Here is a 69,558-nt window from a genome sequence, read left to right as displayed (position 1 = left end):
TAAATATTTGGAGGGGAGATGGCTCCAAATTTACACGCCTCACATTCTTTTGAGCTACACAATTCTGCTGTGCTCATAGAGCACAGCATCTTCTTTGATGTGGACACGCCATGCTAGGCGGTCCTGGGCCAGCGTCTCCCATGTCTCACAAACCATTCCAGAGTTCTTCAGAGAGATCTTGAGAGTGTCCTTTGGACTGAGCGAAGGGAGCAGAACCAGAAGAACACTGCACACAGTAACAGAAACATTGTGTGATGATCAACTGCGATAGACTTAGCTCTTCTCAGCAATACAATGAGCCAAGACAGTTCCAAAGGACTCATGATGGAAAATGCTCTCCACATCCAGAAAAAGAACAGTGGAATCTGAATGCAGATTGAAGCACACTATTTTTACTTTTTGTGTTGCTTTTTTTTCTTTTTTGAGGTTTTTCCCTTTTGTTCTGATTCTTCTTTCACAACATGACTAATGTGGAAATATGTTTAATGCGATTGTACCTATATAACCTATATCAGATTGCTTTCTGTCTTGGAGAGGGGGAAGGAAAGGGAGGAAGAGAGAAAAATTTGGGACTCAAAATTTTATAAAAATGAATGCTGAGGGGCAGCTAGGTGGCACAGTGGATAGAGCACTGGCCCTGGATTCAGGAGGACCTGAGTTCAAATGAGGCCTCAGACACTTAACACTTACTGGCTGTGTGACCCTGGGCAAGTCACTTAACCCCAACTGCCTCACCAAAAAAAAAAAAAATGCTGAAAACTATTTTTACATGTAACTGGAAAAAGATAAAATATTAAAGATTTTTTTAAGAGTGTCCTTGTATTGTTTCTTCTGACCTCCACGTGAGCAGTTATCTTGCGTGAGTTCTCCATAAAATAGTTTTTTAGGCAAACATATGTTTGGCATTCAAACCACATGGCCAGCCCATCGGAGTTGCACTCTCTGCAGTAGAGTTTGAACACTTGGCAGTTCAGCTCTAGAAAGGACCTCAGTTACCTGTACCCTATCTTTCCAGGTGATCTTCAGGATCTTCCTAAGACAATTCAAATGGAAGCAATTCTGTTTCCTGGCATGGCACTGGTAGACTGTCCAGATCTCACAGGCATACAGCGCTGAGGTCAGCACAACAGCTCTGGAGACCTTCAGTTGCGTAGACACCCTGATACCTCATCTCTCCCGCACTTTCCTTCAGAGCCTCCCAAATGCTGAGCAGGCTCTGGCAATTAGGGCATCAACCTCATCTTCGATATGGACATCCCTGGAGAATATACTGCCAAGGTAAGGGAACTTATCCACAGAATTCAAAATTTCTACATTTACTATAATTTATGCTTGCACAGGTGATGATGTAGTGCTGACTGGAGGAAAACCTGCATTTTCTTGGTATTAATTGTCAGACCAAAATTAGTACAGTTAGCAGAGAACTGATCCATACTTTGTTGCATCTCAACCTCAGAGGCTGCGTTGAGTGAACAAAAAATCATGCACCAACTCTCCCTCTGCTTTGGTCTTGGCTTGTTGCTTTTTCAAGTTAAATAATTTACCATCAGTGCAGTAGCTCACCTTGATGCTGTGTTCATCCTCATTGAAAGCCTCTAACAACATTGCTGAGAACATCATGCTAAAAAGCTTGGGAGCAAACACACACTCCATTGGTGACTGGGAAAGTGTGAAAGCATCATCCATTATCCAGAACCCTGGCAAGCATACTGTCATGGAACGGATGTATAATACTGAAGCAACCAAATGTTGTCATGATTTTCCACAAGTCCTCACAACTGACAGCATCAAAGGCCTGGATCAGGTCAACAAACTTTGTATACAGGCCTCTGTTCTGTTCCTGGCATGTCTCTCTTTGGCCCATGGATAGACATCACCCACAGCTCGTTTCTCCTTACCCAGGGTTCTAGGGATAACCCTAAACACATGGGATTTTTTTACTCTTGTGGCTGCTGAGTTCTCACCAGTGTGCTTCCTACTAACATCCATTTTTAGCGGGGTGTGGGGTGTCCAGGAAAACAGCACCTCTCATGAGCGGGCATGCCAAGCCCTTTCCAGGGTTGCTCATCACCTTGGGGTCCACCTGGCTCACCCAGCTCTCACCTGTGGTTCCACAAAGCTATAGCATGCACAGCAGTAAAGCAAACGATTTGTTCCAATGGCCATGAAGGTGGCTGAAGGGGCACTGTGGAGTCTTAGAGCTTGGTCAGACATGGAAGGCATCCTAAGCCATCACTGGTCATACTGACTTTTGTCCTGCCACTGGACTCTGACGGCTCTGGAGAAGAGAGTGAGGCTGACAACTTTGTGCAGCTCGGCCTTACTTCAATCGAAGCCACAAGCAAATCAAGATGCCACCCATGTCATCATTGGTCCTCTTTGACAATGAAGGACAGGGGGGCAGCTAGGTGGCACAGTGGATAGAGCACAGGCCCTGGAGTCAGGAGGACCTGAGTTCAAATCCGGCCTCAGACACTTAACACTTACTAGCTGTGTGACCCTGGGCAAGTCACTTAATCCCAACTGCCTCACCAAAAAAACAAAGAAAGAAAGAAAGAAAATGAAGGACAAACAACAATTAGCTTTTACAAATGGTGTTTGGTAAGGTAGTATAGCCAAAACAGTCAGCCCCCCAAAATCCTGGGGATTTGGGAAGCAGCACTCTGCACTCATGCAGGGCAGGTCCCCCAAGCTGGGGAAGGGGAGTTCAAATACACAATCACAGTGAGGCACCTGCCAAAGGGGTCCTCAGAGCCCCTGGGCCCCTGCTGCCCCCTTCTCCCCTCAGAGAGGGCCCCCTGAACGTCATCCTCTGTTGGGCTGGGGTCCCAGGAGCCTTGCTTTTCCAGAATCCACAGACAATACTCTCTCCAGCACTCTGCAGGCTGCTGCCTCTCTCCAGCAGTCATCTTTGTCTCTGTCTACATTTGCCCATGCCTGTCCTAGGGCGCCCTTCTGGATGCACGCCTGCTCCTGGCCCAGTCCTTCTAATAACAGCATCTGTGAGGGAGGGGAGTCGGGGAGAGTGGTAGAAACCCCCTCCTTCCCCAAGAGTGGTTCCTTTGGGGGGTTTGTCTCAGACTGGAATCCTCACCTGGGCCGGGCCCCTCTGAGCAAGGGAACAGCTGCACCCTCTGCTATTTCCGGCTGCTCTGAAAACAAGGATTTGGCCCATCAGCTCTACTCTCTCCTGGACCCGCCCATGGCCGGCACCTCAGGGGACAGACCATCTCATGTACCCGTCCGTCCACGGACAGACTGATTGATTGTCTCTGGAATTCAATCAAGGAGGCTTTTTCCCATCTTGGTAATGGGAGGGGGTGTGGAACTTCCCTCGTGAGTGTGCTGGCTTGGTACAAGCTATCAAGCAAAACTGGAGGAGTCAGAACGGCTCCCCAGAGCCGGCAGCATTGGGCTTGGCCTAACGGCTTCCATTTCCCTAAGCCCTGAGGTCTTACTCTGCCTACTCCCCAGCCTGCTGTGACTGAGCCCTGTGCAGGAAACCACCATGCTGGGGTCCCAGCTGCTTCACAGAGGGGCGTTTCAACCAAAAACAAAAGCTTTGGACACCTCAGGGCAAGAGTTGGCGATCTGTATGTGAAACGGGTGACAATTGTCCAAAAATGAGACATATGGGTCAAGCTGTGCCCAGCTGGACTCAAACCTGTGCCCCACGAGGGGGTGGGGCTTATCCTCCACTGGCCACCAGGTGGTACCAGACTTTTCCAGCTGGAGCAACTCAGAGGCAGGGATCCTTTGGAAAAACGGAGTCCTTTCTTCATGGGTTCTAGGTACAACCTTTTGTTTCCAGGTGGAAGCAGTTGGAACTCCCATGGGATCACAGCTTTGAAGCCAGGAGGGATTTTTAAGGCTCTTTAATCCAACCTTCTCATTTACAGATGCCAAGACTGACACCTAGAGAGTTGAAATGACTCACCCAAAGTCACACAGGCATTAAGTAAAAGAAGCAGGATCTGAACCCAGGTCCCTCCAATTCCAGAGTCAGGACTCTCTCCCTATTACCACACCATCTCTTGTGAAGAGCACCTACTAAACCCTGGTGGGAAGACCAATGGGATGGAATCTTCTGAGGCCTAGAAGCGATGCTGGTGATCTGAGGACATCTTGGAGTCCCGCTCACATGGGAATAATGGTTGTGCCTCCAACTGCACCCAAGGGAAGGAGCACACACTGTGCTCACTAGCCCCTCCTCCCGGACTCCGGCATAAGCAGAGTTTCCTTTTAGTCAGGAGCATTTATTAAGCACCTACTATATGCCAGGCACTGTGATAAGCACTAGGGGGGACAAAAAAAATTAAAAATAAAAGGCACCCCTGCCCCTCAAGTAGCTGATGGTCTAATGGTGGAGACACAAAAGATGTAGGAAGAGCAGATGGAAGGTCACCTGGGAGGAGATGGCATTCACACACTGGAACCACCAGCAAAGTCCCTCAGCTCCAAATTTCCTGAGATCACAGGTCCCCCGTTCTCTGCCTGCCCTGGCTCCCCCACCCTCCCCTTGTGCAGAAGGGTAAGCTCCCTGAGGGCAGGGCTGTGGGTTTATTTTGTATTTCCATCAAGCACCTAGCACAGTCTCAGCACACAGTGGGTGATTAATAAACGTTTGCTGAATTGAACCCTCTGATCCCACCATTCTAAATAGTTTACATACATTACCAATAATCACATAATGTAAGCACCTTGAGGGCAGGTTCTGTGACCTTTTAAGAATGTTCTTGGGTGGAGTAGCTAGGTGGCACAGTGGATAAAGCACTGGCCCTGCATTCAAGAGGACCTGAGTTCAAATCCAGCCACAGATATGTGTAATTTAAGATTCTAAATGTGGGTTCTAATCTGTTCCCCCAGTTTTGGGGGAAACTGACTAAAATCACTGATAAAAATGAGTTTAGGTTTTTAAGGATTTATTGAAAGGTAGAAAGAGAAAGATTGAGAACAGAATTCCAACAGCATGGCAATCCTTTCTTTCCTCAAATTTCCTGTGAAGTCCTCTGCCCCGCCACCACCATAAAGTCAGAAACCAAAAAGAGAGAGACCTCTCCGCACAGGCCCTCCTTCCTCCTTCCTGTCCCCTCCCAGAAAATGGGAGGCTCCTCAAGTTGATTGGTGGACAGTACCCATGTGCAAACATTACTTCCTGAAGCCAAGGAAAAGCCGCATGGCCTTGCCCTCTGAGGCATTCTATTCATGGTGGAGCTTTCCTATAGTAAGTCTCCAGTAGGTGGCGTCATTCCAATCATTACAGATACTTGACACTTACTAGCTGTGTGACCCTGAGCAAGTCACTTAACCCTCATTGCCCCACCAAAAAAAAAAAAAGAAAGAAAAGAATGTTCATATCTTCAGCCTCTGAGAACAGGGCCTTGAACAAGACAAGTGCTTAATAAAAGTAGTGGGTTTTTTCCCATTAAATTATCTCATTTGACCACCCACGTCCCACCAAAGTCTCCCCATATCCTCTCTCACCCACAGGGGCCCCTGAGCAAAGAGAGGGAGGGAACAGGTGGGGCAGGAGCCCCCTCTTCAAGGCCCCTGGCCCTGAGCCCCCCCCCTCCCCACACACACACACACACATACTCCCATAGAGCAAGCTGATGGTTTGGAATGTGACCTTGTAGACCAGGAGCCAGCCAAGCTCTTTCTTCAGCCCCAGGACCACAGATCAATGGGGCTGATTAATGAACTCCTAATGAGTTAATCTGAGTGTCCTGGGCAGGGGAAGCCTGTGCAATGTGAGCCACCTCCTCACAGCCCTGGGGCCAGGAGGGAGCATCGATCCTCTCTCTGCCAGTCCCATTTGTCACGGGGAAGCTGAGACCTCCAAGGAAGGGAGAGGGAATGTGGCGGGCAGGGAGAAGAGCCTCGCTTGGGAAGGAAGGATAGGGCCCTCCCGCCCTGTCCCAAACCTGGCCCTTGTCTGGAGGAGCAAAGCCGAGAAGGGAGGCTAGGGTGGAGACCAGCTGGGCCCTACAAGGGACACTGCCCTTCGCCCTCTCTGTGACTCTGTGGGCAGCACCCTGCGCTCTCTAGAAAACTAGGCAAGAACCTCCCTCACTCTTAGCTCATAAACACTCCCTTACCCTGTGACCCTGTAAACATGGCCAACACCCTCACTTTGACCCATGTGGACAGGGCTGCTGCCCTCCTTCCAGTGACCTCAATGGATGAGCCATTGCTTTAGCTGTTGGCCAACACTGCCCCCTGCTGGTCTCGTGGCTAAGAACACTCTACAACGCCAGGAGGTGCCCAGGACCCTCTCTGAGGGCAGAGAGCAGCCGTGTGGGAGCAGTGGGCCCTCCTCAGCTGAGGCCATGGGGAGATAGGAGGCTGCAGCGTCCGGGGGCCCCAGGTCTGGGCTGCTCAGAGTCCGGGTGTGCCAACCTCATATAGAATGGCATTTCTATAGCTAAACCCTTCACCAGAGTTAGCTTGTCAGGGAGGGAGCTACTGAAGGAAAAGCAAGCCCAGAGAAGTTAGACTACCTGCCCGTGGACACACAGCAGGCGGGTATCAGATTTCAAGGGCATGTCCTGTTTCCACAATGTGCTCACTGTGTGACCAGAGCCTCAGTTTCCTCATCTGTAAACAATGGGAATATTATAGCTCTTACCTCCCCCCAACCACCAGGGTTTTGTGAAGGTCAAATGAGATAATTGTGAAAGTATTTAGCACAGTCAATGTTAGTTATTATTATAGTGGCAAAGTCTGGTGAGTCAAAAGCCAAGCTGGGAGGGAACCCCAATGTCCTGGGTTCAAGACCTGACTCTTGGGGGCAGCTAGGTGGCGCAGTGGATAAAGCATGGGCCCTGGATTCAAGAGGACCTGAGTTCAAGTCCAGCCTCAGACACATGACACTTACTAGCTGTGTGACCCTGGGCAAGTCACTTAACCCTCATTGCTCCGCAAAAAAAAAAAAAAAAAAAAAAGACCTGACTCTTCCCCTTCTATCTTGTGTGAATTTGGAGAAATCACATGCTCTCTCTCAGCCTCAAGTATAATAAGGGGGCAAGACAGACAAGATGATCCCTTCCGTCCATCCCAGGACACTATGGTGTTGTCCACCACTGCTGAAAGGGGAGCAGAGGGAGGTGAGCTCACAGAAGCCAGAGAGTGGGCTTGGCTGGTCAAGGGGAAGAGGAGCCAGGAAGCTTTCTTGATGGCTGACATAGGCTCAGGCTGCTGTCCTCACCTTCCAGGAGCCTCCCTTGACCCCAACCTGAAAGTCCAGAGAGGAGGCAGGAGACACTAGGAGCCACGGCTAATGAGAGAAGCCCTCATCAAAGGCCAAGACGCACAAGGGAAGCTGAAAGCCCACAGGAGGGTCCAGACAATGCAAGGCCAGTAAGATTGTGGAGGAGAGGAGGGGCTCTGGGCGAGGGGCATTGTGGGAGGAGGGAAACCTTCACTCCGTCTAATGGCACCGAAGGGGATCCATTTCTATCCCTGCCCTCCAGAATTCACTGCCCTGAGCAGCAGGAATGCCTGCACCTCCCTAGAGAACCCATCATTAGTAATAACAGCCAGCACTTATCTAGCGCTTATGATTATCTTATTCTCACCACAACCCTGGTAGGTAGGCACTATTATTGTCTCCATTTTACATTTGGGGAAACTGAGGTAGGCAGCGGTTAAGTGACCCAGCTGGTGTCTGAAGATCTGAACTCAGGTCACCCCGAGTGCAGGCCCAGCACTCTACCTACTGTGCCAACTGGCTGTTTCTTAAATGTTGTTTTCAACGTAGATTTAATTTCCCTGCTATAAAAGCCACCCTAGTCAATGATTCTGCCCCTGTTTGAGCACATTATTTGCAGGTGGGGAGGATGGCAGACAGTCACCCTGAGGAGCCCAACGTGGGAGGCATGTTTGCTCAGCCCCATGGGTGCTGAGGTAGGAGTTCACTTGCTCGCTTCTTGGAGACGAGAGACAACATTGATGAGAGATGAGAACAGTGTGTTCCACCCTGCAATCAGCACCAGATATCCCCCTTAGACACAGCATGCAGAACCAGGACCAGTGGGTGCCAAGGACAAAGAGGCAGATTCAAGCTTGATGGGAGCAGAGCCTGCAGACAGGAGAGCCGAATGCACCATCCCAAGACGAGCAGTTTCCCTTCCTTGGAAGTCTCCAAGTAGAGGCTGGGCGACCCCTGGTCATGGGTGTTCCCTTCACAGATGTGTTGGCCCCGAGGACCACTGTGGTGTGCCTGGCATACGGCGCCCCCTGACAAATCAGCTTATATAGGTTATTAGTAGCTTATTGATTGATTTATACGTGTATGTGCACATATACATATTTAAGGTTCACAAAGCCGTTCACACCCATTATCTCATTGCATTCTCACAAGAGCCCTCTGAGATGGGGACTATTATCCCATTTTACAGATAAGGGAAGTGAGGCTCAGGTTTGAAGTGGGCATGGGTTCGAACCCTGGCTGCCTCTTACTACTTTGTGGGAACTTGGGCCAGTCTCCTCCTCTCTCTGGCCTTCAGTTTCCTCATTGGTAAAATGGGATTAGACCAGGCAGGATCTAAGGTCCCAGCTCAACCCATGATCCTACAAAGTACTTTTTATCTCTTTCATGTACATTTCCATTGGATTGTAAGCTCCTGGCGGGGAAGGACCCGGTTTCTTGCTCTCCTTTGTATTCCCAGTGCCTAGCAGTGTCACAGCATTGGAGGAGCTTAATAAATGCTTGTCAACTGACTGTCTGCCATGCATGAGTCTGGGCTCCCCAGATGGGCTACGAGTCCTCTGACCCCAAGGACTCTGCCTCATTCCTCTGCTTTGTGCCCCAAGATAGTCAGCAAGGACATGGGAGGCAGAGCCCTGGACCCAGCCCCAGAAAACAAGGGTCCTGGGCCCAATTCTGTCACTCCCCAGTGGGGTGACCTTGGCCGAGTCACTAAGCCTCAGAGCAGATATAATTTCATAAGCATCACTGAGGCTTCCAGTGAGTCAGATAGAAAGGCCTAGATAATATAATGAATGGTCTCAGAGAAGGGTCAAGGAATCCACTGTCCTGCAGTCAACCTGAGTATGATGAGCCTTTTCAAATTGAGATAGACTGGTCCTGGGCTGGGATGGGGCAAGAGGCACCAAGTCTGTCATTAGGCTTGGACTCAAAGGTGTTCTAGCCAAGCTTGGGTTCCCTTGGCCTGGCCTTCAAAGCCCCTGGGTCAGTACCAAGGTAGAATGACACGCCACTGGAGGAGTTTGGTGGGGAACCCTACAGTAGGCACATAATCTGAGATCCTAGAGAAGTTACTGTATTCATGGGTCACAGGCCACACATTTCCGGCTCCCTGCCTTGTGACACTTTTCTTCTGCACTCACTCCCTGTTCCATCCTCTGCAGTGTTCTGTGCCCAGGCTGCTGAGCTAAGCTGGCCCAGCCCCAAACTCTCCCCCAGTCCCTCAGTTTTCCAAGTCAGCTTTGAGCGACACGTCGGTGACAAAGGCCCCTAACGGGAGGGCTCTGTCATCCAACCCTCATTACCCTCCCTTGACATCCATGCCAGGATTCCCTTGCCACACCTGAAGGAGCCTGCCAGCCCAACTGGTGGTCAATATTCAGTCAATTCATAGTCGAGATTCATCTCTAGCTGCAGATCTTCTTCTTTAACCTGGATCAGCCGAGCAGCCCCATGAAACTATGCACTGATGCTCTTATTTACTCAGTGACTAGCCCTGGGTGGGGACTCTAAGAAGGCCCCTGTGCTGGGAAGGGAGGGAGAAGAGCACAACTAACCCGAAATAACACGTCTATTTCTACAGCATCTAACAGTAAGTACACAGCACAGTGACTGTTCTCTACTTTACAGATAAGGAAACTGAGGCTCAGGCAAGTGAGCTGAATTTCTCATGGTCACCGTCTGTGACCTTCTAGAGCTGCTCATCTGAGTTCAGAGCTCTTTCAGTTCCACCATCTCCTCCTCTCAAAGATACAGTGAGCAAACTGTCCCTGTTCTCAAGGGACTCACAGTCTACTGGAAGAGATAAGGAAGAGGAGAAGTAGGAAGAGGAAGAGGAGGAGGAGGAAGGATGAGAAGACAAAAAAGGAGGAGGAGGAGGAAGACACCCAGGGGGACAGAGAGAGAATCTGGTGGGCAAGTTTACAGGTCCTATGTCCTACTTTTCTTTGTCCTTATTTCTAAATTTGTTCCATCAATAAACCCTGTCTTTTTGTTTATTTGAAAGGAGGCTTTTTAATCTCGTTTCTTATCAGTCTGGGAGGAACAGTTGGGGAGGGGGCAGGCCCTTAAACATTGGTGGCTCATACAGGGCTTAATGAACCTGGGGGATCTTTTAAAAAAAACCTTACAACACCATGATGAAGGAAATAATAGAAGAGAATTTCTGAACATAAAAAATAAAATTCCAACTGAAAGAATTTACAGATCACCTCCAGAAAAAAAAGGCTGCAAACTCCAAGACACCTGGTTTTTAAATTTAACAAGGCAATTCAGAAACAAGTTCTGCATGCCATCAGAAGGCTTTAAATACAAAAGACATTTGAATAATGCAAGATTATTCTGCACCCAACTTACTCCAACATTAAAAGTTATTAAACACACACAAGCATCATAATATTTGAATTGCTAGGGGTATGAAAACTTGAAATACCTATGAAGCTTGAAGAAAGAAAACAGTAAAAGTTTGGCAAAGTTATTAATTACTACACCATTATTAATGTGTGTAATGAATTTCAATAGTAACTGCTGTTAACCTGGAAATTAAGGAAACAATCAATATAGGAGAAATAAGGTCTTTAATCAGGGCAGAGGAACTATACAGTTCGTGGCATTGCAAAGCTCCGAAGCTAGGAATACCCAAAGATGGGAACCGAGGACAGGGTTTTTATGGGGTAACAGAACAAAAAGGGAACCAAAAGATTGCTCCAGAGTGACAGATAGCTACTTAATGTAAATGAACCTTGGACAAAAGAAATAATAGAACTGCTTCTAAATTAAGTATAGGCCTTACTGACTCTGAATAGAAATTACTTAATGTAGGTGGACCCTTTTTACATAATAACATAAAATCCAGGGAGTAAGGTGGGGAAACATTGGGAGGGGATAAGTTGCTTGGGGGAAGGTCCATAAGTCCATCAAGAGTCTGGAAATGACAAAGACAGTCAGCCCCAGGCAATTCATTTGTCTGGGAAAGAGGGGACTGGGTGGGGAATCAGTTCTCTGTAAATTTTGTAGTTCTCACAACCCAGATTAGGTAGAATTGTTTTCCATGACAATCATGTGTAATTTATGTTGAATTGTTTGAGTTCTTTGGGTAGGGGTGGGAGGGGAGGGAGGAAGAGAAGTTGGAACACAAATTTTTTTTTTAATTGATGTCAAAATTTGCTTTTACATGTAAATTGGAAAATAAGATAAAATATTTTTTTTAAATAGTGTAAAGATGATCTGCTGGGAAGCATGTGGTTATTTTCAGCAAGGCAATGATCCAATATAACTGAAAGACTTAAGAAAATTGCAACACACCTACAGAGAAAAACCTGATGGATCTAAAAACAGACTGAAACACATTTTTTTTACAACTCCTTAATCTGAAGTTTTGTTTTAATCTGTTTTCTCTCACAACCTAGCTAATATAGAGATGTTTTCCATGACTACTCATGTATAACTTATTGAATTGCTTGAGTTATGAGAACTACAAAATTCCCAATGTTTCCCCACCTTACTCCCCCCCCCTTCTTTTGTTAAAGGTTCATTTACATTAAGTAGCTATACATCACTGTCACTCTGGAGCAATCTTTTGGTTCCCTTTTTTCTGTTACCGCATAAAAACCCTGTCCTCTGTTCCCATCTTTGGGTATTCCTAGCTTCTGAGCTTTGCTATACCTCAAGCTATAGTTCCTCTGCCCTGATTAAAGAATTTATTTCCTCCTATATTGATTGTTTCCTTAATTTCCAGGTTAACGGTTGTTAGGGTGGGGATGGGGAGGGAGGGAAGAAGAGAAGTTGGAACACAAAGTTTTTAAAAATTGATGTTAAAATTTGCTTTTTTTTTTTTGTAGGGCAATGGGGCTTAAGTGACTTGCCCAAGGTCACACAACTAGCAAGTGTCAAGTGTCTGAGGCCAGATTTGAACTCAGGAACTCCTGAATCCAGGGCCGGTGCTTTATCCACTGTGCCACCTAGCCGCCCCTTAAAATTTGCTTTTACATGTAATTTGGAAAATCAAATTCTAAACAGAAAAAAAAAATAATGCATTAGTGTTCCAATTTTTCCACAGCTTTTTCAACATTTATTCTTTTCCTTTTTTGTCATATTAGCCAATCTGATAGGTGGCAGGTGGTACTCAGAGTTGTTTTAATTTGCATTTCTCTAATCAATAGTGATTCAGAGCATTTTTTCATATGACAATAGATTTGATTTCTTCATCAGAAAACTGCCTGGAAAATCAATACATCTTTGACAGACCATTATGTAATAAGAATAGAAATTGGTTCAGAGACCACAAATAAAGGACATAGACCCAAATGGAGACTTAACAATGAAATCTTAAATAATAGGTGGTCCAAAGAAAAAATCATAGAAACAATAACTATGTAAAAGAAAATTATAATGATGAAACAACATACCAAAATTTCTAGGATGTAGCTAGAGCAGTCCTCAGTGGGGGAAAAATCATAACCTTTTAATCATACGTTAACAAAATAGAAAAAGAGAATATTAATGAGATTAATTAAGAGAAGATGCATTTTTAATTAGGGAATCTACAAATAAACCTAAAATAAGAAAAGAAGAGAGATTAAAAATCATAGGGGAAATATAAATTAGAAACAATAAATTTTTTAAAGCTGGACTTTTTTTTCATGTTAATCATATATTTTTTTCCAATTATATGTAAAGATAGTTGTCAACTTCCATTTTTGTGAGATTTTGAGTTTCAAAGTTTTCTCCCTCCCCGCCCTAAGACAGCAAGCCATCTGCTATAGGTTATACATGTACAATCATGTTAAACATATTTCCACATTAGTCATGTTGTGAGAGAAGAATCAGAACAAAAGGAAAAAACTCAAATAAGAAAAAACAACAACGATAAATAAGGTGAAAATAGTATTCCTTGATCTGCATTCAGATTCCACAGTTCTTTTCCTGAATGTGGAGAACATTTTCCATCATGAATCCTTTGGCACTGTCTTGGATCATTGTATTGCTGAGAAGAGCTAAGTCTATCACAGTTGATCATTGCACAATGTTGCTGTTACTATGTATAATGTTCTCCTGGTTCTGCTCACTTCATTCAGCATCAGTCCACTTAATTCTTTCCAGGTTTTTCTGAAATCTGCCTCCTAATTATTGCTTTCTTTCTTTTTTTTTTTCTAATTGTTTCTTACAGCACAATAGTATTTCATTACATTCATATACCACAACTTGTTCAGCCATTCCCCAATTGATGGGCATTCCCTCAATTTCCAATTCTTTGCCACCACAAAAAGAGATGCTATAAATATTTTTGTACATGTGGGTCCTTTTCCTTTTTATATAATCTCTTTGGGATGCAAACCTAGTAGTGGTATGCACTGCCCCATAGCCCTTTGGGCATAGTTCCAAACTGATCTCCAGAATAGTTGGATCAGTTCACAACTCCACCAACAATTAGTTCTAATTTTCCCATATTTTCCCCAACATTTATCATTCTCCTTTTAATTTCTTCATCTGAAAAACTGCCTGTTCCTATCCTTTGACCATTTATCAATTGGGGAATGACTTGTATTCTTATAAATTTAAATCAATTCTCTATATGTTTGAGAAATGGGGGGCAAAAAAAAGAGAGAAATGGGGGGCAGCTAGGTGATGCAGTGGATAGAGCACTGGCCCTGGAGTCAGGAGTACCTAAACTCAAATCCAGCCTCAGACACTTAACATTTACTAGCTGTGTGACCCTGGGCAAGTCACAACCCCAATTGCCTCACTAAAAAAAAAGGAGAAATGAGGCCTTTTTTCAGAAACACTAGTTATAAAAATTGTTTCCCAGCTTTCTGTTTTCCTTCTAATCTTGGCTGCATTGGTTTTGTTTGTGCAAAAACTTCTTAATTTAATGTAATTTAATTTTGCCTTTCATAATGTCCACTATCTCATATTTGGTCATAAATTCTTCCCTTCTCCATACATCTGACAAGCAAACTATTCCTTGCTCTCCTAATTTCTTTATGGTATCACCCTTTATGTTTAAATCATATACCCATTTTGACGTTATACTAATATACAATGTGTGGTAAAAAACAGAAGTTTTAGCTGAATCATTTGAGAGTTGAGCGCATGCTACTGAAGTGGCTTTTGAAGGACCTCCCTTTTGGGGTGGAGACTGCAACAAACTTCCAGGATGCCAGCTTAAAACTGAGGGTGGAACTGAAGTTCGGTCTCTCTGGTTTTTTCAGCTTAGCCCTGGCAGCGCATGTGTTTGGTGTTGGTCCCCGGCCTGGCAGGCAGTTTGGGATTCAGTGAGTTTTATAAAGGAATACAAACTAAGCTTATATCTAAGATTATTCATTTGTATTTCTACTTTCCTATTTCCCTAATTGGTATCACCTTTTGTTGTCTAATTAATTCCCAAACAATAAAAACTAATCCCGCACTGATTAAAGCTCAGAGGCTTCTTTTTCTTAGTGGTCTGGGAGATATATGAGGGAAAAGTTAAAAGGGGGAGTTTAATGCTCGTATATCCCATTTTAAATCTCACAAATGTGAGATGTGAGTCTATGACTAGTTTCTGTCATACTATTTTCCAGCAGTTTTTGTCAAATAGTAAGAAACAATAAATTTTTAAAAGCTGTTTTTTAAAAGAAAGACTATTAAAATTGATGATCCCTTAGGCAATCTGATTAAAAAGAGAGCAAAAAATGAAATCAATAAAATAGCAAACGAGCAAGGTGAAATCACAGCAAATCCAAAAGAAATAAGACAAGAATAATCAGAACATATTATGCATATTTATATGCTAACAAAAGTGAGAACACAAAAGAAATGGTGGAATACCTTCAAAAATATAAAAGACCCAATCTATCAGAAGACTAGATAGAGATTTTAGCCCAGAAACAAAATAGATCTACCTGTAAAGAAACTACCAAAGGAAAAAAAAGCCCTAATGGATTCACAGGGAAATTCGATCCAACTTTTAAAGAACTGTTAGCACCCATACTTCACAAATTATTCTCAAAAAAATTGAGAAAAAAAACCCTACCAGACTCCTTTTATGAAACAAATCTTGCCCTAATACCTAAACCAGGAAAAGATAAAATACAGGAAAAAAAAATTCTAAGCCAATATCATTAATAAATATTGACCCAATAATGTCAAACAAAATCCTATCAGCAATTTACCCAAGAAATCATTCATTATGATTACATGGAATTTATACCAGGGAGGTAAGAATGGTTCAATATTAGGAAAATAATAAACATAATTAATCATATTAAAAACCAAAACATTTTAAACTGCATGGTCATTTTAACAGATTCAGAAAAAGCCTCTGACAAAGTACAACACTCTTTTATGTTAAACCCTACAAAGTATATGCATTGAGAGACCTTTTGTCAATATCATGAAAATCATTTATCTAAAACCAAAAGCAAACATCATATGTAATGGGGATACACTATAACCTTTTCCAATAAAGTGAAGCGAGGATGCCCATTCTACCCAATATTATTTGATATAATTCTGTAAATGCTATCAGTAGCAACAAGACATGAGAAAGGAATTAAAGTAAAAAAGGTAAAGAGGAGACAAAATTGTTTGCTGATGATATGATATTTTACTTGAAAAACTCCAAATAATAAGCAAAGATGGTAAATGAGACTGGACAGTAGCTTCAGCAAAGTTGCAGGCTACAAAATAAATCCTTAAAAAAAATCAACAGAAAGGGAAAATCCCATTACAAATAATACAAAATGCATAAAGTATCTAGTGATCTCCCAAAACAAATAAAAGACTTTTGGAGATTCGATTACAAAGCACTTTTTGGGGGGGTTGTGTGTGTGTGTGTGTGTGTGTGTGTGTGTGTGTGTTTTTAGTGAGGCAATTGGGGTTAAGTGACTTGCCCAGGGTCACACAGCTAGTAAGTGTCAAGTGTCTGAGGCTGGATTTGAACTCAGGTACTCCTGACTCTAGGTGGTGCAGTGGATAGAGCACCGGCCCTAGAGTCAGGAGTACCTGAGTTCAAATCCGGCCTCAGACACTTGACACTTACTAGCTGTGTGACCCTGGGCAAGTCACTTAACCCCAATTGCCTCACAAAAAAAAAAAAAAAAAGAATTAAAGGACAACTTAATTACCTTGTAGAATTTTCAGTGCCATGTCAATATAATAAAAAGAATACTACCAAAATTAATTTACACTCTTAATGCTTTACCAATCTAGTTACTAAGAGGATACTTTATAAGAGCTTGATAAAATAACAAATTTCATTTTGAAAAACAAAAGATCCAGAAGATCAAAGGAAAAAATAAAAAAGAAGTACAGGGGGCAGCTAGGTGGCACAGTGGATAAAGCACCAGCCCTGGATTCAGGAGGACCTGAGTTCAAATCAGGCCTCAGACACTTGACACTTACTAGCTGTGTGACCCTGGGCAAGTCACTTAATTCTCATTGCTCCACCAAAAAAAAGAAGAAGAAGAAGAAGTACAGATGAAGAGAGAATAGCACTCCTAGACCTCAAACTATATTATAGCACAGCAGTCATCAAAACCATCTGGTATTGGCTAAAAAATAGAGATAGATCAATGGAACAGACTAGACAAATTCAGAAGCAATAGAACTCAATAGCCCAGTGTTTGATAAAGTAGAAAACGTAAGTTACCTATGGACAAATTCCATATTTTACTTTCTGGGAAAACTGGAAAGTAGTCTGGCAGAAATTAGGCTTAGACCAACACCTTACACCATACTCCACAATACATTCTAAATGAACACATGACCTTAATGTTAAAGATCATACTATATAAAAATTAGAAGAGAAACAGATCATGTAATTCTCATAGCTATGAGTAAGACATGTATTATTAAACAAACAAGAGATAGAGGCAATGACTCAAGTTAAAATAGTTAACTTTGATTATTTGAAACTGAAAGGCTTGTGTACAGACAGCATTAATGCCTTGCAGATAAGACAAGAAGTGGTCAAATGAGGAAAACATTTTATATCTAATTTCTCTGATTTTGTATATATTCACATATACATGTACGTATATATGTATGTATCAGGGCAGCTGATGGCTCAGTGGATAGAGAGTTTGGCCTGGAGTCAAGAAGACCTGAGTTCAAATCCGGCTTCAGACCTTTAATAACTATGTGACCCTGGGCAAATCACTTAACTTCTGTTTGCCTTAATCTACTAGAGAAGGAAATGGCAAATCACTTCATTATCATTGCCAAGAAAACCCCAAGAATTGTAGAGTTCATGGGGTCATGAAGAGTCAGAATGACTCAACAAGAACAACTCTGTGTGTGTGTGTGTGTGTGTGTGTGTGTGTGTAATAACCATTCCTTGAAAGATAAATTGTCAAAGAATATGAATAAACAGTTCTTAAAAGAACTATAAAGTATTTACAACCACTTGAAAAAAATGCTCCAAATCACTAATAATAAGAGAAATGCAAATCAAAACAACCCTGAGGTTTCACCTGCAAATTGGCAAAAATGGCAAAACATGTCAACAGTCAATGTTGGAGGGGGTACAGAAAGATTCATACATTGATACATTGTTGGTGGAACTATGAAATGATACAACCATTTTAAATAAAGTGACAATGTCCATATCCCCTGACTCTATTACCCCAAGTAAACCATGGATAAGAAAAAAGAAAAAAGTCCCCATATACTCCAAAATATTTATAACAAGTTCTTTTTGTGATAGCTAAGAATTAGAAACAAAGTAGATTCCCATTGATGGGGGAAGGGCTGAGTAAATTGTGGTGTGTAAATGGGATGGAATATTCCTATGCTGTAAGAAATGACATATGTGGGGCAGCTAGATGGCGCAGTGGATAGAGCACCGGCCCTGGAGTCAGGAGGACCCAAGTTCAGGTCGGGCCTCAGACACAATTAACACTTACTAGCTGTGTGAACCTGGGCAAGTCACTTAACCTCAATTGCCTCACTTTAAAAAAAAAAAAAGAAAGAAATGATATATGTGATGAATCCAGAGAAGTCTGGAAAGATCTTCATGGACTGATGCAGAGGGAAGTCAGCAGAGCCAAGGAAACAATGCATATAGTAACTACAACAAAAAAAATGGAAAGAACAATGATGCACCAAAAATCAAATGTACATGTAACAAAATTATAAAGCTTAAGTGGGACTCAAATGAAAAGAGATGAGAAGATACTCCCAACCCACCCTCTGTGAAGATGGGAGGTCCACAGGTGTCATACATTGTACATGGTTTTAGATTTTCTCAATGAATTAATCAATTATGCAGACTCTTTTTCCTCTCTCTCTTTTTTTGGGAGGACAATGAGGGTTATGTGACTTGCCCAGGGTCACACAGCCAGTAAGTGTCAAGTGTCTGAGGCTGGATTTGAACTCAGGTCCTCCTGAATCTAAGACTGGTGTTTTATCCACTGTGCTACCTCATTGCCCCCTTTTTCCTCTCTTAAAAAAAAGAAAAAAAACCAGCACACTATTTGTCATATGGGATGACTTTCAGAAAGTGACAGGGTGAAGGAAACATGGCATACTGTGGTGATGTAAGAAATAGAAAACTTCAATTATTTTTTAAATAAAATACATAAATTAGGGAAGATCTCTAAATATCTCTGGTAAAAGTTACATATTCAAAATCTATAAGAAGTGGATACAAATCTATAATATTGAATCATTACCCAATAGATAAGTCATCAAAGGATAGGAACAGTTTTGAAAAGAAGTATAAACCACTGATAGCCACTTTAAAAAAAAGTTCATATTAATAATCACAGAAAGTTAAAACAAGTCTGCAAGAAGGGACCTCAGATGGGAGAACATTTCTGGAGGGGTTACAGGAACACAAGCATGCTAATTAACTGCTGGCAGAACTATAAATTGGCTCAACTACTCTGGAAAACAATTTAGAATTATTCAATAAAAGTTACCAAATTGTTCATATCTTTGATGCCAGCCTATGTATACCCCAAGGATGTTATTAAAGTGTAAAGAGACCCATATGTACAAAAATCTTCAGAGCCGCATTAGTTGTAATAATAAACATCTGGAAGCAAAATAAAAGCCCAAAGATTGGAGAGCTGCTAAATGAGCAATGGTATTTGAACATAACGGAATATTCCTTCCCTGTAAGGAAGAAGAACGTGGGAAGCCTTGATTGAAGTGATCCAGACTAATGAGAGCACTAGACACAATGGCTAAAACAACATGAATAAAGCCACTCGTCAGTCGCAAGGTCTCCAGAGAAGTCAAACCCTCAGTGGCAGTGCCACATTGCCACAGTCAAAAGCCACATCATCCCCTCTTTTCTTAGCAGTCACAAGTTTGCAAGGAATGTGCTTTCCAGGGAGGTGTTGTGGGCCAGGCCTGACTCAGGCTGGTCTGGTGGTTCATGCTAGAATCAGAACAAAAAGTATACTTGTAAGGTGCACCTAGGTGGTGTAGTGGATAGAGCACCGGCCCTGGAGTCAGGAGTACCTGAGTTCAAATCTAGTCTCAGACACTTAACACTTACTAGCTGTGTGACCCTGGGCAAGTCACTTAACCCCAATTGCCTCACTTAAAAAAAAAAGTATACTTGTAGGGGGGCAGCTAAGTGGCAGCTAGGTGACACAGTGGATAGAGCACCAGGAGGACCTGAGTTCAAATCTGACCTCAGACACTTGACACTTATTAGCTGTGTGACCCTGGGCAAGTCACTTAACCCTCATTGCCCCACCAAAAAAAAAAAAACAAAGTATACTTGTAGTCCACCCAAAATTTAAATAATAATAACAATAGCTAACATTTATATAGCACCCACTGTATGCCAGGCACTGTGCTAAATGCTTTACAAATAGTATCTCAGGCAGCCAGGTAGCACAGTGGATAAAGCATCAGCCCTGGATTCAGGAGGACCTGAGTTTAAATCTGGCCTCAGACACTTGACATTTAGTAGCTGTGTGACCTTGGGCAAGTAACTTAACCCTCATTGCTCCACCAAACAAAAAACAAAACAAATAGCATGTCATATGATTCTCACAACACTGGCAGATAGGTGTTATTATTAGCCCCATTTTACAGATGAAGAAACTGAGACAAACCAAGATTAAGTGACTTGCCCAGGGTCACACAGCTAGTAAGCATCTGAGGGAGAATTTGAACTTAGGTCTTCCTGTTTCCAATAACAGCATTTATATAGCATCTCATGTATAGTACTGGTTCAAGCACAGCCCTCCTTTGTCTCCAAATGGAAATGCATCTAGTCAAAGGGTCCAGTGGGTGTGGTGACTCAAGGGGGGGAGGGGGATCGTTTATCAAGAGTGAGGAGCACTTACTCTTGGTGGGCTAGGCCTTTATGACCCAGGAGACCAGGAAGCCTCACACTAGTCCTATTGCACCCCATTCCTTGGCAAGGTCCCAAAGGTCTTCTAGAGGACGTTTCACGACTCAGATGGCCTTAGGGATGGCACCAGACAATCGTGGCTTTGAGGATCTGAAAAGTCTGGCCAATGCAATGCTAACAGTGCAGCCTGATGGGGGTAAAAACAACAACTCAGAAGGACAAGAGGGGAAGGCAAGCAACATAGCATGGGGTAGGCTGAATATGGAGGGGAACAAGCACCAAATGGCCCAAGATTCACCTCCAGTAGAACCCAGTCCCAAACCTGTCATGTGTCAGGGATGGGGTGGGGTGGGATTCACGGTGGATCTGCTGAGCTCAAGCAATCAATGAGAAGCAGAAGCAGATCCAGAAACATCAGGGTCACAGCCTCGATAGTATGACATCTGACACCAAACTCCATCATGGGTCGGGCTCCTATGGAATAATGTAGCCAAGAGAACTTGAGCCTCTTGTATGCACCCTACCCTTGGGGCAGTGTTCATAGAAGACTTACCCTGTACTTGCACCTCCTCATTGTTCCCCAGCCCACCTGCTAGATCTTCCCCTCCCCTCAAAACCCACGGGTGCGTGGGAGGTGGGGATGGGAACAGTAAATCTGAGAGCAGAGGACCTAGAATGTCAGAGCTTCGAGTGACTTTAGAACAGTGACTATCAGAGCTGGGAGGGTCCTTAGAACATAGGACATCAGAGCTGGGAGGGTCCTTAGGACTTAAAGTATCAGGGCTGAGAGGGGCCGCAGAACCAAGAGTGACAGGGCTGGGAAGCACTTTCAAGATCATCTATTGACTAGAGTCTAGTCCAATCTTCTCACTGAGTAAACAGATGCCCAGAGAGGTTAAGTAATTTGCCCAAGGTCACACAGGCAACCAGTGACAATCCGGAACTCAGACTCCTAACACTTCACCCAGTGCGATGCCAACCAGGATTTGTTGAAAGCCTCTTCCTGGGGACCTGTCCTTTTACACGCACTCCCAGAGTCTCACAAATGCAGGGGCTTCTTGGTCTTGGTAGGTTGTATGCAAACATTCCTCCTTACCCCAGTCCTTCTTTGGAAAAAAGTGTGCATTTTTTTTAACCAAACAAAATGAACATATCCTGGAATCACCTTGGGATGCTTTCAGTTCAGACAGATACATTAATTATTGTTCACCCAAACAGTAATTAACTCAGTTGGATAACTCCTTTTCAGAAGGAATTTCACTGAGCAACTTTCAGCAATACCCCAAGCCACCATCAGGCAGAGATGTTAAACAGCTGGGTTTATGCCTTCTGGCTTCCCAACCTGGACCTCATAGGATCACAGAACTTTGCAATTGGAAGGGATGAGGCACCAAAGGCAGTGGTCAATGACTGACATGCATGCTGAGACAGGGAGGCTACAACTTGCAGGACAAATCCTGCCAGGAAGATGAGGCACCAAAGGAACAATGGTCTTCTCAAGAAAAAGACTTTTCTCAGGGCCCCACTGGACTCTTACTAGTGAATGGCTTTGAGATGGCAGCTCAAGGTAGAGAAGGAAAGGAAATGTGTGTCTTTCAAAGGGGGTGAGATCTGGGAGAGAGATAGCCAGAATTGGGAGGAGAAGAGGAGGAGGAGGAAAAGGAAGAGAAGGAAGAGGAAAAGGAAGAGAAAGAGAAAGGAGAAGAGAAGATAATTAACATTTTGAGGGGTTAATTAACATTTATTAAGTGCCTACTATTTGCCAGGCACTGTACTAAATGTTGGGGATACAGACAGTCCCTGCCCTCAAGGAGTTTACAAAGAACACTTTTTCCAAGACAAATTAGAGAGAATGAGATCCCCAGACCCTACTGCAAGCTTCCTCGAGAGATAGAGATGGGGTGAAGGGGTAAGGAAGAAAGAAAGAAAAAAGAAATCATGGAGTCTTAGAATTTCAGGGTTGATGGAGAACTCAGAAAATATCTTACCCAACCCATCATTGAACAAAAAAGTCTCTCCAATATCCCTGATCAGAGTGCTCAAAGACCTACAATGACATGGTACTCACCACCTTCCAAGTTAGCCCCATTCCTTTTGGGGCACAACCTAAATTATCTCTTTGGGCTTCCTCCTCTACCCCCCCCCCACCTCCCAATCCCTACTGCTCCGAGTTCTGTCCTCAGGCCCAAGCAGAACTCCACCATAGTAGTAGTGATAGAGATGGAAATAATGGTGATTTATATACATTATCTAACTTGAGGGTATCCAAGAGTTGTCACATCTTTATTCCTGGAAACTACATCTTTCTTCTTGCGACCCAAGACTGTTTGGTTGTTCCCTCGCGTCCGACTCTCTGTGATCCCATTTGGGGTTTTCTTGGCAGAGATACTGGAGTATCTTTATCAGATGAAGATCTGTGGAAAACCGCCCTGGAGGCCCCCTCCCCAGGTGATGTCAAATAGACCCCTGACAGCTATTCCTTGGGTCCATCTCAGCTCCGTGTAATTGTGCTCTAACCCACATCTCTCCTCATTTTCCTCAAGAATGATGTGAGAGGGGCAGCTAGGTGGTGCAGTGGATAGAGCACCGGCCCTGGAATCAGGAGCACCTGAGTTCAAATCTGGCCTCAGACACTTAACACTTACTAGCTGTGTGACCCTGGGCAAGTCCCTTAACCCCAACTGCCTCACCCCCAAAAAAAAAGAAAAAAAGAAAGAAAGTAATTGGGCCAGGAAACTGGGCAGACCAAGGGGTCATGGCAGGAGGTCCTGGACAAGGAGGGAGGAATGTTGCTAAGCCTCCAGACCTGGAAGTAGTCAACAAGTCAACGTGCATGTACTATGTACAAGTAGGCACCGGGACCTGTTGTAAATGCACTGACCCCATGCTGAGAGAGACACCCTCCCTCAGGCTGTGAAATATGCCCTGACCCAACTGGGTCACTCTCCTGCTCGCTGAGCTTCCAAGAGGTCAGAGAAAAGGAGCACGTGATTGGAGGCCGGGTATTTCTGAACTAGACCAAGGTTTTCCTGGGCCCCGGCCCAACCTCAGCAGCTGGAGGAGATTTCACCCAGTTTCACTACCAGAGTTTCTGACTGAGAGCAGCAGAAGAGGATAAAGGGGGACCACTCGCTGATAATCAGAGGAATGGGCACTGCTGGCTAAAGGCTACAGAATGGGACAAGGGATGCCCTCAGATCACAGAAGGCGTATGCAATCAGGAAAAATCTCGGCTTGGTGAGGGCTCAGAAAATGCTCAAATGCCTTTTGCTGGGGCCATGCAGAGCCTGGCTAAGAGACAGGCACGGAAGAGCCACACCCACAGGAAGCCCCACCCAGGATATAACTCAGGTGAAAGTCCTAGCAGCTGCCATTGTTTTCCCTAAAGTCTATTATGAGCACCTGTTCATTCTTTGTGCCTTGTGAACCTTGGGTTTGCAAGGGGAGCCCGTGACAACCTCCTACAAGCTGTCAGACCCAGAAGGTCCCAGAACAAGACGAAGAGATGCCCCTGAAATGGACCTGGGCCTTTTGTGGCCACAGAGAGGCTTCAGCACAAATCAAAATCAAGAGTTGGGTTGGGTTTTGTTTTTTCTCCAAACTATATAATGTATAAATACTGGCAGAACCTCCACCCTGTGGCCTTGGGTAGCCAGGGCAGGACCATACACATCTCTTCCTGGCCCAGCCTGTCCTTGCAATTTGATGCTTTTCTATCACTTTTGTTTCTCTCCAACTCTCAGACTTAGAAAGTGATTTCCTTACAATGAGGAGGACCCCAAGCACTGCAGGGCAGATGAAGTGACCTGCCAAGGCCCCACAGACAGGGAGCAGGAGAACTGGGGCTTGAACCCAGGGCCACTGACTCTAAAACTAGTGTGCTTCCCCTGAGATCTTCTTCAAGAACCACGGGACTCTTATTGATGGAAGAGATTGATGGGAGGATCAGAAATCTAGAACCAGAGGGGACCTCAGAAGCCATCCAGTCCAACTCCCTCGTTTTACAGAGGAGGAAATTGAGGCCTAGGAAAGGTGACTCACCCAAGGTCACACAGCTAGAACTCGGCAGAGCTGGGATCTTAACCCGGTCCCTCTGACCCCACAATTTAGACACTCCATGGACCAGACCCTGTTAAATTTATGGTCTAAAAATTAATAATAGTTGTTGTTACTGTTTTTCCCAAACCATAAAATATATAAGTGTCGTTGGAGTTTTCCTAGGCCTGGTTTCTTTTAATGCTGTTGGAAGCCTTTGGTCCCAGATTTGTCCATTAATAAAATATGCTTTTGTGCCATTCCAGGGATCTGCTGATTAGACCCAAGGCCAAGGAAGTGGGGACTGCCCCTCCAAGACAGATCCATCCTGGTGCTCTATTCTGCCAAGAACTATCTAAATATCCAAACAATTCTTGGGGCCTTTCTTAACCCCTCCCCCTCTCCCCACCCTCTATACCTCCCCCTCCCTCTTCCTTCTCTCTTTCCCCCCTCCCCCCTTACTTCCCCCCTCCTCTCTTTCTCTTCCCTTTCCTCCCCCCTCCCCCTCTTCTCTCTTCCTCTTATCCCCAGAAGCAAGATGCCAACATTTCTCCAACCATGAAGCCTCCCCTGAGCCTGTGTTTCCAGCCAGCTGCTGAACCCCTCTGCCTGGAGGTCTCAGATCCCACTGGGGTGTCCTGATGCAGAGGGAGCTCCTTTAGAGGTCAGGGAAGAAAGGCCACACTAACTCTAAGGATGTTGACAACCCGTCCCATTCATGAAAAGGGCTGGGGGCAGCAGGAAGCTGAAGGTTCTCATTACTTCTGACACTGACACCCTCCACATCCGTTTCCGTTCCCTGCCCTGACCTGGGACTCCTGACTGTTCTCTCTTGCCTCAGACCAAGGGCCCTCAAGGCTGAACTCTCATCCTCTCAGATCCCTTAGGTCTCTTCTCTGAAGTTGCCCTGTCATTGCACGTCTCCGCTGCTGTGGCTGGCAGCAAGGACTGGCTGTTATCCAGGCCCCAGCTTCGTGGCCCTTCCGATGATCCTGATGAACCCCACCTGATCTGGCATTTGAGCTGAGAAGACAGGGCTTCTGAGAGGCAGGAGGGAGCGTGTTCCAGGCCTGAGAGTCAGCCTGTGCAAAGACATAGAGCATCAAAGAAGAGGTCCATATGGCTACACTATAGAGCCAATCATCTGGGGGTGATGATCAGAAGCCTAGAAAGAGTCTGAAATGAGCACCACAAGTTTCAGCTCCAAACCCAGGGTTTTCCTCTGCCCCACAGGACACATGACATCACCCACCCCAACTGGGTTGTCCCCCTGCTTTGCTCCCTTTGGTCAATCCTCCCAGCTACCTGGACCAGTGCCAGGGGAGCCTCAGGCAGGGAAGTCCCTTCCCCTCTCCCTGGGCCTCAGTTTCCTGCTCTGTAAAATGAGCAGTCGGGGCTGGTTAGACCAGACAATCCGTGAGCTTCCTTTAAGTCTGAATGGTGAATTCTAGACATCTGTCCTTCCCTGCCTTCAAACGGTTACCATGTCCTGCTAAATCCCACCAGCCCTGGGGTTATTCCCATCGTGGTCCAGCCCCGTGGCCCCTCCCAAGTCTAGAATCCCAGGACACTCTGACATTGCCCTGAGAGCTGGCTCAGAAGTAAATGTGAATGCACTGCCAAGTGTGTGGGCACCAGGCAGGTCACTGCATCTTTCTCAGTCAGAGGTAATCCCAGCACCTGGCGCTCAGGGGGCTTCTGAGCATCAGATGAGCTAATACATGTCAAGTACTTTAGTTACTGTTGCAGACACCCCTCCCACCCAAGAGCCTTGTTAAAAGTATCTCAGCTGGGGAAGCTAGGTGGCGCAGTGGATAAAGCACCAGCCCTGGATTAAGGAGGAGCTGAGTTCAAATGTGACCTCAGACACTTGACACTTATTAGCTGTGTGACCTTGGCACGTCACTTAACCCTCATTGCCCTGGAAAAAAAAAGTATCTCAGGATATAAGATAGCACCTTATCTGCTCCTTTTGCAGAGGTGGGGGGGCTATGGATACAAAATGGTGCACATGATGGCAGGTTTTTTCAATAGTCTAGCTTTGCCCCTCCCTTTTCTTTTTTGTTATGAAGGATGACTCTCTGGGAGGGATACATTGGGAAATACAGATTATGTGAAAACAAAAGATATTGATAAAATTTTATTTTTTGAAAAAGTATTCCAGACCCACATTTCTCTCTCTCCCCTTTGACTGTCCCCTGCATGCTCAGCCAACTCCAAGCTCCACGTGCAGTTGCCCAGCACCAGGCCCAGAAGACTGCCCCAGGAAGTACTGATAAGAATAATAATAACTCAATCAACAATATGCCAAGGAAAAATCATGACATAAACGGCTGAGTCCTGCAGGTTTGTTTGCAGAAACTAATAGGTTTTGAACAGCAAATACAAGACCAGGTCATTGCTGCCAGAAATTACAGAAATGCTTCAGAAGCCTGGACTTAGTGATCAATGCCAACTTCTGGAGAAAACCTTAGGAGCAGTGGTACCGTAAGGTGCAACAGTTTGGCACCTACTGAATACAAGACACAGTCAAGCAGCCAGAATGGCCCATCAGAAGCTTGCTCTCCTGCACAAAGGAATGCAAGGCGAATCCCAAAAGAGCCTTGGTAATTCGGCCAACAAACAGATAACATGGTTGCTCACCATCACCTGGATATGCATTTCAGAATAACATTTTTCTTAACATGTCTCTGTACCAACTACTCCTATGCTGCCTACAACGTGCAATAGTGAGCTCGCAGAAGACCATGGGGAGAGGCAGAGGTTCAAGCCGTCCCCATCACCCAGTTTGTCCCTGGAGATCCTCACGGATGAGACCACCAAGGATGGGCTCGTTCAGTTACGAGGGCCAGTCATTGGCTCCACAGTGAAACCGTCCACGGTGCATTAAATATAAACCACCGAGAAGAGAGGAAAGACTTGTCTCCAGAGAGTCTCCATGTGAATTCCATGAATACAAGATGAGAAGAACAAGAATAATGATGCTAACAACAATCGTCATCTTCCTGTTTCTCTCCCGTTCCTGGTGCTGTTAGCTCCGGGAGGGAGGTGGCACCAGGAGAAGGGAGCCCACATTTCTGTGCCATTTTCTACCCATTATCCTGTTGGGAGAGACCACACAACAGCACTGCCACCCTGCATGTAGAGAGCACCTGAATCAGGTGCAATTATTATCTTCATTTTATACTTGAGGAAACTCAGCCTGAGAGGAGAAATGACTTGCCCAGGGTCACTGGGTTGGTTAACATCAGAGTTGGGATTTGAAGCCATTCTCTCTGCCTCTGAAGCAGCTAGGTGGTGCAGTGGGTAGAGCACCTGGGTTCAAATCTGGCTTCAGCCACTTAGCTGTGTGATCCTGGCCAAGTCATATCACCCTCTTTTCCTCAGTTTCCTCATCTGTAAAGTGAACCTGAGAAGGAAATGGTAAACCACTCCAGTATCTTTGCCAAGAAAACCCCAAATGGGAAGAATTGGGCACGACTGAACACCTCCCTGACTTTGATCCCACCCCAATGGGATCAACACGATGAAGTCTCTGCCTTCTTAGACACTAGTTGAGCAATTGTGAGGGATCCCATTAGCTCACATTCTCACTACACAGTTGGCCATTTTTTCCTGTGTTATGTATTTTTGATGCTGTCTTTATATGTCACTGCTAAAGAAAAAATATTCCTACTAATATTGTACTCTTTGATTTAGGTTTAAGACTGCCAGAAACAACTTAATTTATCTTTAATCTACATCTATTTCTAGCTTTTAGGAGTGGGGGAGGAAGACAAAGTGAGAGAGAGAGAGAGAGAGAGAGAGAAGAAGGAGGAACAGGAGGAGGAGGAGGAAGAGGAGGAGAAAAGGAGAGGAGAGAGGAGAGGAGGAAGAGAGGAGAAGAAGAGGAGAGAAATCCAAACTGACTCTACAAGCTGGTTTCCATTGGTTTCTTCACCCTTTCTCAGCTGGGAAGGCTGGGTTCTACCTCGTTACTACAGATCAGTGGGGAGGTGATGATGTGAAGGAGACCAATGTTGAATTTGTTCATAGCCCCCTTAAGATAGTTCCCTAATAAAGAGCTTTTTTTCCTCTTGGCCCTGACTTCTATCAACCACCTTTCAAAGAACTTTCCCAAAGAGTCTAGAAAGGGCTTTAGAGGAAACACGATTCATTATATTTTTAGTTTTACCAAAAAGGAGTTTTGCTTTTTTTTTTTTTTAATTTTTCAGCCCTGCTGGCCCAAAGGGCAATCAATGAGAGGGTATGCCGTGAGTATTACTAGGCTTCAGTCCACTCCCTGCAGGACAGAATAGAAGGTCCTTGAGAGCAGAGACTATCTCACCTTTGTCTTCGTATAACGGGCTCCTAGCACAGTGCTTGGCACAACTATTGTGCTCAATGAATGGTTGCTGGTTGATTATGCCCATTTTACATAAAAGGAAACTGAGGCCCTGATTAGAGCCGTGACTTGCTCACAATAAATACTATAAATAAAATTTTAAAAACCAATAAATACTAGAGTAAGGATTCCAACCCGGGTCTCCCGTGTAGGGCAAACAGCACCGAGCTTCTTTTCAGAGGACCCGGGTCTGCGAGCAGGGGAAGAGGGTGGTCCACGATGTCGATGTGAAATGCTGCCGGTCGGGCAGGATGCTGAGGACCCAGGGGAGGCCACCAGCCTCAGAAGTTAAGCGCTCCAGGGGAGGGGTGAGGTCCGGCAGCCCGATGGCCAGGGGTGCAGAAGTGGTGATGGCGCAAGGGCAGAGGCTTCTTTCGAGTGGTGGCAGGGAGAGGAGGGGCAGGGGAAGAGTGCGAGGGGAAGCCAGGAGCCAGGCGTGTTTGTAGAGCGTGGGGAAGAAGAAACCGAGGTTGAGGAAAGAAGAGAATGATGCCGGGGACCCCGCCCAGAGGAGACCGGCGGAGGCATCTCCATCAGAGACAAGAGCAAAGGGGCAGAGACAACAAGGGGGAGCCCCTCAGAGAGAACCTGGGGCGGGGGCGCAGGGACAGAGCTCCGGGCTCCGGCAGAGATATGAGCAATGGTAGGAGCGGACCTTCCAAGCAATAAGGAATGACGATGCATTTATGCAGGAACAAAGGAATGCATGCATGGCTGAATGCAGAAACCTACCCAGGAAGGTACCGCCTGCCAAGATGCCAGATTTAAGGCAAGCAAGATGTCTGGGAGCCTCAGTTTCCCCCAAGCTGTCAAAGGAGGTCTCTCGTTCCCCACGATTCATTCCCTCCCTCCCCCAGAGCCAGTCCCGGCTGCAGCCTGGTTATAAACAGCCGCACGTGGCCGCATGTCCCGCCCATCAGCAGGGGGCGTGGCCTACAGGAAGGAGGCGGGGGGTTCCACTTCCCCTTGGGAAGCGCCGAGAAGGGGAGCGGGAGGCGGGGCAGGGGCTGGGATCAGCGGCCTGTGGGCGAGGCCTAGAGGGCTAAGAAGGCCGGGCAGTGGCGCGGGGATGAAGGGCTTGGAACATCCCTACGTCTTCAGAGGACTGGAGGCCCAGCCTTGCCCCTCGGGGCGGAGCTTCCGCGTCCCCACACGGCTCACAGGCTCATCTCGCCCGGGGGCGGGGCCTCACGCTGTTCTGGGCGGGGCTACCCTCCCCTTGCGATGTTCATTGGTTGGTCTCCGCAAGGGTGGGGCCTCGTCCCCAGGGGGCGGGGCCAGTGGCTACATAAAGGGCGGGAGGCCCGGCCCGCGATCCAATTACGCCTCGCGCCACACTATGATCTTGAGGTCCCTCGTTCCCGCGCTGCTGCGCGTGGCGCCCTCTCGGCTCGCGGCCCCGCTCTCCTCGGCGGCGGCCGCGGCCCCCCGCGAGCGGCCCGCCGAATCTTCCGCGGGCCCCGGCCCCCAGCCCGGCTCCGAGCCGTCCCGCCGCGCGCCCGTGCCCACCGTGGACTTCGGCAACCCGGCGGCGGCGTATCGCAGCCGCACCAGCGGGGAGCTGCTCCGAAGCCTGTTCGTGCTCCGCGTGTGCGCCGTGGAGCCGCTGCTCCAGAGACATCAACAGGTGCGCGTGCGCCGCCGGGGCCAGTGCGCGTGCGCCGCGGGGCGGGGCGAGCAGGGGTGGGGCGGGGCGAGCAGGGGTGGGGCGGGGCGAGCAGGGGGCGGGAACCTTTGGGCCCCCCAAAGAGGAGGCTACGTGAGCCCCCATTTAGGAAGCACCTACTATGTGCCAGGCTCTGTGCTGAGCTCAGAATAGGATTCCCCCCACTCCCGAAAATGCCCTGCCCTCAAGGAGCTTACAGTCTGAGGTGGGGGCAAAGATGTGGGGCGGGGTCAGGAGAGGATGGGGGTGACGAGAACGTCAGCTTTGGCCATGGCCAGTCTGAGATGGGGGGGCCACTGTCCAGTGGGCAGGAGATGGTGCCGAGGAGGGAGGGGGGAGGGGGGCGTTACGGAGTAGGTACTTAATACAGGGAAGGGTGAACCTAGTAGGTGCTTCCTGCATGGCCTGGAGAACATAGTAGGGCTTCCTACATGCTTGTGGACTGAAAACAAGAGAGCTGGTGCTCGGAGGGGGAGCTCAGGTCAGTAGGCTAGAGGGGAGGTCAGTCTGTGGCAGGCAGGTAGCATTTGCTCCACCTGAAGGCAGACAATCCCTAGACTTGACCTGGCTTTGGTGGGCAGAAAAGGAGGCTGGCTTTGGGATCCCTGGCCAGGTATCCTTTCTGTGTCATGTAGGAGCTGCCCTTAGGGCCACCCCCCCACCCCCACACACACCCCGCCCCCGTGGGGCACACATAGATGAGATGCCTGTGCATGGTCACTGGGTCCCTTGCCTCTCCCCCTCTTCTGGGCCTGGAGGGAGGAGGCAGCTGCCCTGTGTGCCCAGGACCACACCCCTATGCTACTATGGGAAGCCAGCTGGGTTTGGAGTCAGAGGATCTGGGTTCAAATTCTGACTCGGCCACTTCTGTGACTTTGGCCAGTTGCTTAATCGCTCTGTGCCTAGGTTTCCTCCCCTGTAAAATAGGGCTTTCACCTTCGACCTCTGGGTGTGTGGTTGTCTTGATCCTCTGACTTCCTGATGTCAAACTAGCCTAGGGAAAAAGGCTTAGAGATTGGGGAGGCACCTCCCTTGTCATAGGAGGGATGCCTTTTGAGGAACTGAAGCCAAAGACAGGACTCCCGAGGGGGATGAAGAGGGGAGGAGCAGATTTGGATGGCTGAAGCTGGCACTGAATGCTCAGTGTAGGGCACCTCCCTGAGAAATTATTTTCTGTGTTAATATTCAGATGGGGAGCCAGGCCCCTCCCATGTGCAGACCTGAGTGAGTCACTACAGGGTGAGGCCTGGCCTCCCCAAGGCTACGGGCCCACCCGCCCTGCAGGGGAGGGGCATCTGGGGCTGGGGGGGCAGGCACCCTCTTTGGGATGTCACACACCACTCTGTTCTCTGTGTAAAAGCCTTGAAGCCCTCACCAGCCTCAGGCGAGGAGAGGTGGGCAAGAGGGCATTATTACCCCCTGATCAGGAGGCAGGGACTGCCGGCCTCAGCAGAGAGCCAAGAGCCATGCAGTCCCTCCCCGCTGGGGGACTGGCCTCCAGCTTTACAGATAAGGAAACTAAGGCACAGAGAGAGCAGGTAGGGAGAGGCAGCCCCCGAACAAGAGCAGTCTCTGGAAGGGGACGCAAGGGGAGGAAAGAGGCCAGGGTCTCTCCAAGCCTCCCCTCCTGGCACTGGAGACGATCTAGGGAAGAGGGGCGGCCACGAGGGCCATCTGGACAGCCCAGAGGAGAGAGGCCTGAGGCCGGTTGCCAGAGCCCATCTTCTCCCAGGTGATGGTGCCCGAGGGCGTGGCCAAAGACAGTGATGGATGGCAGGGGCCCCCTCGCCTTCTCTCCTCTGAGAGGAGCATCTATCTATCTGTACCCACTGGGATGACCACCCTGTCATCCTTCTCTGAAAACAGCCGACAGCCCTCCTGGTGAGGCCAGGCACCAAGAATGCTGATGGGCAAAGGCCCCAAGGACAGACTCACCCTCCTTACTTGTCCCCATTCCTCCTGGGCATCACAGTAAGAGGTTCCAGCCTTCTGGGGCTGCGCAGACCAAGGCCGTGAAAGAAGGAGCTTTTGGGGGACCCCACACACGCACAAAACCGAATCTGAATTACCACCCTGAACCCCGGCCTTCCTTCCTCCAGGACCCCAAGGCCAGGTACTATGAGCAGCGAGGACAGAGAATTGTCTCCTTTGTGGGTGCCCCCCAGTGCAGTGGGCTTCCTCCTAAGGCAGAGGGGGCCCTCTGAGGCCCTTCCCCAGCCCAGAGGGTGGGTTCCCGGCAGAATTTGGCCCTGGGACACCACAGGAGGCCAGACAAAGGGTTCTCTGAACTCCCACGTGCTCATGTGAGGAGGGGGCCCAGGTGCCCAGCCAGAGGGCTGGCTGGGAGAGGGCTCCTGTCATGGACGGGCAGTGGGCCCAGAGAGCCCCTGCCATGCAAGGGGCTCCTGTTAAAGTAGGGAGGAGGGGGCAGCTAGGTGGTGCAATGGATAGAGCACTGGCCCTGGATTCAGGAGGACCTGAGTTCAAATCCGACCTCAGACACTTGACACTTACTAGCTGTGTGACCTTGGGCAAGTCACTTAACCGTCATTGCCCAACCAAAAAGGAAAAAAAAAAAATAAAGTAGGGAGGAGCTGGGGCAGGACAGAGCCTCTCTAAGGAGACTCAGGGAGAGTGAGGCTGGGCTGACATCATCCCCCCAACCCCCCCACCCCCGCCCTCTTCGGGGCTTCTCTGTTGGGAATCAGTTCAGACACCCCAGAGGTTGTGCAGCCCGAGCTAACTGTGACCCAAGTGATCGGGGCACTGATTGTGTAACTGTAGCAGCGTAAACAGTTTAAAAGGGAGGAAGGCAAAACTTCCCTTGGTCACTTGGCATCCAGGAATAATCAGCTCATTTTTCAAAGGAAAACAGCCACATTCCTTCTCTGCGGGGGGTCAGGACAAGGAGTGGGGAGGGACTGGAATTTGCTAGAGCTTTGACAGGAGATTCTGAGCTGTCCGCACATGCTCCTGAGTGGGGTGTATTGGGGTCTCAGGACCACCGTCCATAGTAACCACCCAGGACTGAAAATATGAGCTGCCTGGGGACACTGAGGTGACAAGCCCTGATGGCCCAAAGGCGGGGGCGGGGGGGGGAGGAGTTGGCAGGGGGGGCTTCTGCCACCATCCTCCCATTTTATCTGCCTCCCCTTCCAAGGTGATCCCCAAGGTAAATTAGAATGGAACCTTGTTTTGGGCTCTCCATAATCTGGCCTGGATGGAAATGTTTAACAAAATAAATAAGATGTTAATTTGTGGTTTTTTGAATCAGTCTGAGAACAGCAAGACCTGTTTCTGTCTGAGCCTGATTGTCTCGAAGGGCACTTTCAGAGCTTTATCCTAAGGCCCCATGGGGTGAGGGTAGGGAGGGCCGGGCAGCAGAATCCACTGGGCCCAGCCTGGTCTTGGGGGGGAAAGGGTGTTACATTTTTAAATAAAATTTCATGTTAAAATGAAAGAACCTAATGCTTCCTATGGCATCGCCCGTGTGGTGGGTATTGTTTCTTGCCTTCTCAGTGGGTGGGGGAGTCAGGAGACTTTTTAAGTTAAAATAAATAAATAAAGATGTAAGACCTGTTCTTAGCTCTTGGCAGGCCAGAGCCCAAGCTGAGGGGCCATTGTTTGCTGAGCTTTGATCTGGTCAGGCCGTCTCAGCTGGCATCGATTAGGCATTGTGCTAAGGGCTAGAGATACAAAGAAGACCAAAGACAGACTGATCATGCAAACACAGCTTCCCTGATGGGGTTCAAAGATCCCACCCCTCGTCCAGTCTTTTGAGACCTTTCACAGAGGCCTTGGGGAGCTAGGGAAGGTCACCTGCCAGCAATTGTTCTGTGTAAGGGGGAGGGGAAAGGCTTTAAAAGCCAAACAGAGGATTTTATATTTGATCCTGGGAATAATAGGGAACTGGAAGAGTTTATGGAATGGCGGAGGTCAGACTTTAGAGTTAAAAGATCAGTTTGACAGTTGAATAATCTATGGCCTGGAGTGGGGAGATACTGGAGTCAGGCAAGACCTGTGCCCCCTCCCCCCAGCAGGTTATTTCAATGGTCCAGGCAGGAGGCCATGAGGGTCCGAACCAGGGGGTGGCAGTGTCCTGGGGGGGAGGGGGCATGTTCGAGAAATATTGAGAAGATAGGAGCAACAACGGGCCTTTGCTACAGCTTGGATACTGAAGGGTGGGGCTGAGAAATAGGGAGGAGTCCAAGATGACTTCCAGGATATGGGCCTGGGGAACCAGGAAGAAGAAGGATTTGTGGGAAAGAGAATGAGTTTTGGACATGTGGGGTCTCGTCATTTCAGTCATGTCCGACTGGACCCCATCTGGAGTATTCTTGGCAAAGATACTAGAGTGGTTTGCCATTTCCTTCCAGCTAGTGCGTGTCTGAGGCTAGATTTGAATTCACAAAAATGAGTTCCTGACCCCTGGCCCTAGCTGACCCTAAATGTCTACTGGACATCTATGGAGGTGGCTAATATGCTGTAGGAGATGCACGATGGGAGGCTGAGAGATTTGGGCTGGATAAGTAAACATCATTAGCACAGAGGGAGTCACTGAATCCGTGGGAGCCAATGAGGTGACAGAGGGAGAAGAGGGGAGGCCCAAGACAGCCCCGTGGGATGCCCACGGTGAGTTGGCAGAGCTTGGGTGCAGATGGGCAGAGCAGGGTCACGGAGGTCAAAGAGAAGAAGGTGATCAGCCATGTCTAAAGCGTGACAGACAAGGGAAGGGCCTGGCCCAGGTCACCCACCAGGTCCAGAGTGCTTCCTGGCCCCCTCTGTCCCACAGTAAGGTATAGCAGAAGCCAGAAGCCCAGCCCTGGTGTGGCTTGGGTGGGGATTCAGGGAGATCTTCCCCTGGGCCTTTCTGGGGCTGAAGCCTGGGCTGTCAGGCTCCCACTGGCTCAGAATCAGGGGGAGGGGGAGGAGCTTGCCCCTATAAGCCTGGGATGGGGGTGGGCTCCACCCAGGGAGGAATCCTCTGGCCTGAGATTCAGAGCACCCCCACCCCCACCTTATTTTACTGAGGGGGGTGGAGCTGAAGGGGCAAGCTAAGGTCTCTGAGAGGAGGGGGAGGAGGAGACAGGGTTATCACGGTGGGCAGAGCTGGACTGGCGGTCAGGAAGATCAGGCACTCACTACTGTGTGACCCCGGGCACGTGCTCTCGAAGCCGCGCCCCTGCTCACCTGCAGGGCTCGGTCACCCTCAAGCACGGGAAGGCTTCCCTGGCAGAAGGGGAGGCCGAGGGCCGCCAAGCAGGTGCAGTGGAGCCAAGAGCTTGGCCAGATATGGAAGACGCCAAGGTCCCGAACGGCATCCTGGCCTTGAGGCTGATGCAGGGTGGCTCTGCCTCTTTCAACCCCAGTTCACCAACAAGTCAAGACAGTATCCAAGTCCCTGCACAAGTCCCTGGGCTTCTGTCTGCCCCACTTTGCTAAATGTCCATTTGTGAGCTACCCCCCCCCGCGGGGGGCCCCCCATTAGATTGTGAGCGCCCTGAAGGCAGGCACTGTCTATAGGCCTTGACCCCAGTAAGTCCCATTCTAAAGAAGAGCAGGAGGAGGCAGTGAGCGGGCAGGTGAATGTAGCCCACCCGGGAGTTAGGGAAGAGGCGCTGCTGCAAAGTGGGAGCGCCTGGGCTCCCCAGGGAAGCCAGAGCCTGGGCCCAGGGCTGGGGGTTCCAGCAGCTTCTGAGCTGCCCTGGTCAGCCCTGGCATTGGACCCTTCACGCTGTGGGCTTGCTGTTTACGGCCAGCGATTGCCCCAAGGCCTGGTTTCTTGCCTCCCAGATTGTGTGGCCTGAGGGCAGGCCCTGAACCCAGCCAGCCCGGGGGCCCTGGACCACAGGCAGCAAGCACGGTCCAGGGGCCAGTGTGTGTCCTCTCACACCCTTGGCAGGTCACCTCAGCTCTCGAGGTCCCGGTTTCCTCGTGTATAAAAGGAAGACGAGGGGCAGCTAGGTGGCGCAGTGGATAGAGCACCAGCCCTGGATTCAGGAGTACCTGAGTTCAAATCTGGCCTCAGACACTTAACACTTACTAGCTGTGTGACCCTGGGCAAGTCACTTAACCCCAATTGCCTCACTAAAAAAAAAAAAAAAAAAGGAAGACAAGCCTCAGTGACCCCAGGCCCCTGCCGGCTCTTGGGCTATGACCCTGTTAACAAGAATAGGTGTGTTTAGAGAGGATCAGACCACCCTGGGAGGCAGATGTTGTTATTCCCATTTCACAGATGAGGTCATCCACGATCTGATTCCAGGCTCAGTGCTGGGCTACAAGATAGACCCCAAAGTGTCCCTGCCCTTGGGAAGGTCCTGGGCACTGGAGGGGGTGGGGATCATGTATACCCAGAGAAGGAAATAACGCCAAGTCCTTTGGGGGCTGAGGAGGCTGTGAGGGGCTGGGGCTGGGGTGGGGGGCAAAGTGAGGCAGGGGGAAGAGCCACCCTCTTTTTTTTTTCTTTGTGGGGCAATGAGGGTTAAGTGACTTGCCCAGGGTCACACAGCTAGTAAGTGTCAAGTGTCTGAGGCCAGACCTGAATTCGGGTCCTCCTGAATCCAGGACCGGTGCTCTATCCACTGTGCCACCTAGCTGCCCTTGAGCCACCCTCTTACTGTCCTCCCCTTATCCCCCACCCCGTGAGGGGAGGGAGGGAGTTCTGCCAAGTCCCCATGGGGTCCAGGTGTCTCCCCTGAGACCTGAAGGCCCTCTCTTTGTGTCCCCCAGCTGCTCGCGGTCTCCCAGAAGCTTCTGGGCCAGCGGCTGTTTAACTGGCTGATGAAGATGACCTTCTACGGGCAGTTTGTAGGTGGTGAGGACCAGGAAGCCATCAAACCTCTGATCCGGCACAACCAGGCCTTTGGGGTCGGCTCCATCCTGGACTACGGCGTGGAGGAGGACCTCAGTCACGAGGAGGCCGAGGAGAAGGAGCTGGAGTAAGCCCTGGGGGACCACCCTGCCCCGGCCCCCCTCTTCCTGCCCTGGTCATGGGACCAGCCCAGCCCCCTCTTCCCCCCAAGGCCCACAGAGGGTAGTTTAACTCACACAGGCCACAGACCAGGGAGCCACCAATTCAGACCTGGGAAGAACCTCATCCAGTCCAACTCCTTCATTTTACAGAATGGGAAACTGAGGCCAAGCCAACGCGGTGCCTGGTGCGGGGTTAGAAGGGGCCGCTCGTCCCTTTGCTCCAGCTGCCTCCCTGGGCTTGTGCCGTGAGCCAGATGTTCCCACTCCTTGGGTACTGTTTAGAAGGAGGAGACGGGGAGACCCAGGGGCAGGCCCCACCTCAGCCACCCCCAAGCAGAGGACCTTGCCAGGGCCGAACCCCCTCATGTCACTCCCATTGTGCACATCAGGAGACAGGTTTCTCAATCAGTAAATAACAGCTAAGTTAATAGACTAACATGGAGTCGCCTTTGGGCCACATCTGAAGCTTTTCAAGGGTTTCCTTCCCCCACAACGCCCCTGGGAGGAGAAGGAAAGGGAGGCGGTTGCATGGATAGGACTAAGGATTGGCCCAGGGGCATCCACCCATTTCATAGAGCAGAAAACAGAGGCCCAGACAGAGGAAGAGACTTGCTCCAAGTTGTATCAGTGCCATTGGCAGAGCCAGGATTCTGGCCCTGGGGCTCCCCTGGCCTGGGCATGGCATGAGGGGGTAGGGATGGGCCTGATCTGGCCAGTCGCCTCTAAACAGTAAACTCCTACCAAGAGCATGGTGGGTGGGGAGCCTGGAGCGAATGAGCATGAGGGGGAATGGGGAGCAGGCTCCCAGCACCCCCTTGGCCCTCGGCCCCATTCATCCCCAGAGCACCAGATAGGTCTGCCCACCCTGTGCCCTCCCCCTGCAGCCGCCACCCCACAGGCGTGACCCCACTGTCGTCATCAGATGGGGAAATCCCAAGGACTTCAAGGAAAAGCCTGGGCTCTCTGCTCTGCTGGAACAGGAGTGTGGCCTGACCCTGATCCCCAGCTGGCCCCAGTGGTCTGGGGTTCCTCCCTCTCTCCCCCCCCACGATGTCTGTTTCACCTTCTCTACCTGGGCAGGGCTCCCAGTGAGTGTCCTTTGATCCCCCCTCCCTCCTCTCCCTTGACCTCTGAATAGTTGTAAAGAAGGCAGTAGTTGATGGGCGTGAAGGGCACAGGTTCAAAGAGTGGAAAAACCCAAGGCTTCCCAGGTAGAAACTGCTCTGCTGGTCCTTGCACAAGTGACTTAGAGGGCAGGGCCCTTAAAAGTGCCCCCGCCCCCCTTTTACAGAAAGGGAAACTGAGGCACGTGCCCATGGTCAGGAACAGCAGGGCCAGGTCCTCCCAACCCGTGTGCTTGGCCCCAGGCCATGAACCCAGAGCTAAGTTAACTAGGCTCCCACTTGGAGCAGTCTTGGGTTCTTGGATGCATTTGAATGCTGATAATAAAGATGGTTTGCAAGGGGAAAGAATGACCGTTGAGCACCTACTGTGTGCCAGGCATTGAGCTGAGAGCTTTGGAACTGGGAGCGAGAGGCGGAGAAGAGGGAGGCTCAGGGAGGTCAGGTGTCAGTCTCCCACCTCCCTGGGCACAGAAGAGTCTGGATGCCTGCCCAGAGCCCGGCTCCTTCAGAGAAATTCACGGAAAGCATCTTAGAGAAAGCCCAGAGGCTGGGAGGGGGGGGAAGGTGCCCAGTGTCTGGGGCACAGCTAGCAGCCTCCTAGGGCCAGCCGGGCAGGTGGGAGCCTGGGCACCAGGTGGGGTGGGGGCAGTGCCCTGGGCAGGCCACCTCGGCCCTGGAGCTGGGGGGAGGATCTGAGGCCCAGCCTCCCCCCCACCAGCCTGACTTTCTGCTCCTGTGAAATAAGGGGGGGCTGGGGGCTGTGACCCTGGGGGGCACTAGACTCCTCTGCATTGTGTTGGTTGGTTCTAAGGAGAAGCCTGTGGCTAGGCTTCACCAGGCTGTCCCCAGTGGGGGCGGGGAGTCCAGGCACAAGCAAGGCCCAGCCCGAAGCCTCAGGGTCCTTGAAGTGTCAGCTGGCTGGGCCTGGGGGGGGCCCTCAGATTCGTGGGGTCCAGCCTGTCCCCTGCTGTCCCCCCTCCTCCTGCTGGGGATTACAAGGATCCCTGTACTCTGGCTGCGGCCCAAGCTGCCGGGACCTGATCGAGGCCATTGGCCGGCAGAGCCCGGCCTACCTCTTGTGATTGGCCAAGCTGGAGGCGGGGTTCTGCCCCCTCCCCTCCCCTCCCCAGGCCAGCTGGGCTGGAGCTGCTGTTGGCATTGCCCAGGGCCCACCTAGCTGCCCCTACCCGTGGGCTGTCCCCAAACAAAGGGAGGTGGCGGCTTCTCTTAACTGCATTCCTGTCTAGCCAGGAAACCTGAGCCTGTGTTCCTCCCTCAGGGCTCGTCCTATGTCCTGCTGGCTTCCAGGCACAGTCAGAGCTGAGCCTGTCCCCTCCACCCACCCACCCACCCAGAAATAACCACGGGCTTTTAGAGTGGGAAGGGGCATTAGCAGAATCGAGTTTAACCCCGGACCTTCCAGAGGGGGAAACTGAGGCAGCAGCGGGCAGGGACTGGACGGCAGGTCCCCCAGAGTGTCAGCTCCCAGCCTCCAAAGCTCCTCCTACTGCCCCCCCCCCCACCACTGCTTCTCTCCCTCTCTCCTTCCCTTGCTGTTCAGTTTGTTAAGAATCATGTCACGTCCAGAGGCTTCAAGGTTTGTGAAGCACGTTAGGGACTCCGTTCCCCCCCACCCCTCAGTCTGGCACTCAATGCCTCCCGAGCCCTGGCCAGGAGGGCTCCCCTCCCCTCGGGGGCATTGGTGGTCACAGGCAGAGAAGGGGACACTGGGGGCCCCCAGCCCCCTTCAGAGAAGCTCCCTCACTCCCAGAGCTGGGACTGTCCCTGGGAGCCAAGTTAATGCTGGAAGGAGCTCTAGCCCATAGTATAGATAAAGGAAGTGAGGCTCTGAAAGGGAAAGTGATTCTCAGCAACCGGGATTTGAACCGGATTAGTCCTTCAGTAAATAAGCATTTATTCAGCACCTTTTGTTTGCATGTGGCACAGAAAAGGGGGCTGGCAGCCTGTCCTGGGCAGTGGTACTCAGTGGGAATCTCCCCAGAGGGAGCTGCTGATAGTGGGGGGCGGGACCTGGGGCTAGTTCCCAGACAGGATGGGCCGGCTCTAAGAAAAAGGCCCCAAGCTTGGGGTGTCAGCAGCAGGCTGACTGGGAGGGGAGGAGGAGGAAGTGCCTGCCCCTGAGAACCCTTGGCACAGCTTGGGTGAGAGCTGAGGGGTTGGGCTCTGTGGCCACACCCCCTGCCCCACCCAGACTCCTGGCAGGGCGGGGAAGGAGGGGCCTCCCTGGCTCCCCACCCCACAGCTCCCACCAGCCGTGTCCTGTCAGCACCTCTGGGAGCCCTACTTTCCCTGGACACCCGGGGAAGGTGCCCTAGGCTTCCTCTCTCTGCTTTCCCCCTCTCCCCCGCCCCCTGACCGTTGGCAAGGCTCGGACATTCCTTTCTGCGTAGCTTTATGTGTGAAATAAATGCCAAGGGGCTTGGGGACAGACGCAGTAGAGTGAGGGGATCCTGGAGAAGGTGCTGCCTGAGGAATTGACTGAGGTTGCTGTGAGAAGGCAGCATTCCAGGCATGGGGGTGGCCTATGCCAAAGGCCTGGAGGCTGGAGATGGAGTCTCAGGTGGGAGGAACAGACAACAGACCAGTTTAGCTGAAGGGGGCGTCGGCGACAGAGTTCATGGAGTAGGGGAGGGAGGTCTACATTAAGAAAAATCCCTGGGGTGCTCCGTGAAGGAGAGACTGGAGCAAGGAGTCAGGGGGCTCATGGGAAAAGAGAGAGGTGGGCCTGATTAACCTTGTTTTTTGGGGGTTTTTTTGGTAAGGCAATTGGGGTTAAGTGACTCGCCCAGGGTCACGCAGCTAGTAAGTGTTAAGTGTCTAAGGCCAGATTTGAACTCAGGTACTCCTGAATCCAGGGCCGGTGCTTTATCCACTGCGCTACCTAGCTGCCCCTGATTAACCTTCTTGAAGGTTGGGTGTTTATGAACATAAGCAGCAGAGGCAGGGAGGTGGAGTCAGTGGACTGCTGCCTGAAAGACCCGGGTTCAAATCCTGCTCGCTGTGTGACTCTGGGTGAGGCAGGCAACCTCTCTGTGCCCCAGGCAGCTCTGTAACTCTGAAGTTGCAGAGCCGGTGCTACTTGCATTGGTGAAGGGAGTTGACTCATTCAAGAGTCATACCTCAGGGGGCAGCTAGATGGTGCAGTGGATAAAGCACCAGCCCTGGATTCAGGAGTACTTGAGTTCAAATCCGGCTTCAGACACTTGACACTTACTAGCTGTGTGACTCTGGGCAAGTCACTTAACTCCAGTTGCCTCACCAAAAAAAAAAAAAAGAGTCATACCTCCCTGTCCAGTGACATCCAGTTCTGCCATTCACCAATCAGTGAACATTTAGTAAGTGCCATCTCTAGAGTGGGCCCTCCCATGGCCACACAGCTGGTACACCCGGGGTCTCCTCCCTCTTGCCTCCCTGGCCCCCCCTAGGGCCTGATGTCTTGGTTCTCTAAGCCTGAGGTATTCACCCAGCCAATTTGGGGGGTAGCCTATCCCTGCAGGGAACCCTGGGGGGGGGGGGTCCTGAGCCTCTGGGAGGAGTGGCAAAGGCAGCCTCCTAGCCAACTTTGAAGTAGTTAGCAATCCATTCTACAGGCATTCTTTAAAGACTGAATGAAGAACACAGCCCCCCCCCCCCCAGCCATCCCAGGAAACAGAATAAGGAGCCTGAGAATCCCCCTGAGTGTGCAGGCCTCCTCACCCCTAATCCTCCACCACATTCTCTCACCCCATCCCATCTGTGCGGGCCAGACTTGTTGAAAAGTGTCCACTGGGCACCGGCTGTGTCCACACCCCTCTGGGAACCGCACTTAGAGGCAAACGCTGCACAGACATGCTCACACTCGCTCACACTCACTCCCAGGACGGGTGCGCTGTTGAACCTGACACCCTCCTGGGAAGAGAGGGGACCTCCTTACACAGGGAAACCAAGTTGTAGCAACCCCTCCCCCTCCTCCGAAGGGGCCAGGGCTGAGGCAGCCCAGGGACAGGGGCCAGCAAGGAGAATTCCCATCCAAAGGCCCACGGGGAACCAAGAATTGATGGGCCCGGCTCTCATTGGCTGCAGGAAGACCAGGAAGATGGCAGCTGGCCCTGTAGAGAAGGGCAGAGGCCAGGCCCTCCCTGGGGCTGCCGCCCCCTCCCTGCTTCCATTCTTATCTCCTGCCTCCTGAAGCTTGGGGGGGGGGCATGGAGACCTGCAGGGTCATAGAGCAACAGTGACTTACAGATGAGCCTGCGCTGGGGATGGATGTGGGTCGGCATGGAGTGAGAGATAACAGATGGACGGCCCCTGGGCCGTGCCGGCCCCCATTGTGGGGCAGGGACAGGGAGAACCTTCTGGAGAAAGTCATGGAGGAGAGGGCTGCGATCTGCTTCAGCGGAGGGAACACCCCGGAAGGGAGAGCCGACCCTATCTCTCCAGAGGGCAGGGCCAAAGCCCCTGAGTCTGTGGTGCTGTCTTGGTGACTGAGACAAAGGTCACTCCACTGTGCTGTGCATTTTATCTAGTTTTGATATTTGGTGCCCTGGCTTAGCAAGCCCTCTTCATATTGCGGTCAGTTCAGAGCGATGTTGGGCCGAAGAGCTGCTCAGCAAGTTAGGGAAATGCTGGCTGCTCACTTTGGCATACCCATTTTCTAGAAGGTGAGGGCTGGGCCTTCTCAGTCCAAATGCTCCCCCGTGCTGGCTGCTCTTTCCCACACTAGAGAGCTAAACTCCCTCCCATAGGGAGGGGATATACCTCACCTCAGTGGGAAGCTGGGGAGGCCCTGGTTTTGATCTGAGCCCCAGCCGGAGGTGGGGTGCAGAGGGCCTGCCCTCAGGGGCCTGGGGCAGAGTCACAGGGAAGGCCCTTCCTCCAAGTGCTCTCATTAGCTGGCTAGGACAGGCTCCGACTTGCCCGGATTAGCCTGCTCAGAGGGGCCAAGGGTCCTGACTGGGCCAGCATCACTGAAGTCCTGGCTTCTGCTGTGGAAGGCTGATCCAGCCCGGTGGCTTTCAGGGGCCCCTGAATCCCCGGCCCACCCACAGCTGCCATTCCTTGGGGCTCCCGATGGGAGCCGGCACCAGGGCCCTCCGAGGGAATCTAGCCAAGCCTGTGAGCCCAGAGAATGGAATGCAGCTGCCAGGAAGGGGCCTCCCTAGACCTGCCAGGGAGGGAGGAGAGGAAGGGGGCAGGAAGGCAGGATGTTTCTCTGCCCCCAAGGCTGAGGCAGCAGCATCCACAGCAATTCAGTACAGGAGAAGGGCCTGGACCCGGAGGAAGAAGAGGAGGGAACAGAGTCCAGGGACACCCATTTCCTCAGACCCTGGAGTGTTTGGAGGAGAGAGAGGTGTAGGGGGAGGGGCAACTCAGGAAGGACTTTCAGTGCCAGATAGAAGAGTTAGTTTATGTTGAGTCCTGGGGGTAATAGGGAGCCACAGGTGGTCAAGGAGAACTGGTCAAGGAGAGGCAGCCTGGTGGCCAGGCGGGTGCAGAGTGCCCGTCTCGGATCCTGCCCCTGACGCACCTTAGCCAGGCCCAAGCTCTGGGAGTCTGGAAGTGCTCTGGATAAAGGACTGATCTCTTGTCTCAAGGCTCTGCCTGAGATACGGTGCTGGGCTGGTGACCCTGGAGGCTCAGGAGCCATCCGACTTATCAGGGCTCCCTGCTCAGCCCTGATAAAAGGCCAGAGATGTCCAGGGCTGGGGGGTGGGGGGCTTTTAGCCTCGAGCAGGGGCTGGGTCCCTCTCTATCTTCTCACCTCCATCTCCTGGCCAAGGGGCCCCCTTGCCACCTCCAGCACATTCTGCCCCTCACCCCCCTGTGAGCCCCTGGAGGACAGGCCCATCCACAAAGCCCTGCCCACAGGCACTTAATGATAAGTGCTTATTGGGCATGTCAATGATAGCCCCTGTGTTTGGGAGCCTTCCTAAAGTGGAAAAGGCAGGTAGTGAGGTCCCTGTCAGGCAAGGTGGCAGACAGCCTCCAGACTTTATCTGACAAGCCTCAGGACAGCCCTGGGAGGCCGGGACTGTGGGCATCACCATCCCCAGCCCTGTTACTGTGCCAGGCGGCCAGGAATGTTGAGCAGTCCCTCTTTCTCGGCACCCCCCTCCAGGGGGCTGAGCGCTTCCCCCCTCCCTTCTGGAAAAGGAGCTTTAGGGGCTTTTCCCCTAAACATGGGGCTGTGGGGAACTGTGGGGAGGGAATCTGATGGCTAGCCGGCCAGCCGTGGCCTCCCCACAGTCAAACTGCCCCTGGCTCCCCTGCCTGGAGAGAGGACCCAGAATAAGGTGTTTCTGCAGCTCTGAGCCCCCAGCCTGAAATCAGCTCTGGCAAAAGTATGACATAGTTATAAAGTCTGTCCTTCCTGGCAGCTCCCTCCATTGCCTCTTTCTCTGCTCCTGGGAGAGGGTGCCTTTGTCACCACACCAGCTTAAAGGGCAAACAGCAGCCCAGTGGGAACAACCCTGGCCCCCTGCCACAGACCACCGTGTGACCCCCAGAGCCTCGATGTTCTCATCTGTAAAATAAGGGGATTGGATTGGACTCGGTGGCCTCTCGATTTGATGGACTGGGGAGCGAGGCCCAGAGGGTCCTGTTTGCCCCTGGGCACAGTGGGATGAGCCCCTTCCCCCACCCTAAGAGTGAAATCCCAGGAAGAAACAATGGTCCTTTCCCTTTCTCTGTCTCTTGCAGCTCCTGCACTGCGGAGGCAGAGAGAGATGGCAGCGGTAAGTGGACAGCTGGCCTGGGTGCCCAGACCCTGCGTGTTTTATGGGTCCAGGACCCTGGGGAGAGACTGAGCATCCAAGCAGGGTTAGAGTGGACAAGCCTCCAAGACGGCCAAGACTGCCCGGCCAGAGGGCAGTTGGGGGGGTGGAGTCGGGATGAGGGGCAGGGGGATGGGGGCGCTTTGTTATTCTGCTACCTTGGAGCCAAGTTCTGTGGTTTCTGTACAGCTGAGGCAGGGGTGGCACCTTCCCAGCAGGGCCTCCTCACCCCTGCTTATACCAGGCTGGCACTGGGGAGCCTTCTTCCCCCCTTCCCTCACATTCCTCCACATTCATCCCTGGCTGCTTGGCAGCGGCTCCTGCCTGCATGCCAAAGGGCCCTCCGGAGCACGACTCGGCTCCTGTGCCTCATCTTCCCCTCTCGGCTCCTCCACTAAGACCCACACAGCCCCCTTGGTTCCAAGGCCAGGCCAAAGGTCACTTCCCAAGGCATGGCTTGGCCGACCTTGTCCAGGCTCAGGTTGTGTGGCCTCCTGTCACCTAGCCGCCAGAAAGGCTGGACGGACGAGGAGGAAGGAGCTGGAACCTTGGGCCGGACCAAGCTTTCACAGGATCTGCGGCTGGTCTGAGAGCTGGGAGGGAAGCCAGAGAGAGAATAAGGGAGGGAGAGGGAGAGGAGGAGGAGGGGGAGAGACAGGCAGAAAACAAGAGAGGAGAGGAGACTGAGATGGAGAGAAGGGCCCCCAGGCCAGAGAGCTGGGGAGCGGGGCAGAGGCCATTCCCCCATGGCTGGGGGGGTCTGTAGACAAGGAGGAGCTCACACCTCCTGGGCAGGTCACTTCCCTTGTGCGTCAGGGCCTGTTGCTGGGAAGTCTAGCTCACCTCCGAGCCTGAAGGGAGGGGGTTGGCCTAGAATAGGGCTGCCTACACTTTACTACTCGTGACCCCTCTTCCCTGAGAAATCTGTAGGTGACCCCGGGTGTATGGATAAAAGGTGTGCATAACCTCCTGCTGGTGCCAGATTTTTAATGACCCCCACATTCAGTTACTGCGCCACCCCCAGTGTAAGAAGCTTTGGCCTGGATGGCCCCCGGACCCCTCCAGCTGTGTCCTTGCGGCCTCCCCCTGTGCTGTCCCCACCTCTCCCCAGCCCTGAGTGAAGGGACGAGTTCTCTCGGCTGCTAATTGTCCCTCCTGGCATCCAAGGCCAGGGTGGGGCCTAAGACCGATGGGTTCATCGATTTAGAGCTAAAAAGGTCCGTGACAACCACCCAGCCCAGCCCCCTCATCTCACAGAGGAGGAAACTGAGGCACAGAGGAATAGACCTGCCCCGGTCACCCAGACCGTGTATGGCTTTCTCCTGGGCACAAGGTTTAATGAGCCCCAACCAACAAGCCAAATCTTTGGTGCAGGAGCCAGTAAGAGAGAGAAGCAGTTCCAGGTGCACCGGGCCTTTGGGGACCGAAGGGATGGCGTCATCAGTGCTCGCACCTACTTCTATGCCAACGAGGCCAAGTGTGACCACCACATGGAAACCTTCCTTCGATGTATCGACGCATCTGGTAAGTGCCTCCCCCACCCACCAGGCCTCACCAAAGTCCTGTGAGATGGGCACAGCCTTGGGCCAATGCCTGTCCACACTGCCCACGCCCCCATTCTGTCAGCTGGGGGCTGCCATTGGAATGGGGAGGAGTGGGGACCACAGGGATGGGAAGGAGACTCAGGCACGATAGGAGAACATGAGAGCTAGACAGGGCCTGGTCTGTCCCTTCTGAGGCCCAGAGACACGAGTGATGGGCTCACAGTCACATAGTCAGTGTCAGTCAGGATTGAAATGGGGTCAGGTCAACAAATTTGGCCAACATTTATTAAGCACTTGCTGTATACAGAACCCTGCCCTCATGGAGATGCCAGCCTGGGGGGGGGGTAGAGGCATGCATACCATTGCCCCAGCCAGAATGAGGCACCCACATGAGTGAGGCAAACCAGGAACTGGCTGTGAGCAGGGAAGGCTGCCTGGAGGAGGAGGACCTCTGTAGCCAGGCTCTAAAAGATGGGGTTTGGATGAAGAAGGAGGAAAGCACTTGGGGAGGGAGTAGGAGTGGTAGAAGGAAGGGGCTCAGCTCCAGCCAGCCTCTGTGACCCTGGGCAGGTCACTTCCCCGCTGCCTGCCTCGGTTTCCCCGTCTGTAAAATGGGGGTGATCACAGCCCTTCCCTGCCAGGAGATGACATTAGTTTAGTGCTTTGCAGACCTTCAAGCATTACATCTGCACTGGACCCAGATCACAAGCACTCAGGGCTCATGGGGCCCCCCACAGGCCTCATGGGAGGCCCAAACTCTTAATGAGTTTGAATGCGTTTGCTTTTCGAAGTTCAGGGGGGTTCCTGAGACTGTTCTGGGTAAGAACAGGGAGTGGACCCTCCCCAGGATGAGCTGGGCCCTGCAGTCAGTCACTAATAGGCCACCAGTGAAGCCCCTACTGAGGCTGGGACCTCCCCTGGACACTCACTCCGCCACCTCTGCCTCGTTTCACCACGAAGGGCAGTAACCAGGGCCCTAAGACCTCTCAGCTCAGCCCCGACCCACCAGATTCACCAGAAGAGGGTCAGAGCCAGAACCTGCAGGTTCAGACCAGAAAGAAGCTGCCAAGAGACGGACTCCAGGCCACATTAGAGAGGCCCGTCCCACCTATTGGCTGGGCTGAGGTCTCCCCCCGCCAGCCAAGGGCCCCCCCTTAGCCAATGTCCCCCCAGCAGGAGTCAGGGTGTCCCCTCAGCGCAGACTTCCCTCCGTGTCTCTGAATTGAGGCATCTCACCATAAAACAGCCTGGCCACAGTCGGAGCAGTCACGGGCACATGGCCTGAGGACAGGCTTCACAGCCACTCACGCTGTACGCCTTACAGACATGATCTTGTTTGATCCTCACGACCATTTTTTACAGATGAGAAAACTAAGGCAACCTTAGTTTCAACTAAGTGACTTGCCCAAGGTCACTTAGCAAATAACTGATGCCACATTTGAATTCAGGTCTTCCCAACTCCAGGCCCATGATGATAACAATGGTAGTGAGGGAGTAGCACAAGCATGTGCATAGCACACAGTAGGTGCCTAATCAGTGCTGACCAATGAGGACAGTAAGTGTGGTGATCCATGGTGCAGCAATAATGCCCATGAGGATGGTGCTCAGAGAAGGGCAGGCCCCGAGGTGGGCCCCTCCACGGTCCTGCGGGCTTCTGCGGATGGCTACAGCAGTGGGGCCGACTTCCCCTGACAAGGGGAGGACCTTCGCCCCGCTCCCTAGTACCAGGGCTGGGGCTTGACACCCGCATCCCAGGCCCCCCTCCCCCTGAGCCCCATCTGCCCTTGGGGAAGGGGCCCTAATGCTGGTCTGTGGCCTCTTGGCAGGCGGGGCCACTGAGGACGGCTTCTCTGCCATCAAGCTCACGGCTCTGGGGCGGCCCCAGTTCCTGGTAGGTGCCACGGACAGCTGGGGCATCTCTCCTCCCTCCCTCCTTCCCTCGGGCTCCTCCTGCCTGTGGTTCACCCCACAGGATGGGGACTGGGGCACACGCATGTGTGCTTCTAAGTATGCGTGTGTACACACATCCACCATCCATGGTGCCAGGAGACCTGCTGGGCCCTTGTTGTCCCTGCCCTCGGGGCACTTCCCGTCCATGTCCCCAGACCCCAGGACACAAAGGAAAGAGGGTGTGGAGAGGGGTCCTGGGGGGCGGCACTGGGAGGTGCTGGGGCTGCAGCCCCCCCTCACCTGAGCCCCTCCCCGGCCCCTCCCCAGCTGCAGTTCTCTGAGGTGCTGACCAAGTGGAGGAAGTTCTTCCACCAGATTGCAGCAGAGCAGGGCCAGGCGGGGCTTCCAGCCATGGAGACCAAGCTGGAGGTGACCAAGCTGCAGGTGCGTGGACAAGCTCACCAGGGCCCCTGGGAGCTGGTCTGGGGGAGGCAGCGGCGCCCACATTAAAAGACCTGGGTTCTAATCCAGCGAGTGCCGGGTGGACTCGGGCAGAGCCGTCCTGGCAGCTCCAGCCCCTTCCCTCTCTAACGGGTCCTGTGGCTTGGGCACCTGGGCCATGGGTTGATGCTAGTACCCTCTTCCCTTGTCCCTGTGGGCAGCAGAATCAGCCACGGGAGGAAAGCGGGGCTCACAGCCCTCGCGCTCTGTCGGCTAAGGGCCCCGGCGGCCAGAGCATCCTGGCTCCCCTCTCCCGGGCCCCACAAAGGGCTGGCAGAGGCCAGGCTGGCCTCTGAGGAAGTAGAAGGGACACACCAGGGCCCTGCACAGCTAGACAGTCTGGGCCCAGCCGGCTGTGGCCTTGGCCGTGCAGGGCTCTGCCTGGTCATGCCCAGGGTCCCAGATACCAAGGCCTACCGCCCCATCTCCTCCTCTGTAAAGGGCAGGTGATGCTTCGGTCGAAGATCTGCCTCCCTGGGGTGACTGCGGGGCAGGTGGGGATGTGAGGGGATGTCCTGGAGAGCCAGGGCTGGGGGCCAGGGCCTGAGCCGGACCCCCCCCCCCCCCAGTGGCCAGCCCTGCCTCTTGAGCCGCTGGTCTGTTTCCATGATGAGAGGAATGCAGAGCAGCTTTAAAAGACCTGTCCCCCTCTGTCTTCTGGAGGCATCTACTTAGAGGACCCCACCCTGCCCTGCCCCTCCCCAGCAGCAGGTCCCTGTGTGCCCCCTTAGGGAGTGGGGTCACCATCCCATGACCCCCCCACCCCGTGCTCATGTTGTAGAAGAGCCTGGAGAACATGGGCATCGCCACCAAGGCCGAGATCCAGGACTGGTTCACGGGGGAGATGCTGGGGGTGTCTGGGTGAGTAGGGCCAAGGGGACCCGCCCCGTCCAGGAACCATGGGGTGGGGAGGGGCCTGATTCCTGCCCCTCAGAGGCCTCGCTCCCAAAGTCAAGGAGCCTTCCCCTCTCCCACCCTCACTGGGTGTACTTGGCTGGAGGCCCCCGGCTGGCCCTGCAGACGGTGCTGGGCTCGGCCTAGAGGATGAACGCCCTCCACCCCCAGAGGGTCCACATGGGCGCAGCCCCTCCTCGCCTCTGGGCCCGGCAGCCTGCTGGAGTTGTCCTGGTGGCTGTTCTGGGCCTGGGCCGCACGCCGTCCTTCAAGGTGCAGCCGGGCCTGGGAAGGACACCCAGGGGAGGGGGGGCATGCGTGGTCAGATGGCCGCCTCTCTCTGCTCAGCACCGTGGACCTGCTGGACTGGAATAGCCTCATCGACAACAGGACCAAGCTCTCCAAGCTCCTGCACGTGCCCGACATACAGGTATCGGCCACATGCCTGCACCCAGAGAGGCGCCTCCCCTCCCTGGCTGGTGACCGCTGCCCGCAGGCAGGCCCCCACCTTCAGGGGGACTCTCGGCCTCCATTCCTGCTTCCCTGCAGCACTGTTAGAAGGCTGGGGTCACAGGGCAGCTAGGTGACGCAGTGGTTAAAGCACCAGCCCTGGATTCAGGAGCCCCTGAGTTCAAATCCAGCCTCAGACACTTGACACGTACTAGCTGTGTGACCCTGGGCAAGTCACTTAACCCTCATTGCCTCACCAAAAAAAAAGAAGACTGGGGTCATACACAGGGGTCAGTTACTCTTCCAAAGAGCACTGCCCACCTCCTGACATGAGAGGCCACGGCCTTTCGGGCCCATTGGCCCAGCTGTCGGCCATCAGGGCTAAAGGAAAGCCCCGAGCCCAACAGAAGAAGCCGCCCTCCCTCCCCCAGACCCGGGGCCGGGCACTGCGGAAGGGCTCCCACACATGGAGGCCTGGCCAGCAGGGACCAACAGGGACGGGGACAGGCCCCCAGAGTCTGCCCTGGCCTGGCCTCCTGGGCAGCCTCTGTGGGTCCCCCTTCCCTTCTCCGGGCCTGTTTCCTCATCTTTACTGTGGTGTGGGGGAGGGTGGAGTCCATCAGTGAGTATGTATTAAGCACCTACTGGGTGCCAGCATCAGGCTAAGCAGTGAGAAAGGCAGGACCACCCCCAGGCTCAGGGAGCTCCCAGTCTGTGGGGGCGACTGCAGACAGCACATGAGGTGGCCGTCTGGCAGGAGGAGGCTTTAGCGGCGACAGGGCCAGGGAAGGCTCCTGCAGAACCTGACGAGCCTGGATTCACATCCTGCCTCGGATGCCAAAGTCCCCTCCAAGCCCATGCCTCTGATCCTGGCCTGGCCGCAACCGTCTGTCGCCTTCCTCGATTTGGCCGTTTGCTAGCAGTGGGGCAGCCACACACAAGTTACATGGCTCCTGAGCCTCAGTTTCCCCTTTTGTAATGGGGGGTGATATTTGCCCGCACCCCAGACTCACAGGCCTTAGTTCAGGGCTGGCCTCCAGAAGCTGGTGGCATCCTGGGCTGCCAGGCCCTGTAGTGGGAAAGTCCCCTGGAGGGCCTGCAGTGCCATGTGTGACCACTAAGGGCAGCTGGAAACAGCTGGTGTTGCTGGGGAAAAACTGGACCACTGCGGGGGATGATGGAGGTGATGACGGAGGGGATGACAGAGGGGATGACGGAGGGGATGACGGAGGGGATGGAGGCCGCCCGGGCTGGGTCAGATGCTGTTGGCTCCCTGCTCAGCTGCAGGAGGCAGCACAGCTCGATCCTCTCTGGTGGTGAAGCGTGCCCCCACTTTCTAGACACTGATGCCCAGGGAGGCAGCGGGCTGTGCCAGGCCTGGTCCTAGAAGTGAGGCCTCCTGTCTCCCATGGGAGCGGGTCCTGCCCAAGGTCAGGCGTAGGCGCAGCAGGCCCTCAGCAGGGGCCACAAAGAGAGCTAGCCACTCACCCACGGGGCTCTGAGGGCTTGGGCGGGCCCTGCCTGTTGGCAGGCTGCATGACCTTGGGCAGAAGCCTCAGTTTCCCCATCTCTGAGGGAGGGAAAGCACAGCATTTGGAGGCAGGAGATGTGCTGCCCACATGGCCTTGGGCAAGTCCCTCCTCTGTAGAAGAGGGGTGATGCCAGCCCCTCCCTCCCCGAGCTCCATGGGGGGCGTGTCCTTACCCCCTGCACTCTGCCTGCAGACTGGCCAGCTGGAGCCCCTCCTGTCTCACTTCACGGAGGAGGAAGACCATCAGATGAAGAGGATGCTGCAGAGAATAGATGTCTTAGCCAAGGTCACGACTGTCCGGGCAGGGATGGGGGGAGGTCACGGTGTTTGGGGCCAAAGAACTGCATTCGAATCCTGCCTCCCCACTTGCCAAGCTTCAGCTTCTCCATCTGTCACATGAGTTGAAAGTGGTGGTCTCGGGGGTCCTCACTGAGGTGGGGTAGGCTGGGGGGGGGGCCGAGGGAGAGAGCAGCCCTCCCCCCCCCCAGGAGCCCAGACCTATCATCCAGGAATAGGAAAGAACTCCCACTTGAAATGGGAAACCTTGGGCCTGTCAGGAGATGGTGGGCCGGGGGTACTGAGACCGGCTGACCCCAACACGGGGCAGAGGGAGCCAGTTTCCCAGGAATGAAACATAAATGGGAAGGCTCTTCCCAGGGGGCCCAGGAAGCGCCTGTAAAGGCTTAAATGAGGAGGAGATGGAGGGGAAAGGAGGGAGAGAAGATGACACCTCATCTGGCAACTGTCAGAGGTCCCCAGGACCCCACCATGGGGAACCCACTACAGGAGGGGTCTTTGTGCTTGGCCAGCAACAGCTGAGCCTGGTTCAAGGGAAGGGGTCTGGGGAGGTGGTGGGGAGAAGGTGGGTGACACAGGAGGCCATGGGCAGGTGGCATCATCCGTGGGGAGCGCCTGGGGTGACCCCGGTCCCTGCCGTCCCTTCCCCCACAGAGGGCCATGGAGGTCGGGGTTCGCCTGATGGTGGACGCAGAGCAGACGTACTTCCAGCCGGCCATCAGCCGTCTTACTTTGGAAATGCAGCGCAGATTTAACGTCCAGAAGCCTGTGATCTTCAGTACATACCAGTGCTACTTGAAGGTGTGGCCACCGGGCAGACCCTGCCCTGGAAGCCCCTGCCTGAGTGACCCTGGGCAAAGGCCCATCCCCTCCCTGGGCCTCAGCGTCTTCACCTGTAGAATGAAGGGGTTGGTGCAGCCTGGCACAGGCACCCACCCTGCCCCCAACTCTCAGAGGAGGCATAGAACCCCCCACCCCCAGGGCTGGAGGGCCTCTCCCCCGGTCCTCCAGCCAAGGCCGCCTCCCTCCTCTCAGCCTCCTCTCCACAGCCTCAGCCTGTGATCCCCAGGCCTTCGGTACCTCTCCCCAGGGGCTCCTGGCCCACCGCTGGTCCCTCATCCTCGTGGGCTGGGCCAGCCACAGCCTGCTCTGAAGCCTTCCCGGGCTCCTCACCACCACTTCCTTCTTAAATGTCTAAAAACCTCACGGATCCCTATCAGTGGGAGTTACTATACTGTTAGCTGCGATTAAGGCTCCTGTGAACTCCTGTAAATCCATCAATAAGCACGTATTAAGTCCCTGCTGTGTACCAGGAACCACTCAGAATACAGGAACAAGCAGGCCAGATAGCCGGCCCCAAGAACCCATTCTCCCTGGGGAAGAGGGGAGGGAGCCAGGCCCAGGCCTGGCAGGAAGAAGAGGAGGAGGCAGGAGCCCAGATCCTTTGGTTTGGAGCTGCCCAAGAGAGCCCAGGGCTGGGAATCCTGAGACCAGCAGGAGAGGAAGAGGCAGAGGAGGCCCAGGGGCAGGTGCGGGGATGGTGGGGTTGGCGAGGCTAGAAGCCTCCCTCCCCAACCCGGCTGCCCCCGGCCTGCACAGCCATGTTCCCCTTCCCTCTCTGTCTCACACATGTGCACACACACACTCCCTTCCCACCAGCCTGGTCCCTCCTCCATAATAGACTTGGCTCTGCTGCCTCGATTGTCCCTTGTCTGTCCATCAGAGGCCCCACATCAGGCCCTCGCAGCCCTCACAGGCACCTCTCTTCCAGGACGCCTATGACAATGTGTCGGTAGACGTGGAGTTGGCCCGGCGGGAAGGCTGGTGTTTCGGCGCCAAGCTGGTGAGGGGTGCCTACATGGCGCAGGAGCGTGAGCGGGCAGCAGAAATAGGCTACGAGGACCCCATCAACCCGAGCTATGAGGCCACAAACACCATGTACCACAGGTGGGGGCCCTGGCCTGCGTGGAGGGCACTGGGAAGGGCTGGGGTTGGGGCCTGCCTTCAGGAGTCTCCCGGGAGTAGGGAAGGTGCAGGGGGTACCTCTCGAGGAGCCCTCTGAGATCTGGGAGGGACCCCAGGGGCCTGTGGAGGGAAGGGGCTTTTCTGAGGTCACACTGGCCGCAAGTGGCACCCCCACAAGGCACCTGGCCAGGAGCTCGCAGACCCAGAGTTCAGATCCTCCCTCAGCAGGGCGATTCTACGTGGGTCCCACCTCAGTTTCCTCCCACATAAAATAAGTCCCCCTGGAAAGAGGCCCCTTCCAAGCAAAGATCTCTGAGGCCCTTTGATCTGTCTCTAGAAAACAGGGATCTTTGCGGGTCCTCAACCGTTGTTCTCCTCCCTCTAGGTGCCTCAACTACGTCTTGGAAGAGATTAAGCACAACGGTCGGGCCAGCGTGATGGTGGCCTCCCACAACGAGGACACAGTCAGGTTCACCATTCAGAGGTGAGTGCCCCGAGCCAGCCTGCCCTCCACGCCCTCCCACAGGCCAGGCCAGCCAGGCCGCAAACTGCCTTTTGTCCCCTTCTTGTATCCCTGTGGGCCGTAGGACAGGGGCCCTAGCCCTAGGGCAGCAGAGGGAGAGGGCCCTGGGCATCCCCAGGTAGAGGTGCCCACCAGAGCCCTCCAGATCCACATACCCTAGGCGGACACCGAGGCCCCGGGGTCCCAACCCTTCATTCGGCCCCCGCTAATTAAGCACCTGCTGCATGCGGGGAGCCAGATTCGATGAGCCCCTGCCTGTCCTCGGGGGCGCCCTTCCTGACAGGGATGAGTGCATGGGCTCCCACACTTCCTAGGTCTGCACCCCTGGCAGGCTCTCTCCTGAGCTCCTCCAGAAAAGGGGGTGAGCTTCCCAGCACCGGGAAGAGTGGGACTGAGACCCTCAGCCCAGGAACAGTGCCATTGTGGAGCTGAGGGAGGGGTCCTGGGGGAGGGAGAGAGCCTGGGCTGAGCTCCCTGACCCATTCTGGCCGTGTGAGGTTCTGGCCCAGTCCCTTCCCTCTGCCCCTGGTGACTCCTCCGCAGAGGGGTGGTGGTCTGCACTGGGGAGTAAGTTCCCCGTGTCCACAGCCAGGGTGGAGCCTCTGCTGCTGCCTCTAGGAGTCTGGGTCTCCCCATCCGCAAAATCAGGGTGGCCAAACTGCCTCGTGGTTTGTCATGAGGAAAACGTTGGGAAAATCTCGAGCACCCAAGAACCATGGGTGTTAATTGGTCACAGAGGGGGCCCTCGGCCAGCCCCCTCATTGGGGGGGCCGTGACCCCAGCTCCACACTGTCCCATGTGGCCTCTCTGTGGCTTCATCACCCCCTCATCTGACCGGATGCAGAGGAAGGAGGGGACAGGACGTGCTGTGCCCCAGGGCCTCGGGCTGGAGGCTCGGGGTGCCCCCAGTGTGCAGTCCCCTGGACTTGAAGCCCAGGGCTAGGGCGGAAGACTGGCCCAGCCTCTGAGGGACGGGAACTGTGGCTTGGTATAAGGGAGATCTTACTCTGGCTTGTTAGAGCACACCCTAGTAGGGCAGGATGGTAGTGAGCTCCCCATCCCTGGGGATCTCCTGGGTGGAGGCTGGATGAAGCCCTGAGGGGGCTGCAGAGAGGGGCCCTGGGCAGTGCGGGTTGGGATACCTCCAGGGTGTGGTTCTCAGCCCGCTTGGCCTTTGGTTTGCAGGATGGAAGAGCTGGGCCTGCACCCCACAGAGAAGAAGGTGTACTTTGGCCAGCTCCTGGGCATGTGTGATCAGATCACCTTCCCCCTGGGTGAGTGCTGCCTGCCACTCAGGCCAGCTGGGAGGACGGGAGCCGGGACCCAATGTCGGCCACAAGGCCCCACGGGCCTTGAGAACCTCAGGACACAGGAGATGAGCCTGCAGCTCATGAGGGCACTGGGGGGCTTGGGAGGGGAAAGGCAAGGCCCGGGGGAGACCCTCCCAGTAGAGCTGGGGGCTGCTTGGGGGGCCATGTGTCCAGCCAGACATCTTCCAGACCAGGAAACTGAGATAAGCCCAGGGAGGTGAATGAGACCATCACCACCAGACCAGCCAGGTCGTGCATGTTGTGGATAGAATTTGAACCCAGGGCCTCCAGGATCCTTCTGTGCCAGAGTGTCTGTGGAGCTGTCAGCTGGGAGAGGGGCAGGGCTTGTTCTTGGCTCCAGGGTGATAGCTTTGTTTGGGCCCAGTGCCCGGAAGGCCTTCGCAGCCATCAGACTCCCTGTCCCTGCAGACCTTCAGACAAAAACCCCAGGGGCCACTGGCTGGGCATGGGAGCCTCCATTTCCCCATCTGATAATGGGGAGAACAGTACATCACCCGCCTCACCAGACACCCTTCATTCACCTTAAGGGAACTAGGGAAGTGGGTGATGCTGAAATGTAACAGACAGAAAACTCCCTGTGGTCTTGGGTCCCGTGGATGAGAAGGCAGGGGTATGGTGGGGCAGCAGTTCAGTCGTTAAGGCCACGGGTTTGTTAGCCAGCAGGAAGCTCCAGCTCAGTGGGAGGCGGCAGTGACCATAAGGAGGGTCCCAGGTGGGCCGCGCCCACCCGGAGGCCTGAGGCCAATCTAGGAAGACCCTTGATAAGTGCCAGAGGAGGGACTGAGGATTGGGGGCGGGGACCAGCTCAGTGCCCAGGGCAGAAGGGCTGGGGAGACCTGGGCCCAAAGCCCACTGAGGCCTGGTCTAAGGAACGTGCTTTGAGGCCGGACGCTGCCGCTCACTGGGGTGTGATGGGGCTCCCTGGGGCTCCCGGCAGGTCAGGCGGGCTTCCCGGTCTACAAGTACGTCCCGTATGGCCCCGTGAAGGAGGTGCTGCCCTACCTGTCACGCCGAGCCCTGGAGAACCGCGGGATGATGAAGGGGGCCCAACGCGAGCAAGAGCTGCTGAGGAAAGAGCTCAAGAGGAGGCTGCTCAGCGGTAACCTCTTCTACCGCCCTGCGGCCTGCTGACCCCTCCCCCGGCTGTCAGGCAGTCACTCAACAAGCATTGGTTAAGCTGTCCCATGTGCCCAGCCCAAAGCACAGAATGGTCCCTGCCCTCCAGCGGGGAGGCGAGGTGACAGTGCTCCGGTACAGGCCAGAGACGTGGTCCAAACATTTCTTAAGCGTGAGGTGGCTGGGCCAGCCTTTGTGCTGGGGAGACAGAGAAAGGCTCCCTGCCCCTGCCCCCTCCAGCTCACCCTCTAGGGCCTGTGGGGGCTGGGCTGAGCTGAGCCTCGGGGAGGGAGGCCCGGGGCTGTCCCTGCAGGACTTTCCAAGGCCACAGGAGTGTCCCCACTCCCCATGGCCCGACAGCAGCCGGAAGCTCCACATGCCACCAGAGCCCAGCCTTCCACCCACCCTCCTTCCCTTCTCCCTCCCATGGCTGAGGGTCCCTAAGGGCTGTGGGGACTGAGGTTTCCCCTGCCACTGCGGGTGTCAGAGGTGGGATTCGCAGCACAGTCAGCCCCGTAGAACTGGGGGGGAGGCTGCTGTCTCCTGCATTGTGCCCACCCCTGTCATCCCACACTCCCACTGTCCATGAAGCACTGATGTCAGGCCGCCTCCCAAATGCTCCCAAGCGTTCCTGGGTCCCTGAGGAGACCTCAGTACCCAGCTGAGCCTGGGGTCATGAACCCCATCTGTGCCGCTGTGTTTGGGGGTGGGGGCAGCTGCTGGATAAGGAGGCCCATGGCAGGTGGGCAGACGTCCTTGGAGGCAGTGCCCACCAAGGCCAGATGAGTCACAGCAAGACCATCGAGTCATGTCAGGGGAAGGTGCAAGATGAGGTCCACTGACCACATGCTTTTATTGGGTGAGGCAGCCTGACTGCCGTGGGTCCCTCTCACTTGGCCTGTGGCAGGCTTAGAAGCCCAGGGGTGGCCGGCTCTCCTTCGGGAAATGGGGGATGGGAGAATGCTCAAGAGGCCTCATCCATCTCATAGCCAACCTCCTGACTCCTGAACAGCTGTTCCCCAATGTTGACCAAAGCTGCCTGGCCTGCTCTGTCCAACCTAGGCTGAAACAGCCCCATTAAAAGTATCATTACATCTTCCCCGAGGATCCTGAGCTCTCTCAATACACAGGGCTGAAGTGGCAGACCTGGGGTCCTGAGAACAGGGGATGTCAGGGCTGGGAGGGGCCTGAGAACACAAAACATCGAATGACAGAACTGAGAGGGACGTCAGAACATAGAGTGAAGGTCAGGGCTGGGAAGGCCTGAGAACAGGGGATGTCACAGCTGGGAGGGAGTTCAGTGGCCCTGCGGTTTTACAGACTACCATGATAAGCTTGTTTGTAGGGAAAACCTTAAGCAGGATTGTTGTCTCAAAGTAGAGTGGGCTGCCTACGGGGGTGGGGGGCAGCTCTTCATCATTGGGTGTCTCTAAGCAAAGGCAGGATGGCCGCGGGCTGGGCAGGTGGGGCAGGGATCCCTTTCACGGATGCATTAGGAACCACTGAGGTCTGTGTGCCGGCCACTTTGAGATGTGCACTCTCACAGGTGTTCGGTGTGTGTATGTGCATGCGCTGGCACACACTTGGCACACACGTGTGCACACATGTACACGCATATACACACACACACACACACACACACACACCCATAAGGCACAGAGCTGGGGGAGAGGCCTTTATTGCAGGCTGGGGTCACCTGAGAAGCAGGCTTCAGGCCCTGAGATCAGAAGGGAAGGAAGGGGCCGAGAAGGCAGTGGACAGGTCGGAGCCAGAGCTGGGGGGGGCTCTGGAGCCTCCGGGGCACAGCATCGAGGTGTTTGGAGATGTCTGGTCCAAGTCTTAAATGAACAGATCAGGAAACTGAGGCCCAGAGGGAGGAGTGGGCCCAGCCCAGGCCAGAACTCCAGCCCACTTCAGCGGGAGCCCCAGGGAAGGAGCCCAGCTCACTGTTGCCCTTGGGTCTCGAGATCCTGTCCTGCGGCTGTCGGAAGAGGCAGCGATGGGTGAATCGCAGCCTTGGAGCCAGGCTCTGGTCCTTTGGGCAGCCCCAGGCTAGGCCATGCCAGCACCCAGGTCCCCCTTCCCAAGGCTGAGATCGGAATCCGTGGCCGGCACCCACTGGTTCTCAGGGCCCCCAGGTGCCTCGTGCTCTCCCGGTGCGGAGGCTGGCTCCAGCTCCCCTTTGGTCTTGGGGGCCTTGGCCTGCAGGCAGAGGGATGGCTCGACCCTGGGAGCTGGCCCGAAGGGCAGTTACATTTACAATGACAGCAATGGACCTGGGCAGGAGCCAGCAGGCCCTCCAGACCCCTTGCCCCCGGCCCACTCCTGTGGGGGCACAAGGGAGAGGCGGGGGCCTGGCTCTGATACATGCATGACCCTCGGCCACCCGTGGAGGTGTGTCCTCCACGGCCTCTGCCAATAGATGAGGGGGCTGTCCTAGGGGGGCAGCCCTGGGGACCCTTCTAGCTTCAGGGGAACCCCCCTTCCCAGGCCCTGTTCAGTCAGCCCTTCACCTCCTCATACTTCTTCCCCCAGTAGAAAGGGGCATCTCCATCCACATACAGCAAGAGCAGGTCACAGAGGAAGGTGACCTGCAGGGGAGGGAGGCCTTAGGCTGGCCGGAGCACCCCCACCCCCTCCCCCACCCCCGGGGCATTAACAAAGGGTTGGAACGTCCAGGGGCTGAAAGTGGACTCCTCCCCTTCCTCCTCACCCTCGTAGGCCCCTTTCCAAGGTTCCCCCAACACATGCCCACGGGGGCTGCAGGACTCACCCCCCCCAGCAGGGCCATTCCCGTGCCCAGAGTGATCCCTGTAGAGATGACACTGAACTTCCCAGCCTGGGGGAGGGAAGGTCCTCAGGCAATAGCACCTCAGCCTGGGTCCCTGTCACTAGGCTGGTGGGTGGGCCTTGGGCTCTAGAAGGAAGGTATCTGACCTACACACTACAGAGAAGGAAGCTGAGGCCTAGAGAGGTGGTCACCTGTCCAAGTTCTTCAGAACGGGCTCGTGGACCCAGCCCCAGAAGGGCCCTTGGAGTCCTGGCCCCCCATCTCCCAGGGCCCTCTGGGGCCCCCAGAAGGGACTTGGCCACGGCCAGGGGATGGTGAAGGGGGAGCCGAGGTCCTCCGACCCCCCGCCCCGGCCTGTTCTCTTTCCCAGAGCTCACCTGGGCTGACCCCTGCCCATGAAGGGGATGCTCCCTAGCAGAGCGTTTCTGACCAGCCTCCGCTGTAAGACTTTGCAGAAGAGAACCCGGGGGACCCGCCCAGAGGAGAGCCCCTTGACCCGTTCCATCGTGGCTGGGCTGCCTGGCTGCCGTCTCACCGGGCCCCGGGGCCCAGCCCTACCTGCCCAGCCACGAGGATCTCAAATCGGATCCCAAAGAGTTTGAACAGTCTTCGGGCTTCCGTGCCAGGCAGCTTCCACCAGTGCGAGGCTGTCCTGGGGAGGGGGACAACAGGACCCTGAGTGGCTGGAGGGAGGGGTTGGGGGAGGGAGGCAAAGCCTCCTGGGAGGCTCACCGCTGCTCAGCACCATCTGACCCTCCTCATTTCACAGAGGAGGAAACTGAGGCCCTGGGTGGGGGTGGGCACAGCTGGGAAAAAAGGGAAACACTTGTATCTCAGGGCCCTTCAGCCCCCCCAAAGGTGAAGGAGCACCCACATCCTCCCTCACCTCCACGAATGGCCCGGACCCCCACCTGAAGTTGTAGCCTTTCTCCTGCAGCCAGAATGAATAGCGGGGCTGACATTCTGAGACAGAGCGATCCAAGTCACAGTCCCAGCTGATCTGAACCCTCACAACTCCCCCCTGGCCAAGAGCAAGAGGCCCCGGGTCACTGTGAACCAAGGCTCCTGGCCAGGACTGGGGGAGAGGGGCAGGGGCATGGTGGAATCAGCCCAGCAGAGCTGGAAGGGACCCCTTTATTCTACAGATGGGGAGACTGAAACCCAGAGAGGGGCTGGGACTATGTGCTCCTAGCTAGATCTCAGAGCCCCCCCCCCATTTTATAAATAATGAAACTAAGGCTTAAGACACTGAGGTGACTTGCTCAAGGTCCCTCAGGTAGGCAGGGACAGAGTAAAGATTTGAACTCAGGTGCTCTGAGTTTACATGCAGTGCTCTCCAGTGCCCCTATTTTTGTCCTTGTCCCCCTGAGGGTGGGTATAGAGGACAGACTGGAGGGTGTGTGCTTGGGGCCAGGAGTCCATCCAGCCCAGGCATGGAGCCCCTCTGAGGATGGGTATAGAAGACACACTCGGGGATGTGTGACTGGGGGAGGGCCAGGCCAGGGAGCTCCCCCTCCCCGCCCCCCACAAGTGCACTTACCAAGAGGGCCAGGTCCTCAAAGTCCCCTCCAGCTGCCTCCACCACATCCCCCACCCGGAAGACTGGACAGAAAGGGCTGGAGAGGGCATCATACCTGCAGCCCTTGAAGTAGGTGTTATCCCGTGTCTCCAAAGTGTTGGTCCTGAGGGACAAAAGCCACCTGTGTGTCCAGCAGAGGCCTCATGAGCCCTTGTCAAGGGTGTTGTAAAGGGGAACAAGGTTCCCAAACAAATTAGAAGGGCTTCTAACCCTGGACTTCTACAGGGCTCCTAGAACAGTGGGGTGATGGAACCTAGAAGAACCCTTAGGACTGGGAAAGTCAGAGCTGGGAGAGGCCTTAGAACAGGGGATGTCAGAGTTAGGAGAGGCCTTAGAACAGGGGATGTCAGAGCTGGGAAGGCCTTAGAACAGAGGATGTCAGAGCTGGGAGGAGTCTCAGAACAAGAATGTCAGAATTAGGAGGGGCCTCAGAACAGGGGATGTCAGAGCTGGGAGGGGCCTTAGAACGGGGATGTCGGAGTTAGGAGAGGCCTTAGAACAGGGGATGTCAGAGCTGGGAAGGCCTTAGAACAGAGGATGTCAGAGCTGGGAGGAGTCTCAGAACAAGAATGTCAGAATTAGGAGGGGCCTCAGAACAGGGGATGTCAGAGCTGGGAGGAGTCTTAGAACAGGGGATGTCAGAGCTGGGAGGGCCCTTAGAACAGGGGATGTCAGAGCTGGGAAGAGTCTTAGGGGATGTCAGAGTTATGAGGGGCCTTAGAACAGGAATGTCAGAGTTAGGAGAGGCCTTAGAACAGGGGATGTCAGAGCTGGGAGGGCCCTTAGAACAGGGGATGTCGGAGCTAGGAGGGGCCTTAGGACACAGTGTCCAAGCTTGGGTGGGTGGGTAGGTGGGGGCCTCAGAGGTTCCCAGTCCAGCCCTGTCACAGAGCCACCGCCCCCTCCCACACCTGCCACTTACTTGAAAAAGTTGAACTTGGGGAAAGTGATGGAGTTCTTGATGAAGAGGGTGAAGTTTTCCGACTCCAGCAGCTGGGGCTTCCTTCGGGAGGAAGACAATTTAGGCCTGAGCCTGCCAGGGCCTCAGCACACAGTGGCAGCCGAGCCCACTGCAGGCCTTCTGTCTCCTAGGAGCCTTACAGGAAGGGCAAAGCCAGGGTGATCCCCGCCATTTTATAAAGGAGACTTGCCCAAGGTCTCCCAGCAAGTTAGCTGCAGAGCTAAGACTCCTGCCCAGGGATTTCTCACTCCCTTCACACTTTCCTCTGGTAACCCAGGGTGGTGGACAGAAAAGGGTATTATGATGCCCTTTTTCTTTTTCTTTTTCTTTTTCTTTTTTTTTTGGTGAGGCAGTTGGGGTTAAGTGACTTGCCCAGGGTCACACAGCTAGTAAGTGTTAAGTGTCTGAGGCCGGATTTGAACTCAGGTCCTCCTGAATCCAGGGCAGGTGCTCTATCCACTGCGCCACCTAGCCGCCCCTATGATGCCCTTTTTTTTTTTTTTTTTTTTTTTTTTAGTGAGGCAACTGGGGTTAAGTGACTTGCCCAGGGTCACACAGCTAGTAAGTGTTAAGTGTCTGAGGCCGGATTTGAACTCAGGTCCTCCTGAATCCAGGGCAGGTGCTCTATCCACTGCGCCACCTAGCTGCCCTATGATGCCCTTTTTAAGGTGAGGAAACAGGCGATGTGTCCAGAGTCCCCCCAGCCAGGACTTGATCCCTGGGCTCCTCGAGCCCAAGAGCTGGGCCTTCTTTGGACTACAGGGGACCGAGCCACCCAGAGCTGGAAGCTCTCTGAGGAGGCGGGGTTCAGAGAGGGTAGGGACAGCCAGACCTGGGCGGGCTGCCGCTCTCCACGGGGCACCAGCCCCAGATCTCGCAGGTCTGGTAGGTCGAGTTAAACACCACGCACTTCCCAGTTTTGATTCCTGGAACAGAAGCCAGGCCAGTGTTCTTTCTCTCCAAGCCTGGGGCAGCTTGAGCTCTGGTCTGAGCCAGGACCAGGGCCAAGTGTTCATGATCTAAGAGGAAGGTTCTAGGGTCGTCACGGGGTTTGGAACTAGGAGAGACGTCACAGACCAAACCCCCTCCCCTTGTTTTTTTTTGTTTGTTTGTTTTGTTTTTGTTTTTTGCGGGGCAATTGGGGTTAAGTGACTTGCCCAGGGTCACACAGCTAGTAAGTGTCTGAGGCCGGATTTGAACTCAGGTCCTCCTGACTCCAGGGCTGGTGCTTTATCCACTGCTCCAACTAGCTGCCCCACTCCCCTCGTTTTTACAGAGGGGGAAACTGAGGCCTGGAGACTTCAAGGGATTTACCCAAGGTCACACAAATGACCTTCAGTGTTTGAACTAAACTTGGGGATGCCAACCCAGGTGTCCTCCTTAATAACTGCCCTGATGTCCAGGGGAGGATCCAGGGGCAAAACGTCGGGAAGGACACCCAGCTGCCCTCTGTTCCCCAGCCAAGGTCCAGAGCTGGCTATTCAGTGCAAAGGCCCTTGAGGCATGAGAGAGGTACCGTGGCCGTGTCTCAGCATCTCTCCAGCAGGACAGTCGGTGTCAGCCAAACAGGGGGCCAGGGGAACCGAGGGGTGCTGGGAAGGGGGAGGGGAGGAGAGTGTGAGTCACCAACCCCCAAAGAGAAAGACCACCCCACCCAGACTCACAGAGGGCATCCAGAGAACCTCTAGTCCAACCCCCCCACCCCATCACACCAGGAGAAAACTGAAACAGAGAGGGGAGGTGGAGGGAGAGGGAGAGAAGGGGAGGGGAGGAGAAGAGAGGGGAAGGGGAGGAGAGAAAAGGAGGAAAAGGAGGGGGAGGGGAAGGGGAGGAGGGACGGAAGGTCAGAGCCGAGCAGAAGAGAGGAAGAAGACCAGAGGAGGAAGGGGGGAGGAGGAAGGTGATGGGAGGGGGAGGGGAGACGGGGGTCAGAGCTGAGCAGAGGAGGAGGGGGGAGGAGGAGGAGCAGAAGAGGAAGACTCCGATAACAGGAAAACCACCTCCCCTGGCCAGGAGAGAGGGCTTAGCCTGCTTTGGCTGGGCCCTGGGCTGTAGCAGAAGGAGCAGAGGGAGGGGGCACATTCCTTCCTTCTTTTATCCCTTTCCCTTCACTCAAAGTTTTTGACAGTCCAGCCTGTGCAGACCAAAAGAGAATGCTTGACCCCTGAACTCCTCTGACCAGAGTGCTTGACCCCAGATACCCCTCAGACCATCCCAACAATCCGAGCTGTCCATCAGTGGAGTGGGATGCCGTGACAGGTAGTGAGCTCCCCATCACTGCAGATATGACTCCCTGGTAGGGAAGGTACAGAAGAGATGTTGGCATGGGGTGGGAGGGTGGGCTAAAATGCCTTTGAGATCCCATTGCTGTCTCTGATATTCTTGGCCTCTCAGGACTGAATATTTAGAAGCCTCAGACATATGAGCATAGGTCATACATCTGTGGCTTTATCAGTGTGGAGGTCCCTCCACCAAGGCAGATCACAGCCCATCTGGAGAGCTGTCTGAGGTTCAGAGGGTCTAAGTGACTTGTCCAAGACCACCCACTAGTGAGTGTCAGGAGTGGGATTTGAACCCAGATCTTTCTGACCAGCTGATCCAGTACTCCTACCCCAACCCCAGGCTTTCCCTTGCTTAGCGTATAGTGGGCTCCTAATAAATGCTTGTTGGATGTATTTGGTGGAATTGGCTTCGGTGCTTTGGGGTTGTTTCAGAAGCTCAGGAGCTTCTGTAATCTGGGCACAACAAGGCCCTCCTTCACAAGGCCTTGGGATAGCAGCCCACAGGGAGCCTGGTCCCAGGGAAACCCAGCTTCCTCCCCCGTCCCTCTCCTCCCTGGCTGGGCTGGGGCCGAGGGAGGCAGGAGTTCTGACTACCCCCATCTCACCAGGACAGGAGAAGTTGTCCAGGGCTGGGGTGCCCCCAAGGCCCCAGGGTGGGGATGGGGACTTACCTCTGGGCACATCCCCTGCACTTGCTCTGGCGTGGTAAGGAAATTAGTTACCAGGAAAAAAATGTTTTCTCCCTAAGAGGCAAGAGATACAGGTTAGAACTTTTCTAGGGGTGACTTAGAACCCTTTACTAAGGTTCCAGGGTAAGCTCAGAGCTTGGATCTGGAAGGAACCCTCAGAGGCAGAACTAAGGCAGGGCAATCGGAGCCTTGCCCCCAGAAATCAAAATTTAGATGGTGCCAATAGTGCCCTCTACTTGGGGTGTGCTTTCTGCTCACAAGCCAGCCTGACTGCGCCCCTCCTGGTCCTCTGCTTGATGACAGTGGTCACCTCTTGAGTAGTCCTTCCTCCCCATCATCACCGCCATCCCCCATCCCCAGAAGCAGCCAGGTGTGGAGTATAGACCCTCCCCAGCCCAGTGAACACACACACACACACACACACACACACCACTAGCCTGAACAGAGATCATGCCCTGGGGGCAGCCTGAGGTCCTGCCCCTAGAACTTTTTTTTTTTGCGGGGCAATGGGGGTTAAGTGACTTGCCCAGGGTCACACAGCTAGTGTCAAGTGTCTGAGGCCGGATTTGAACTCAGGTCCTCCTGAATCCAGGGCTGGTGCTCTATCCACTGCGCCACCTAGCCTCCACCCCCCCTGGAACTTTGACCCTGAGCCTCCCCCTCCACCTATGTCCAGCCTAGAGGCTGAGAGCCAGTGAGAGGCTCTGTCCTCTGCCAGGAAGAAAGGTGGGACCCACCTGGGGGGGCTTCGTGTAATCGGCCACATCCCACAGTCGGTTTCCTAGTACCTCAATCTGGGCGACTGAGACGCCCTTGAGTTTGGTGATCACTGAAACCTGGGGATCAGCCTCTGTCTCCTGGTAACCTTTCTGAAAGAGAAGGGACCACCTGCCCGGGAAGGTGACCCAATTCAGTGCCAAAAGAAAAGACCAGAAGCTCCTTCCCCTCCTCCATCACTCACTCCTTCTTTGGGTCAGTGTGTCCATAGGTCCGTCGTCAGTCCATCTGTCGGCCAGTCAACCTCCCCAGAAGCCAACCCTTGAGCCCGGCCTGAAGGCCCCAGCCCACCTGGCAGCCTTAACTCCCACCATTCCCTCTTTCCCGTACAACCCTTCTAACCCCAGCTAGACTGTTTTTCGAATAAGGAATGCATTTTCCCCCCTCAGAAGCCATCAAGGCCAAACTCCTTTTACAGAGAGAAAGTGAGGCCCAAAGGAAGAGAAGAAACTCACCCAAGGTCACACAGCTAGTCATTGAAAAAGTCAGGATTCGAACTCAGGTCCAAACCCTTACCGCCATACCACCACCTCCCAGGCTTTTGCTAATGATTTCATACAGGGCTACCACAAGGATCCACGGTGTCCTGGTCCTATAAGGCTAATGACTTACATATAATTGATAACGATCATAGCTAACTGGTATTCACAAAGCATTTGAAGGTTCTCTAAGCACTTTACAAATAGTATCTAACAAATGAAATGTTGTTCTTCACAACAACCCTGGGAGGGAAGAGTTATGGTTTTCCCCATTTTACAGATAGAGAAACTGAGGTAGGCAGAGGTTAAATGACTTGCCCAGTGAGATACAGCTAGTAAGTCTCTGAAGCAGGATCCAGCCTCTGGGCCAAAGACCCTTCCCATAAAGCACCCTGACCCTGAGTTCTAACTCTGTTCCCTCCCCTGTGGCCAGTAAAACCTCCTCAATGGGAAAGGACTTGCCCAAGGTCACTGGGTCTATGGCAAAGTCTATCCCCAAGTCCCTTTCCAGGGCACTGGAGCCAAGGCCCCTGTCCCTTCTCATGACCTGGCTGCCCCCCTCCCCTCTCCAAGTGACCCCACCCCCACAATGACCCCTCCCTCCTCTCTTACCCAATGACATATCCCAGGATGCCAAGCTGTAGGACCCTCTGGAGGGCACCCACCCTCCGGTTCCTGGTGAGGACATATTTCTCTGTCTTGTAGTCCAGAAGCCCCCATCCATGCAGGGACCCCAGCACACCCATGCTCATCCCTATGAGTCAGCACGGGGAGTGCTGAGCTGCTCTTCCCGGGGCAGCCTGCCCACTTGGCAAGAAGCTGTTAAAGACACAGAGGCTCTTGGCAAGAGGTGGGAGGGGAAGGAACGAGCAGCAGCTTCCCTCAGCCAGACAGGCCCGCTCAGCCCCTTGGGCCCAGAGCGAGGTAGGGATGGACAGGGAGGCTATAGAGTACCAGGGGATGCACCATCTCACTTTAGGCAGGCCACTTTCCTTTTCTGAGAATCAGCTTCCCCATCTGTAAAAAGGATTTAGATTACACGACCCTCCTTAGAGACCTTTCCAATTAAGGATCTGACATCCCCTGTTCTAGGCCCCTCCCAGCCCTGACATCCCCTCTTCTAGGCCCCTCCCAGCTCTGACATCCCCTGTTGGGGGTCCCTCCAAGCCCTGACATTCCCTGTTCTAAGCTCCCTCCTAGCTTTGACGTTCCACATTCTAAAGTCTCTCCCAGTCCTACATCAGTGATTCCTTGACAGAAAAATACGTGTGGGGAGCCAGAAGTCCTGGGTTTGGCTTCAAGCACAAGCACTCACCAACTCAGTTCCTGTTGACGTCCCCTTCCCACATACATACACACCCCCCTCCCCCACTGGATCTGTTTGCTCATCAGTAAAATGATGAGTCTGCCTCACCTAACCCTCCCCGGGCTGCTTGGAAGAAAGTGCTTTGTAACCCTTAACAAGCAGGAGAAAGAAGCACCTCCTCAGGTCAGTAAGACCACTGTCCTCCCCACCCCACTCCCCACACTTTCTTTCCTTTTTTAAAATTCAATTTTGTTTTATTTTCATGGTTCAAATTCTCTTCCTTCCCTCAACCTCCCCCACACACAGAAAAGGCAAGACAGTAAACCTCATTACAGAGAGGTATAGACATGCCAAACAAATGTCCACATTAGCCATGTCAGGGGGAAAAAAAAGAAAGAGAAATTTTACAAATTCACTTTAATCTGCATTCAGACTCCATGACTTCTTTCTCTAGAGGTGGAGAGGATTTTTCATCATATGTTCTTCAGAATTGTCTTGGATCATTGTATTGCTGAGAATAGCTAAGTCATTCATAGTTGGTATTGCTGGGTAAAAGGGTCTACACAGTTTTATAGCCCTCTGGGCAGAGTTCCATATTTATTTCACTTTCTTTATTTTTCTCCTTTTTAACCTGTGTTTTCTTTTACAACCAGGCAAATGTGGAAATATGTTTTGCATGACTTCACATGTATAATCACTATCAAATTGTCTGCCTTCTCAAAGAAGGGGAAAGGGCAAAAAGAAGGGAAGGAATTTGGAACTCAAAAATTTTTTAAATGAATGTTAAAATGTATATACATACAATTGGGAAATATTTAATGAAATACACAAAAATATATTTTTAAAAATAATAATTTTAGCTACATTTACTTTGTGCAAAAACTTTTTAAATTTTACATAATCAAAATTATCCATTTCACCTTCTGTAAAACTCAAATTCTTATTTGGTCATGACCTCTTCCCTACCTATAGATCTGACTGATAGTTTTTTCCATGCTCCACTAATTTGCTTATGTTTGTCATGTACCCATTTTGAATTTATCTTGATATATGGTGTGAGGTGTTGGTGTATGCCTAGTTTCTGCCAAATTCCTTTCCAGTTTTCCCAACAGTTTTTGTCAGATAGTGAGTTTTTCCCCCAGTTGGTTGAAGTAGAATTTCTCTTTCTATCTCTCCCTGCTGGGTTTTACAGCT

The 69,558-nt window shown here is 52.8% G+C and overlaps 2 protein-coding genes across 2 annotated transcripts; one reads left to right on the top strand and one right to left on the bottom strand.

Annotated features, from left to right (window-relative positions):
- Positions 1 to 30,258: 30,258 nt before the first annotated feature.
- LOC122734294 (proline dehydrogenase 1, mitochondrial-like) lies at positions 30,259 to 58,599 on the top strand. Its single transcript, XM_043975007.1, has 14 exons — positions 30,259 to 30,550; positions 37,319 to 37,527; positions 45,385 to 45,419; positions 46,833 to 46,982; positions 48,829 to 48,893; positions 49,220 to 49,336; positions 50,175 to 50,254; positions 50,636 to 50,717; positions 52,462 to 52,554; positions 53,220 to 53,366; positions 54,337 to 54,512; positions 54,916 to 55,014; positions 56,239 to 56,327; positions 57,322 to 58,599. The coding sequence occupies exons 1-14, from the start codon at positions 30,263 to 30,265 to the stop codon at positions 57,513 to 57,515; spliced, it is 1,824 nt and encodes a 607-aa protein (XP_043830942.1). The 5' UTR covers positions 30,259 to 30,262; the 3' UTR covers positions 57,516 to 58,599.
- A 936-nt stretch (positions 58,600 to 59,535) lies between these two features.
- P2RX6 (purinergic receptor P2X 6) lies at positions 59,536 to 67,804 on the bottom strand. The gene is made up of 12 exons (XM_043975008.1): positions 67,671 to 67,804; positions 66,540 to 66,690; positions 65,785 to 65,856; positions 64,348 to 64,423; positions 63,664 to 63,757; positions 62,793 to 62,873; positions 61,832 to 61,973; positions 61,203 to 61,312; positions 60,850 to 60,943; positions 60,274 to 60,339; positions 60,014 to 60,091; positions 59,536 to 59,702 (listed from the first exon to the last, which is right to left on the bottom strand). The coding sequence occupies exons 1-12, from the start codon at positions 67,802 to 67,804 to the stop codon at positions 59,553 to 59,555; spliced, it is 1,248 nt and encodes a 415-aa protein (XP_043830943.1). The 3' UTR covers positions 59,536 to 59,552.
- Between the last annotated feature and the right edge of the window lie 1,754 nt (positions 67,805 to 69,558).

This window comes from Dromiciops gliroides, chromosome 1 (assembly GCF_019393635.1).
Source record: "Dromiciops gliroides isolate mDroGli1 chromosome 1, mDroGli1.pri, whole genome shotgun sequence".
NCBI lineage: Eukaryota > Metazoa > Chordata > Mammalia > Microbiotheria > Microbiotheriidae > Dromiciops > Dromiciops gliroides.
The sequence above is the reverse complement of the archived record's forward strand: the minus strand, read 5'-3'. Positions and strand labels throughout refer to the sequence as shown.

Bases quoted from the DNA above. Each gene is read 5' to 3' on its own strand.
- LOC122734294 (XM_043975007.1), top strand. From the start codon at position 30,263: ATGATCTTGAGGTCCCTCGTTCCCGCGCTGCTGCGCGTGGCGCCCTCT. The intron at 55,015-56,238 runs GTGAGTGCCCCG...TTTGGTTTGCAG, and splicing joins GTCAGGTTCACCATTCAGAG to GATGGAAGAGCTGGGCCTGC. The intron at 56,328-57,321 runs GTGAGTGCTGCC...GGCTCCCGGCAG, and splicing joins TCAGATCACCTTCCCCCTGG to GTCAGGCGGGCTTCCCGGTC.
- P2RX6 (XM_043975008.1), bottom strand. From the start codon at position 67,804: ATGGGTGTGCTGGGGTCCCTGCATGGATGGGGGCTTCTGGACTACAAG. The intron at 66,691-67,670 runs GTAAGAGAGGAG...CTTCCCGGGCAG, and splicing joins ATCCTGGGATATGTCATTGG to GTGGTCCCTTCTCTTTCAGA. The intron at 62,874-63,663 runs GTCTGGCTGTCC...TTCCTCCCGAAG, and splicing joins GAGAGCGGCAGCCCGCCCAG to GAAGCCCCAGCTGCTGGAGT.